Raw genomic sequence first — 72089 nt, forward strand, 5'->3', positions numbered from 1 at the left:
TTTGAGGCCAGGATGAACCTGAAGGGTGTCGGCGATGCAATAAAGTGCTGAGCCTTTCCAGTAACGCTAACGGGACCCGCGATACGGTGGTTCAACGTGCTCCTCTAGGGGTCCATTACGACCTTCTCGGACATAACTTGTGGGTTCCTGGCACAGTTCACCACGTGCATCGCCAAGGCCAAACACCCGACCAACCTTCTGGCATCACCCAGAGAAACAGAAAACCGACTCGAAAATTTCTGGACGGGTTCAATGACAAATGCCTAAAAATCGGCGGCCTGACCGATTTGGTAGCCAGCATGTGCCTAACGAATGGTTTGTTGAACGAAGACTTCGGAAAATACCTTACTACTAAGCCCGTTTAGACCATGCAGGAGATCCAAAACGTGGCAAGAGAGTACAACAATGATGAGGAAGTTAGCCAGGTGGCGGCCACCAATAAGCGGTAACCACCAACCCACCTCCTCGCTAACCTGGGTATGTAGACAAACCAAGAGAGACACTAAAAGAAGGGGCATCAGGGAAACAACACAAGTCGTTTCCTCGGGTGCGGAAGTTCACGAACTACATTCCCCTCACGGCCCCCAAAGCGGAGGTGTATCAGCAGATTACAGATAAGGACATCCTGTCAAAACCCTGACAGCTGAAGGATAGGACTGGCGGGAACAAGAGCTTGTACTGCGACTATCATAAAGGCTTCGGTCACAAGACACAAGATGGTTTTGATTTCAAAGATGTTTTGGAGCAGGCTATCTGCGAAGGCAAGTTGGCCGAGTTCTCCTAGTTCATAAGGGAACTGAGAAGGAGAGAGCACGAGCAATCTGAGGAAGACCGAAGCCGGGCTGTAAAACCAAGACAAACATCCAATGAGAACCCTGACAACGGCCCGACGGTCGTCGTTAACGTCCTGGTGGGACGAGAAGCGCCCCCCAAGTCGAAATCGGCACCAAAGAATGATGCCAAAATCCTAGTTGGGTCAACAGGAAACCCCAAAACCTTGCCAAGGGAACCCCTCGAGATATCCTTCGGCCTGAAAGATCTATGGTTCCATGACCACCCGGAAAATTCTCCCATGGTGATCACGACGATAATTAGAACGGGCCTGGTTAAATGGATTCTCGTTGACACGGGAGCAGATTCCAACATTATGTTCAGAAACGTGTTCAACGCCTTGGGGCTCGGAGAATCCGATCTCAAGACCCACCATCATGGCGTCATCAGCCTGGGCAATAGCTACATAAGGCCCGATGTGGTAATCAGTCTTTTGATCTGCATTGGAATCGAAGAAAGTAAGAGGTCAGTAATAGCAGAGTTCGTCATCCTAAGAGACTCCACAGCCTACAATGTCATTCTCGGAAGGAAAATAATCAATGAACTCTCGGCGGTCATATACACCAAGATTTTAGCAATGAAGTTTGTGGCTGATAACAGAACAATCGGTTCCATCAGGGGAGACCTAGAAATGACTGTCACTTGCGACAATGCTAGTCTCTTCCTGAGAAAGAAGTCGAAAGAGGCATCTGGGGTATTTTTGGCCGATCTGGATGTGAGAGTAGATGATAAACTGAGACCAGAATCGTAAGGGGACTTGGATAAGTTTTGATTCGGGGACATGGAGGAGAAGTTCACCTTCGTGAACAAAAACCTCCCCCACAACCTAAAAAAACCCCTCGTCGAGGCTGTCAGGGCAAATGGCAACCTCTTCACATAGACTTCGGCTGACATGCTACGGGTAGACCTCGAGTTTATGTCTCAACAGTTGGCCGTTAAGCCAGATGTTAGTCCTGTTGCCCAACATCGAAGGAAAATGTTACAGGAAAGGGCCGACGAGGTAGCTAGGCAAACGGCTAGCCTGTTGGAGGCTGGATTCATCAGGGAACTCGACTACTCGACGTGGTTGTTGAACATGGTCCTTGTTAAAAAAGCCAACAAAAAATGGAGAATGTGAATTGACTACTCGGACATCAACAAAGCGTGCCCAAAAGAATCTTTTCCCCTCCCAAACATTGATGCCCTGGTAGATGCAGCAGCAAGATATCGTTTCCTAAGCTTCATGGACGCATACTCTGGCTATAACCAAATACAAATGCACCAACTTGATGAGGAGAAAATGGCGTTTATAACACCAGCAGGTACTAACTGCTATAGAGTGATGCCGTTCAGACTGAAGAATGCCGAAGCTACCTACCAGAAGCTGATGAACAAGGTTTTAGTGATCTTATCGGTAGATCGGTTGAGGTTTATGTTGATGATATTTTGGTAAAGACAAGTGAGCCAAGCAACCTAGTCGGCGACTTAGAGGCCATTTTCAGGTCTCTCTGTAAGCACAATATGAGGCTCAACCCCCTCAAATGCGCTTTTACCATGGAAGCCGGAAAGTTCGTCGGTTTTATGATAACGCAAAGGGGGGTGGAGGCCAACCCGGATAAGTGCGAGGCCGTCCTTTGAATCTCAAGCCCAGGTTGCGTCAAGGACATGCAGATGCTGGCGGGAAGACTTACGGCCTTGTCTTACTTCCTCGAAGCCTCAACAGCAAAGGCCCTCCATTTCTTCAATTTGATGAGAAAGGGAATAGCCTTCGAATGGACCCCAGCCTGTAAACAAGCATTCGACCACTTCAAAAGGATACTCTCGGCACCGCCAATCCTCGGCAAGCCAAAAGAAGGCGAAGATCTATTTCTGTATTTAGCGGTAACAGACTAAGCCATGGCATCCGACCTCATCCGAGAAGAAGACAAGAGCCAGCAGCCGGTCTACTTCATCAGCAAGGTCCTTCAAGGTGCAGGTCTAAGATACACAAAGCTAGAAAAGTTGTCCTACGCTGCTGTATAAATCTCATCCCAAAGACTGAGGCAATACTTCTAGGGCGCCCCATCACCGTGAGAACTGACCAAGCCATTCGCCATGTCCTATAGAAGCCTGACCTAGCTGGTCGCATGATGACATGGGAGATTGGGCTATCTCAATACGACTTGAAGTACAAACCTAGGCACACGATCAAGGCCCATGCAATGGTAGATTTTTTGGTTGAAGTAACTGGTGACTCTTCCGAGAACCCGATCACATGGTGGATGCTCCACATTGATGGAGCCTCCAACCAAGCATTCGGAAGGGTTGGAATAATCCTCGAAAGCTCATCTGGGATGATTTATGAACAGTCAATCAAGTTTGATTTCCCAGTTTCCAACAACCAGGCGATGTACGAAGCCCTGGTAGGAGGCCTACTTTTAGCCAAGGAGGTCGGAGCCTCGCGAGTCGAAGTCAACATTGATTCTCAAATCATAACTTCTCAGATCAACGAGTCCTACCAAGCTAGAGATTCCCTACTTCAAAAGTACGTGGAAAGGGTGAAAAAGTTGTGCAGCGATTTTAAAAAGATCACGGTTCAGCATGTGCCCAGGGAAAGGAACGCCAGGGCCCACCTCTTGTCAAAGCTGGCAAGCACAAAGCCAGGCGCGGGGAACCGATCTTTGATTCAGGGATCGATAAAGGAGCTATCCGTGACCTTGTGTGTGACACATGCGATAAACCCCCCATCGTGGATAGACCCATTTCTCTTATTCTTTGAAGGTGGAGAACTCCCCAAAGACGAGAAAGAAGCAAAAACGATAAGAAGGGAGACGGCCAAGTATGTAGTAATACAAGGCCAACTGTACAAACAAGGGTTCAACCAGCCTTTGCTGAAGTGCTTGCGCCCCGACCAAGCGGACTACGTCTTGAGCGAAGTTCATGACGGGTGCTGCGGCCACCACATCGGGGGAAAAGCACTGTTCAGGAAGCTCGTCAAAGCTGGATATTATTGGCCTTCAATGTTGTCGGATTCACAGGAGGTCGTGAGGAATTGCAGAAAGTTCCAGGAGAACGCCAACTTCCACAAGTCCCCAGCAGTAGAGCTAGGCTCAATGTTAGCCTCCCGACCATTCACAAAGTGGGAAATCGACCTTTTAGGCCCGTTCCCAGTGGGTCACGAGAAAGTTAAGTATTTAATCGTAGCAATTGATTACTACACCAAATGGGTTGAGGTAGAACCATTAGCCAGTATATCGTAGCAATTGATTACTAAAGTTCATGTGGAGGTAGGTGGTTTCCAGGTTCAGAATCCCGGAATTCGTGATCTCAGACAATGAAATGCAGTTCGCGGACAAGAAGTTTGGCGAGTTCCTTTCAGGGCTAGGAATTAAACAAAGGTTCACCTCGGTCGAGCACCCGCAGAGCAACAGTCAGGTAGAAGCCACAAACAAAATCATCCCCAAAGGCTTGAAAAAGCAACTAGATCAGAAAAAGGGCTCATGGGCTTACGGGCTCACGTCGGTCTTACGGATCTACAGGACGACATCACAGTCCTCCATCGGAAAAACGCCCTTCCTACTCACCTACGGAGTCGATGCGGTGATTCTTGTAGAGATAGGAGAACCGAGTCCAAGACTACTCCTCGGTGGAGTTGAAAAAGCAGTAGAGAAGGATCTAATTGACAAAACCAAGGAGATGGCCCATTTATCAGAAACTGCGTTGATGCAAAGGGTAGCTTTGAGGTATAACACCAGAGTTCTAAAAAGAAGTTTTAGGGAAGATGATCTGGTTCTGCGACGCAACGATATTGGGCTGCCGCCCCCTGGAGAAGGAAAGCTAGCAGCTAACTGGGAAGGCCCATACAGAATAAAAGAAGTAATCGGCAAATGGGCTCAGAAGTTAGAGCGTCTGGACGGAAGAGAGGTGCCGAGAACATGGAACGCAACAAACCTAAAAGGTTCTACTCGTAAGATGCAACATGCGAACTGACGACCTAGCGGTTCTCTATTCTAGTACTTTGTTTCATTCCCTGTTTTTTTTTAATGTCTTGCTTTATGGTTTGTCACCTCCATCACATATTTAATTCAGCTATTTTACTTTGTTATTTTTATTTTTCGCTCTCTATCATCATTTATGTAATTAATCATTAACACCATGACACCTCAGGACTGATCACCTCGGGAGCCAGTGAAATGATGAGCACCCGACATATGACGGTTGGCACCCTTAAAGCCAAACGGGGACTCCATCAACGAAAACCAAGTGTTCAAACAAATGAAAATAGTTAAAAAAGTAAAGGCACGATGTCGGCCTAACAATAGCCATTCATGACAAAACGGTAAAAATTTTGAGCTTCTAAATTACCAAGTATGAAAGGATCATTTACAAAACAAGGCGCCACACCGGCCTAGTCAAAAGGTACAAAATACAAAAATTACAAGTCATTTTCACGGGATATTAACAATTTTTCCGCCAACAATGGTCTTGAAAGCCCCAACGACTGAGGTGTCAAAGTCGGGAGACAGCAGCTTGACTAGTGCCTTATTCGCCTCCTCGGTGCTCGCAATCACCTCGCGGGCATTCTTAAAGGTCTCTTTGTTCTTCTTCTTCAGGCCGACAACCTCCCCTTTCAAGCCTACGGCCTTAGCCTTGGCAGTATTTGCCAACGCGATGGCCTCGGCTAGTTTTTTTTCTCAAAGTTGGCAACTTTGGCCTCCGTGGCAGATGCTCAACCCAGTGTGGCGCCGAGCTAGCTCTATAGGGTCATCTCCCAATTGGCAAGGTGGACCATTGAGGCATCAGAAACCTTTAGCTTCTCTTCTGTGTCAGCCAACTTAACCTTGGTAGTCTCCATTTTAGCTTTCAGTCCGCCGATCTCCCGAAGAGAAGAGCAGTACCTGCCATCTAGCAATCCAACCTGGGCTAGAACAGGTTCCGCCTTCCTCGTGATGGTCGCAGCACGAAGCATGCAGCTGTAAACCCATCTAGCCTGAGAAGCCAAGTCCCCGCCATGAAAGAAGTCGTCGGTGCCCGGAAGGAGCTGGGAGTCAATAAACCCCCCAGCATCGAAATTTTTCTCCATTACAGTTAGCGCTCCCTCTAGGCTAGACGTCATTTTTGTCTTCTTAGGGTTACTCAACGATGGTCAAGTCAGGACTCGCTTCATCATCGGGTATCTCCTCAGAAGGGGGGATCACACCAGTGCTAGGAATCGCACCGGCGCTGGTACTGGCAGTCTCCAAAGGACGGGGACCTGACTAAACCTCAGGGGTGTGGGAGGGCGGAGCCTTGGCAGAAGGAGTTACGGAGTTGTCGTCGCTGTTCCTTGGAAGGAATTGGGCCATCAAGTTGCTAAGTCCAACTTTCTCGGCAACCATGGACACTGAAACATGAAAGCAAAGCTCAAATGTTAAAACCTTAATAGGCAGACATACAAGTGAAAGCGAATAATACCAAAAAGGGAGGGCAACCCAACGACTCACCCACATAACTTCTACCCATTTCACGGTCACCCATCAGTAGATGGGGGTTGAGGTTATTCTTGTCGAAAATAATCAGCAAGACATCGGCGATATCCCAGTTTTGCTGGCTCAAATCCTAATAAGTACTCTTTATTAACTAATTTGACCTGGCGCCAAAGCTCCAGTAGGTCAGAAGACGCTGTTCCCCCTCCAGGGTTAACCAGAAGGGATGACAACCCTCAGCGGTCGTACCTTGAAGTACTTTTCTTTGAAGCCAAGAAAGAAATCTTCGAATAACCCAAAGATCCGATGACCTTGCATGGCTCGAAATGATATGTACCCTTTTTTATGTTTTTCTTCTTTAGAAGGGTTGGTCAAGAGGAAGAAGTAGAGGAAGATCTCCACTGAGATCGGCAGCTCCAAATACTCGCATACCATCTTGAAGCATCGAATGGAGGCCCAACTGTTTGGATGTAACTGGGACGACGCCACATCATATCGGTTTAAGAGGGAAATGAAAAAAGGGGAGAAGGGAAGCCGAACCCCCAAGTTAGTGAACATGGATTTATATGCCCACATCCAGTTGAAAACTGATGAGCTGATATTTTATATGCTTTTTGGCATCATTTTCATATAGTTTTATTATGTTTTGTTTAAGTTTTATTATATTTTCATAGTTTTTAGTGCAAAATTCACATTTTTGGATTTTACTTTGAGTTTGTGTGTTTTATGATGATTTCAGGTATTTTCGGGCTGAAATTGAAGAGTTTTGGCAAAGTCTAATTCAGAGGCAAGGAAAGTGTAGCAGATGTTGTCAGATTCTGACCTCCGTGCACTTAAACGAGCATTTCTGGAGTTACAGAGTTCCAAATAATGCGTTTTTAATGGCATTTGAAAGCTTACTTCTAGAGCTTTCCAGAAATATATAATAAAGTATACTTTTATACGAAGGAGCCTGCCCATTCTGGACATTAAACGCCAAGGAGCTACCCTCTAACTGGCGTTCAATGCCCCAAAGGAGCCCTAAAGCTGGCGTTCAACACCAACCACCCCCTAGTGGGCGTTTGATAAACCACTATTTTATGGTTTATCTTGTGCTCAATTGAATAGTTTTTATCAAGCCTTTGCCCACTTATTCATATGATTTGCATGGTTTTACATTCTCCTTCCTGATTTTGTGCTATGATTAAAAACATGATTCTTTGGCTTTTATTTTCTTTTATTTAAATCCTCTCTTATTATCATTCGATACCTTGATATGTGTGTTAAGTCATTTCAGGGATTACAGGGCAAGAATGGCTTAGAGAATGGAAAGGAAGAATGCAAAAGTGGAAGGAATACAAGAAGTTGAAGAAATCGCTAAGCTGTCCAGCCTGACCTCTTTGCATTCAAACGGTCATAACTTGAGCTACAGAGATCCAAATGACGCGGTTCCAGTTGTGTTGGAAAGATAACATCCGGGGTTTCGATTTGATATATAATTCGCTATAGTGACCATACAGTTAGGTGACGCGAACATGTGCTCCACACGGACGCATCGTATCTGCGAAAATCAGCGTGGCATAATTCGTTTCCAGCGAATCCTGGGCTGTTTCCGGCCCAGTTTCATGCTCAGAAAACACAGATTAAAGGCTACAAAATAGAAGAATAAAAAAAACAATTCAGATCAAACTCATAATTCACCTTTCATAATTTAGATGTAGTTTTTAGAGAGAGAGGGGCTCTCTCCTCTCTCTTAGGATTTAGGATTAGGATTTTTAGAAATTAGGATTTATTTCTTCTTCATCACAGGTTCAATATTCCTTTTTACTTTATATTTCTCTTCTACTTCTAGATACTCTAATGCTTTTATTTGTATTTGATTTATGTTGCCCAATTGGCTTATGAACTTTTCCATGTTAGATTTGACTGCTTTTATTAATGTAATTGAGGTATTTCAGATTTATGCTTGCTTTATTCTATTTATGATGTATTCAATTTAATTTAGAATTTTCCGTTTTGGCTCTGGTTAAGTAATTGGTGACGCTTGAGTTATCAAATAAAGCAGTGGTTGAAATTGGCAGATCGCTCTAAAGCTAGTCTTCCCACAGGGATTGACTAGGACTTGAGGATCAAACTAATTATTCCACTTGACTTTCCTTTGCTTTAGTAAAGGTTAACTAAGTGGGATTAAAATCCAATTCTCATCACAATTGATAAGGATAGGACTTCCAATTATAATACCTTGCCAAGAGTTTATTTTATTATTACTATTTTATTTTTCTTATCATTTAACATACTTGTTTCTCACTTTCAAAACCCTCAATTTACAAAACTCATAACCAATAATAAGAACACCTCCCTGCAATTCCTTGAGAAGACGACCCGAGGTTTAAATACTCGGTTATCAATTTTAAAAGGGTTTGTTACTTGTGACAACCAAACGTTTGTAAGAAAGGACTTTTGTTGGTTTGGAAGCTATACTTGCAACGGGAATTTATTCTGAATTCTAGACCACGCAAAAATTCTCTCTTCAAAATGGCGTCGTTGCTGGGGAATTGCAAACGTGTGCCTTATTATTAGTTATTGTAAATATTTTTTCAAAAAAAAATTTCAGATTTTTATTTTAAAATTTTTTTTTATCTTATCTTATCTTATTTTTCAAAGTTCAAATTTTTTTTTTCAAAAATTATATCTTTTTTTCAAAATATTTTTTTTGTTAGTTTTTATTTTCTTCTACTACTATGAACTCTCACCCCTTTGGCTATGAGTCTGGTTACAACTATGTTGCAGGAAGAGGAAGTTATAACAGGAATATGCATCAAGATCAAAGCAATCAAAGATGGACGGAGCCAAGAGGATCTGATCAACCCTTTAGGCAACAACACCTTTCAAGATATCATAGACAAAGACCATTCTACAATGCATACCAAGATGATAGATATAGTGGACCCCTTGTAGTTACCAACAAGACCCACCATATGCCCATGAACCCCCTCCTCCTCAATATAATTTTGAACCACCAGACTCACAAGCCCCTTACCACCAAACACCCCCATATGACCCTAACCCTTATCCACCACACCAACCACCATATGAACCATATATAGAACCACCTAATTCCAACCTAGTTACTCCCAAGGACCACCACCTCCATATGCACCATGTCCATATCCATCAAGCCAAGAATCACAGGTTTGCTTCGAAAAATCAATAGACCAATTTAATGCAACCCTTCATCAACTAGAGCAAGCAATAAATCGATTATCTTCCAGACGTTCAGACACTCAACAGACTCCCATGGCTTCATGTGGAGAATCTAATGAAGAACGCAGCACGAAGAAGATAGTAAAAACTCCAGTGGACAGCATAGAGCATAACTTCATACTGGAACAAGTAGAGAATGGTGTCATTGTAGAAGAAGAAGAGTTGGTTGAAGACTTAGGAGATGTTGAACCTCCATTGGAAAGTCCGTTCATAAAGCCTCCTTCCAAGATGTTTGAAATTGATGTTGAAGAGGGTGTACAACCTCCAAGGCATGTTATGGTTGAAGACTTGGAAGAGGTTGATCAAGAGATGGAGTTTAAAGAAGAAGAAGCACAACCTCCCATGCCCGATTGGAAGAAAGCCACCAAGAGGAAGAGGTTGAAATTGAAGAAGCTTACAAAGAGGTGGAAGTTGTCAGAGAAGAGCACAAGGGAGTGGAGCTTGCAAATTCATTAGAAATATCTCTCCCAATACCATTACCGTCCAACACAACATTCAAGTGGGTAAACTTCCTATCCTTATCCTTTACTTTCTCACTTGAATATGGGCTAGTGGAGACAGATGGTCAACTTAGAGTTCTTTGTAGCATTAAGAATAAGAGGAAGATGGTCAGTGGTAAGAATTGTCCTGCAAGGTTCATTATGGTTGGAAGCTTTAAGTTTAAACGCAAAGGTTGGTGTAGAGCTCAACTGAATGGGTCTAGGAAGTTGTTTGGCCACTTTAGTGAGAATTCAGATTGCCTGCCACTGATGAGCGGATAATTTATACGCTTTTTGGCATTGTTTTTAGGTAGTTTTTAGTAAGTTCAAGCTACTTTTAGGGATGTTTTCATTAGTTTTTATGTTAAATTCACATTTCTGGACTTTACTATGAGTTTGTGTATTTTTCTATAATTTCAGGTAATTTCTGGCTGAAATTGAGGGATTTGAGCAAAACTCTGAAAAAGGCTGACAAAAGGACTGCTGATGCTGTTGGAATCTGACCTCCCTGCACTCAAAATGGATTTTCTGGAGCTACAGAACTCCAAATGGCGCGCTCTCAACGGCGTTAGAAAGTAGACATCCAGAGCTTTCTAGCAATATATAATAGTCCATACTTTATCCGGAATTTGATGACGTAACTTGGCATTGAACGCCAAGTACATGCTGCTGTCTGGAGTTAAACGCCAGAAAAACGTCATGATCCGGAGTTGAACGCCCAAAACTCATTATAACTTGGAGTTCAACTCCAAGAGAAGCCTTAGCTCGTGGATAGATCAAGCTCAGCCCAAACATACACCAAGTGGGCCCCGGAAGTGGATTTATGCATCAATTACTTACTCATGTAAACCCTAGTAGCTAGTCTAGTATAAATAGGATAAGTTACTATTGTATTAGACATCTTTTGACAGTTTAATCTTTTGACTGTTTAGCCTTTGATTATTCGGTCTCTTGATCACTCAGGGGGCTGGCCATTCGGCCATGCCTGAACCTTTTACTTATGTATTTTCAACAGTGGAGTTTCTGCACACCATAGATTAAGAGTGTGGAGCTCTGCTGTACCTCAAGTTTCAATACAATCACTATTACTTTCTATTCAATTCTCTTTCATTCTTATTCCAAGATATACGTTGCACAACACTTTGATGAATGTGATGATCCGTGACACTCATCATCATTCTCACCTATGAACGCGCGTGACTGACAACCACTTCCGTTCTACCTTAGGCCGGGCGCATATCTCTTAGATTCCCCAACAGAATCTTCGTGGTATAAGCTAGATAGATGGCGGCATTCATGAGGATCCGGAAAGTCTAAACCTTGTCTGTGGTAATCCGAGTAGGATTCTGGGATTGAATGACTGTGACGAGCTTCAAACTCGCGATTGCTGGGCGTGATGACAAACGCAAAAGGATCAATGGATCCTATTCCAACATGATCGAGAACCAACAGCTGATTAGCCGTGCTGTGACAGAGCATAGGAACGTTTTCACTGAGAGGATGGGATGTAGCCACTGACAACGGTGATGCCCTACATACAGCTTGCCATGGAAAGGAGTAAGAAGGATTGGATGAATGTAATAGGAAAGTAGAGATTCAAGAGGAGCACAACATCTCCATACACTTATCTGAAATTCCCACTATTAATTTACATAAGTATTTCTATCCCTTTTATTTTCTTTTTATTATTAATTTTGAAACCCATAAACATTTAATCTGCCTAACTGAGATTTACAAGGTGACCATAGCTTGCTTCATACCAACAATCTCTGTGGGATCGACCCTTACTCACGTAAGGTATTACTTGGATGACCCAGTACACTTGCTGGTTAAGTTGAACGGAGTTGTGAACCATGGTATTGGCATCATGTTTTTGGCGCCATTGCCAGGGAATGAAAAGCAATGAATTTTGCAAAATGGAATAACACATGAATAACAATTTCGTCCACCAAGTTTTTGGCGCCGTTGCCGGGGATTGTTCGAGTATGGACAACTGACGGTTCATCTTGTCGCTCAGATTAGGTAATTTTCTTTTCAAACATCTTTTTCAAAATTTTTCTTTTATTTTTTGTTTTTCTAACTTTATTTTCGAAAAAAAATTAATAAAAATACAAAAAAATTAGAAAATCATAAAAATAAAAATCAAAAATATTTTGTGTTTCTTGTTTGAGTCTTGAGTCAATTTTTAAGTTTGGTGTCAATTGCATACTTTAAAAATTTTCTTGCATTTTTCGAAAATCCCATGCATTCATAGTGTTCTTCATGATCTTCAAGTTGTTCTTGATAAGTCCTCTTGTTTGATCTTGATGTTTTCTTGTTTTGTGTTGTTTGTTGTTTTTCATATGCATTAAAGATTTCTAAGTTTGGTGTCTTGCATGTCTTCTTTGCATAAAAAATTTTTCAAAATTATGTTCTTGATGTTCATCTTGATCTTCAAAGTGTTCTTGGTGTTCATCTTGACATTCATAGCATTCTTGCATGCATTCATTGTTTTGATCTAAAAATTTTATGCATTGAGTATTTTTGTTGTTTTTCTCTCTTATAATTAAAAATTCAAAAATAAAAAAAATATATCTTTTCCTTATTTCCCTCCAAATTTTCGAAATTTTGGGTTGACTTGGTCAAAATTTTTTAAAAATTAGTTGTTTCTTACAAGTCAAGTCAAAATTTCAATTTTAAAAATCTTATCTTTTTAAAATCTTTTTCAAAAATCATATCTTTTTCATTTTTTTTATCATTTTCGAAAATTTCAAAAATATTTTTCAAATTATTTTCAAAATCTTTTTCTTATCTTTATATCAAATTTTCGAAAATTAGCTAACAATTAATGTGATTGGTTCAAAAATTTGAAGTTTGTTACTTTCTTGTTAAGAAAGGTTCAATCTTTAAGTTCTAGAATCTTATCTTGTAGTTTCTTGTTAGTCAAGTCATTTTAAAAATTAGATCTTTTTATCTTTTATCTTATCCTTTTCAAAAAATTTTATCTTTTTCAAAATTTGATTTCAAAATATCTTATCTAACTTCTTATCTTCTTATCTTTTTCAAATTTGATTTCAAATCTTTTTCAATCAATTAACTAACTTTTTGTTTGTTTCTTATCTTTTTCAAAACCACCTAACTACTTTTCCCTCTTCAATTTTCGAAAATATCTCTCTCTTTTTCAAAAATTCTTTTTAATTAACTAAATGTTTAATGTTTTAATTTTAATTACATTTATCTCTAATTTTCGAAAATCACTAACCCCTTTTTTAAAAAAAAATTATTTTCGAAATTTCCCTTCTCTTTTCTTATTCTATTTAATTATTTATTTACTAACACTTCTCTTCACCTCTCTTCATCTAAAAATCCGAACCATTCTTCTACATTCTTCTACCCCCTTCTTTTTCTACTAACATAAAGGAATCTCTATACTGTGACATAGAGGATTCCTCTTTCTTTTCTTGTTTCTTCTCTTTCACATGAGCAGGAACAGGGAAAAAGGAACTCTTGTTGAAATTGATCCTGAACCTGAAAGGACTCTGAAAAGGAAACTAAGAGAAACTAAATTACAAACAATCCAGAAACAACCTTTCAGAAATTTTTGAACAAGAGAAGGAGATGGCAGCCGAAAATAATAATAATGCAAGGAGAATGCTTGGTGACTTCACAAAGCCAACGTCCAAATTTGATGGAAGAAGCATCTCCATTCCTGCCATTAGAGCCAACAACTTTGAGCTGAAACCTCAGCTAGTTGCCTTAATGCAACAAAACTGCAAGTTTTATGGACTTCCATCTGAAGATCCTTATCAGTTTTTAACTGAGTTCTTGCAGATCTGTGAGACTGTAAAGACGAATGGAGTTGATCCTGAAGTCTACAGACTCATGCTTTTCCCTTTTGCTGTAAGAGACAAAGCTAGAATATGGTTGGATTCACAACCTAAGGATAGCCTGGACTCCTGGGATAAGCTGGTCACAGCCTTCTTGGATAAATTCTTCCTCCTCAAAAGCTGAGCAAGCTGAGAGTGGATGTTCAAACCTTCAAACAAAAAGATGGTGAATCCCTCTATGAAGCTTGGGAAAGATACAAGCAGCTGACCAAAAGATGTCCATCTGACATGTTTTCAGAATGGACCATTAGATATATTCTATTATGGTCTATCTGAATTTTCGAAAATGTCATTGGACCATTCTGCAGGTGGATCTATTCACCTAAAGAAAAAGCCTGAAGAGGCTCAAGAACTCATTGACATGGTTGCAAATAACCAGTTCATGTACACTTCTGAGAGGAATTCCGTGAATAATGGGACACCTCAGAGGAAAGGAGTTCTTGAAATTGATGCTCTGAATGCCATATTGGCTCAGAACAAAGTGTTGACTCAACAGGTCAACATGATCTCTCAAAATCTGAATGGATGGCAACATGCATCCAACAGTACTAAAGAGGCAGCTTCTGAAAAAGCTTATGATCCTGAGAACCCTGCCATGGCAGAGGTTAATTACATAGGTGAACCTTATGGAAACACCTATAACTCATCATGGAGAAATCATCCAAATTTCTCATGGAAGGATCAACAAAAGCCTCAACAAGGCTTTAACAATGGTGGACGCAATAGGCTGAGCAATAGCAAGCCTTCCCCATCATCTTCTTAGCAACAGACAGAGAATTCTGAACAAAACACTTCTAATTTAGCCAATATAGTCTCTGATCTGTCAAAGGCCACTTTCAGTTTCATGAGTGAAACAAGATCCTCCATCAGAAATCTGGAGGCACAAGTGGGCCAGCTGAGTAAGAAAGTCATCGAAACTCCTCCCAGTATTCTCCCTAGCAATACAGAAGAGAATCCAAAAGGAGAGTGCAAGGCCATTGATATAATCAATGTGGCCGAATGCACAAGGGAGGAGGAGGACGAAAATCCTAGTGAGGAAGACCTCCTGGGATGTCCCTCAAGCAAGAAGGAGTTTCCTATTAAGGATCCAAAGGAATCTGAGGCTCATACAGAGACCATAGAGATTCCATTAAATCTCCTTCTGCCATTCATGAGCTCTGAAGACTATTCTTCCTCTGAAGAGGATGAAGATGTGACTGGAGAGCAAGTTGCTCAATATTTAGGAGCTATCATGAAGCTGAATGCCAAGTTGTTTGGTAATGAGACTTGGGAAAGTGAACCTCCCTTGCTCATTAATGAACTAGATACCTGGATTCAGCAAACTCTACCTCAAAAGAAACAAGATCCTGGCAAGTTCTTAATACCTTGTACCATAGGCACCATGACCTTTGAAAAAGCTCTATGTGATCTGGGGTCAGGGATAAATCTTATGCCACTCTCTGTAATGGAGAAGCTGGGGATCATTGAGGTACAACCTGCCTTGTTCTCATTACAATTGGCAGACAAATCATTGAGACAAGCTTATGGAATAGTGGAGGACGTGTTAGTAAAGGTTGAAGGCCTTTACATCCCTGCTGATTTCATAATCTTAGACACTAGGAAGGAAGAGGATGAATGCATCATCCTTGGAAGACCTTTCCTAGCCACAGCAGGAGCTGTGATAGATGTCAACAGAGGTGAATTAGTCCTTCAATTGAATGGGGACTACCTTGTGTTTAAGGCACATGGCCATTCCTCTGTGACAAAAGAGAGTAAGCATGAAGAGCTTCTCTCAGTTCAGAGTCAAGAAGAGCCCCCACAGTCAAACTCTAAGTTTGATGTTGGGAGGCCACAACCAAACTCTAAGTTTGGTGTTAAGACCCCATATCCAAACTCTAAGTTTGGTGTTGGGACTATACAACATTGACCTGATCACCTTGTGGCTCCATGAGAGCCATTGTCAAGCTATTGACATTAAAGAAGCGCTTGTTGGGAGGCAACCCAATTTTATTTATCTAATTTTTATTTTATTCTATTTTATTGCTATTTTGTGTTTTATTAGGTACATGATCATGTGGAGTCACGAAAAAAATCATAAAAATTAAAAACAGAATCAAAAACAACAGAAGAAAAAAATTACACCCTGGAGGAAGTACAGGCTGGCGTTCAACGCTAGTAAGATGCATCTGGCCGGCGTTCAACGCCAGAAACAAGCAACATTCTGGTGCTGAACGCCAGGAATGTGCCTAGAGAAGAAAAGCTGGCGCTGAACGCCATTAACAAGCATGAAACTGGCGTTCAACGCCAGAAACATGCTTTACATGGGCGTTGAACGCCCAGAATGTGCACCACACGGCGTTTAAACGCCAGAATGGTGTGCAAAGGCAATTTTACATGCCTATTTGGTGCAGGGATGGAATTCCTTGACACCTCAAGATCTGTGGACCCCACAGGATCACCTCAGGATCTGTGGAACCCACAGGATCCCCACCTAACATATTCCTACCTTACCTCCTAATCCTATTTTTGTGATTTGTGTTCCCCATATCACACTTCCCAACATTCTTCACCAATCACCTCAATTCCTCTTCCCAATCACCCCCTTAACCACTCACATCCATCCACTCTTCCCCATAAACCCCACCTACCTTCAAAATTCAAAAACATTTTCCCACCCATTCCCACCCTAAATGGCCGAACATTCACTCCTCTCTCTCCCTATATATACCCTTCCATTCTACTTCATTTTCCCACAACACAACCTCCTCTTCTCCCACTTGGCCGAACCTACATCTCTCCCTCTCTACCATATTCTCTTCTTCTTCTTCTTCTCTTCTTTCTTCTATTGCTCGAGGGCGAGCAATATTTTAAGTTTGGTGTGATAAAAGCATAAGCTTTTTGTTTTTTCATTACCATCAATGGCACCTAAGGCCGGAGAATCCTCTAGAAAAGGAAAAGGGAAGACAAAAGCTTCCACCTCCGAGTCATGGGAGATGGAAAGATTCATCTCCAAGAGCCATCAAGACCACTTTTATGATGTTGTGGCAAAGAAAAAGGTGATCCCTGAGGTCCCTTTCAATCTCAAGAAAAATGAGTATCCGGAGATTCGACATGAAATCCAAAGAAGAGGTTGGGAAGTCTTAACCAACCCCATGCAACAAGTCGGAATCTTAATGGTTCAAGAGTTCTATGCCAATGCATGAATCACTAGGAACCATGATCAAAGTATGAATCCGAGTCCAAAGAATTACCTCACAATGGTTCAGGGGAAATACTTAGATTTTAGTCCGGAAAATGTGAGGTTGGCATTCCACTTGCCCATGATGCAAGGAGATGAACGCCCCTACACTAGAAGGGTCAACTTTAATCAAAGGTTGGACCAAGTCCTTATGGACATATGTGTGGAAGGAGCTCAATGGAAAGAGAGACTCCGAAGGCAAGCCAGTCCAACTAACTAAGAAGACTGGACCTCAAGCCTGTGGCTAGAGGATGGTTGGAGTTCATTCAACGCTCCATCATTCCTACTAGCAACCGATCTGAAGTTACTGTGGATCGGGCCATCATGATTCATAGCATCATGATTGGAGAGGACGTAGAAGTTCATAAGGTCATTTCCAATGAAATCTACAAAATAGCTGACAAGCCCTCACCCATGGCAAGGCTAGCTTTTCCTCACCTTATTTGCCATCTATGTTACTCAGTTGGAGTTATCATAGAAGGAGACATCCTCATTGAAGAGGATAAGCCCATCACCAAGAAGAGGATGGAGCAAGCAAGAGAGACCCTTCACGGTTCTCAAGAGATGCATGAGGAAGCTCATCATCAAGAAATCCCTGAGATGCCTCAAGGGATGCACTTTCCTCCCAACAACTATTGGGAACAACTCAACACTTCCTTAGAAGATTTAAGCCACAATGTTGAACAATTAAGGGTGGAACATCATGAGCACTCCATCATTCTCCAAGAAATAAGAGAAGATCAAAGAGCAATGAGGGAGGAGCACAAAAAGGAAGGGACATAGAAGAGCTTAAGAACATCATTGGTCCTTCAAGAGGAAGACGCCACTAAAGGTGGATTCATTCCTTGTTTTTTATTTCTTTCTGTTTTCGGATTTATTCCTTGTGTTTATCTATGTTAAGCTATAAATAAAATCCATTAATCCTTCACCTCTCTTAAAAGAATATGTTTTAATTCAAAGAACAAGAAGTACATGAATTTCGAATTTATCCTTGAATTTAATTTAATTATATTGATGTGGTGACAATACTTTTTATTTTCTGAATGAATGCTTGAACAGTGCATGTCTTTGATCTTGTTGTTTATGAATGTTAAAATTGTTGGCTCTTGAAAGAATGATGAACAAAGAGAAATGTTATTGAGGATCTGAAAAAATCATGAAATTGATTCTTGAAGCAAGAAAAAGTAGTGAACAAGAGAAGCTTGCAAAAAAAATGGCGAAAAAAATATAGAAAGAAAAAGAAAAGCAAGTAGAAAAGCCATAGCCCTTAAAACCAAAAGGCAAGGGTAAAAAGGATCCAAGGCTTTGAGCATCAATGGATAGGAGGGCCCAAGGAATAAAATCCAAGCCTAAGCGGCTAAACCAAGCTGTCCCTAACCATGTGCTTGTGTCATGAAGGTTCAAGTGAAAAGCTTGAGACTAAGTGGTTAAAGTCGTGATCCAAAGCAAAAGAGTGTGCTTAAGAGCTCTGGACACCACTAACTGGGGACTCTAGCAAAGCTGAGTCACAATCTGAAAAGCTTCACCCAGTTATGTGTCTGTGGCATTATGTATCCGGTGGTAATACTGGAAAACAAAGTGCTTAGGGCCACGGCCAAGACTCATAAGTAGCTGTGTTCAAGAATCAACATGCTTAACTAGGAAAGTCAATAACACTATCCGAAATTCTAAGTTCCTAGAAGCCAATCATTCTAAACTTCAAAGGAAAAAGTGAGATGCCAAAACTATTCAGAAGCAAAAAGCTACAAGTCCCGCTCATCTAATTATAATTAATATTCATTGATATTCTGGAATTTATAGTATATTCTCTTCTTTTTATCCTAATTGATTTTCAGTTGCTTGGGGACAAGCAACAATTTAAGTTTGGTGTTGTGATGAGCGGATAATTTATACGCTTTTTGGCATTATTTTTAGGTAGTTTTTAGTAAGTTCAAGCTACTTTTAGGGATGTTTTCATTAGTTTTTATGTTAAATTTACATTTCTGGACTTTACTATGAGTTTGTGTGTTTTTCTGTAATTTCAGGTAATTTCTGGCTGAAATTGAGGGATTTGAGCAAAACTCTGAAAAAGGCTGACAAAAGGACTGCTGATGCTGTTGGAATCTGACCTCCCTGCACTCAAAATGAATTTTATGGAGCTACAGAACTCCAAATGGCGCGCTCTCAACGGCGTTGGAAAGTAGACATCCAGAGCTTTCCATCACTATATAATAGTCCATACTTTATTCGGAAATTGATGACGTAACTTGGCATTGAACACCAAGTACATGCTGCTGTCTGGAGTTAAACGCCAGAAAAACGTCATGATCCGGAGTTGAACGCCCAAAACACGTTATAACTTGGAGTTCAATTCCAAGAGAAGCCTCAGCTCGTGGATAGATCAAGCTCAGCCCAAACATACACCAAGTGGGCCCCGTAAGTGGATTTATGCATCAATTACTTACTCATGTAAACCCTAGTAGCTAGTCTAGTATAAATAGGATAAGTTACTATTGTATTAGACATCTTTTGACAGTTTAATCTTTTGACTGTTTAGCCTTTGATTATTCGGTCTCTTGATCACTCAGGGGGCTGGCCATTCGGCCATGCCTGAACCTTTTACTTATGTATTTTCAACAGTGGAGTTTCTGCACACCATAGATTAAGGGTGTGGAGCTCTGCTGTACCTCAAGTTTCAATACAATCACTTTCTATTCAATTCTCTTTTATTCTTATTCCAAGATATACGTTGCACAACACTTTGATGAATGTGATGATCCGTGACACTCATCATCATTCTCACCTATGAACGCGCGTGACTGACAACCACTTTCGTTCTACCTTAGGCCGGGCGCATATCTCTTAGATTCCCCAACAGAATCTTCGTGGTATAAGCTAGATAGATGGCGGCATTCATGAGGATCCAGAAAGTCTAAACCTTGTCTGTGGTATTCCGAGTAGGATTCTGGGATTGAATGACTGTGACGAGCTTCAAACTCGCGATTGCTGGGCGTGATGACAAACGCAAAAGGATCAATGGATCCTATTCCAACATGATCGAGAACCAACAGCTGATTAGCCGTGCTGTGACAGAGCATAGGAACGTTTTCACTGAGAGGATGGGATGTAGCCACTGACAACGGTGATGCCCTACATACAGCTTGCCATGGAAAGGAGTAAGAAGGATTGGATGAATGTAATAGGAAAGTAGAGATTCAAGAGGAGCACAACATCTCCATACACTTATCTGAAATTCCCACTATTAATTTACATAAGTATTTCTATCCCTTTTATTTTTTTTTATTATTAATTTTGAAACCCATAAACATTTAATCTACCTAACTGAGATTTACAAGGTAACCATAGCTTGCTTCATACCAACAATCTCTGTGGGATCGACCCTTACTCACGTAAGGTATTACTTGGATGACCCAGTACACTTGCTGGTTAAGTTGAACGGAGTTGTGAACCATGGTATTGGCATCATGTTTTTGGCGCCATTGCCAGGGAATGAAAAGCAATAAATTTTGCAAAATGGAATAACACATGAATAACAATTTCGTCCACCAACCACCCGGTTGGAACACTAATGATCAACAAGAAGACGGGTGCAAAAGCAAGGTTTGGGACCCCAGAATTCAATCTAGAAATCAATACTCTTGGGGCTTTGTCAGTTGCTTTAGCTTGCTTGAAGGCTTTCTGTGCCTAGTTTGGGATCCTGGAGGCTATTGGAAGTACAAACATTGGTGGGGATTCCTGAATCAGTACAAGCATAAGCCACCATGACAGGGAGCTCACCAAATGTCCAACTTAAGGACTTTAACTAAAAGTGCTAGGTGGGAGACAACTCACCATGGTATGATTGTTCCTTTTTTAGTTTTCATTTTAGTCTATTTTGTTTGTTTTTGAGTTTTGATTGAGCCTGGAATCATGCATATCATTCATATTAGCACTGCATTCAGCATTTTGCATTTTAAAAAAATCACGCACCTGACGCGTAAGCGTCGCCGACGCGTCCGCGTCGTATGTGCATTGGGAAGAAAAGAAATTGAACAGAGAGTCACGCGAGAGTGTGGCTGGAGGTGTGCCTTTGGCACAAATAGATCCACACGACTGTGTCACTGACGCGTCCGCGTCATGTACGTAATCACCTCCCCATGCGTTTGCGTCACCCACGCGAATGCATGGCCCTGCAATTCGATGTAAAAAGGGTGTATGGCAGTGAGTTGCGCTGGCGTTAGGCTGAACTCGTGCTAGACGCACAGGCCCTACCATGCGCACGCGTGCTTCACGCGTCCGCACCATTTTCAAAGTTGGTCATCCACGCGATCGCGTCAACCACGCGAACGCGTCACCCCATATTTTTGGCAAAAATGCATTTAAACAGAGAGTTGTGTGCACGCAAGGCTGCTCTCGCGCCACTAGCACAAATCGAGTCACGCGTCCGCGTGCCCCACGCGTCCGCATCACTTGAATTTATCACACCCCACGCGATCGCGTGCACCACGCGTCCGCGTCATATGCGACGTACAGCTTATCCAGACCAGCGCCAATTATCTTATCTTTTCTTTTCTAATCCTAATTTCTTCTATCTTTTCTTCTTTCTTCCTCATTTCTTACTTTCTTTTTCTTTTTCCATTGGTGTAAAATTTTCTTTTTCAACTATTGCATCTTTTCTTGAATTATTCTGGTGCTTCATGACTTGTTTTATTCTGATTGGGTAATATTATTTAAATCAATGCCAATCTTTTATGATACTTGTACCCCTCTTGCATTGATATGCACTTACACTATCTTGCATTACCCACACTCTCTCCCCCATTGTTGCAACTTTTACACTATTGATATGCCATCTGCTTCCACTATTTTCTCACTTGCATGTTGTAGCTACCATGTAATTGAGACCTTTATTATTTGACATTAACACCCATATTTTATTTATGTTCTTATCTTTATTTCTGGGTTACTTTCCTTCTTTTTCTCTTCTTTCAGGATGGCCACAGAGGAAGGGATAGTGTAAGCTTCTAAATAGGGAGACAAACAAGTCAATCTGCACAATCTATAGAGAAAGGCATCAGTTGGAGCAGCCCGTCCACTTGTACCTCTTAGCATGCACCGAGGATGGTGCAATCTTTAAGTGTGGAGAGGTTGATATCGATCTCCACGGGTTAGTATTCTCTTCTCAACACCAATAGTCTATCTTCTTTGCATGTTCATTGTTGCATTGCATAATAGATTGCATGTGTAGTTGATTGTTTGCATTTAAGTACTACTTGGTTGAAAAATAATAAATTTCTTTTTAAGACCCTATTTTTGAAAAATTTCACTAATTTAAATTAAAAAAAATTAAAATTAAAATTTTCTATGTGTTAAATTTGTTTGAAGTTGTATTTGGAATATGGTTTTTGAGTCAAAGAACACACAACCTATGACATTTGAGCTTAATTGCATGGTTATATTATTTAACCATAATATTTTATTCTTGTGTGTTTTCTTCTCTATGATTGTAATCTTTGCTTTGTTCCAGTCTATATGTCCATTATTTAGTGTATTTACATGCTTGCATATGATTGAGGCCATCACTTGTTTTTGCTCACTTATCCCAAATAAGCCTACCCTTTTATGTCAACCTTGTTAGCCACTTTGAGCTTTTTAATCCCCTTCTGCTCTATAACCACATCACTAGCCTTAAGCAGAAAAACAAATTAAATATCACAATTGAATCTTTGGTTAGTTTAAGATAGAGGTTGTGCATCAACTAAGTGTGGGGAAACTGTGGGAACATGGGTTAATAAGGGAATGTATCATGTTTCTAATTTTGAATATTGAAAAATTTGGGTACCTACTCATGTAAAACAGAAAATTAAAAATTCCATATGCATTGATATGTTATTTTAGTTTTTATGTCTCTATAAAAAAAAAAGAGAAAAAAAAGTGAAAAAGAAAAAAAAATATATAATATAAATAAATAAATAAGGGGACAAAATTACTCTAATGTTAAGTCAATAAAAGATCAATGCATATGTGACACAAATTAAAAGAAAAGTTGATACATGAGTATGTGATATAAAAGTGGGAATTATGGGTAGCTAGGCATGATTTTAGAAGTTATATAGAATGTATGTATGTTAGGTGATAGCTCAGGTTACTTAAAGATTCAATTTATAGCTCACTTAGCCATACATATATCCTCACCCTTGCCTTAGCCCTATTACAACCTTGAAAAGACCTCATGATGTGTGCATGGGTATACTAAATATTTGTTGATTGGTTAGATGAAGAACAAAGTTTAGAAAGCATGATTAGGAAAGAGTAGAGTAATTGACCCTAGATACTTGAGAGATTAGAGTGTATATACACTACTAGTGAGGTTTCAATGCTTGATTCTATGTTCCCTACTTTCATTAGCTATCTTCTTACAAGTTTACTTGTCTTTTATTGTGTGATTTGAATTAGTGGAATTTGAATTATTTTTGTCTTGGAGAACTTATTTGCTTTTAACCAAGTAGGTAGAAACATTTTGCATGTAGTTGCATCTACATAGATAGGTTGCATTGCATACTCTCTATCATTCCTCTTCACTCCTTTATAGCTTCTCTTAGGCTTAGCATGAGGACATGCTAATGTTTAAGTGTGGGGAGGTTGATAAACCACTATTTTATGGTTTATCTTGTGCTCAATTGAATGATTTTTATCAAGCCTTTGTCCATTTATTCATATGATTTGCATGGTTTTACATTCTCCTTCCTGATTTTGTGCTATGATTGAAAACATGCTTCTTTGGCTTTTATTTTCTTTTATTTAAATCCTCTCTTATTATAATTTGATGCCTTGATATGTGTGTTAAGTGATTTCAGGGATTACAAGGCAAGAATGGCTTAGAGGATGGAAAGGAAGCATGAAAAAGTGGAAGGAATACAAGAAGTTGAAGAAATTGCTAAGCTGTCCAGCCTGACCTCTTTGCATTCAAATGGTCATAACTTGAGCTACAGAGGTCTAAATGACGCGGTTCCAGTTGCGTTGGAAAGCTAATGTCCGAGGCTTTGATTTGATATATAATTTTCTATAGTGGCCATACAGTTAAGTGACGCCAACACGTGCTCCACGCGGAGGCGTTGCATCTGCGAAAATCAGCGTGGCAGAATTCATTTCCAGCGAATCCTGGGCTGTTTTCGGCCCAGTTTCAAGCCCAGAAAACACAGATTAAAGACTGCAAAGTAGAGGAATGAAAAAAAACAATTCAGATCAGACTCATAATTCACCTTTCATAATTTAGATGTAGTTTTTAGAGAGAGGCTCTCTCCTCTCTCTTAGGATTTAGGATTAGGATTTTTAGAAATTAGGATTTATTTCTTCTTCATCACAGGTTCAATATTCCTTTTTACTTTATATTTCTCTTCTACTTCTAGATACTCTAATGCTTTTATTTGTATTTGATTTATGTTGCCCAATTGGCTTATGAATTTTTCCATGTTAGATTTGACTGCTTTTATTAATGCAATTAAGGTATTTCAGATTTATGCTTGCTTTATTCTATTTATGATTTCTTCAATTTAATTTAGAATTTTCCCTTTTGGCTCTGGTTAAGTAATTGGTGATGCTTGAGTTATCAAATAAAGCAATGGTTGAAATTGGCAGATCGCTCTAAAGCTAGTCTTCCCAGAGGGATTGACTAGGACTTGAGGATCAAACTAATTATTCTACTTGACTTTTCTTTGCTTTAGTAAAGGTTAACTAAGTGGGATTAAAATCCAATTCTCATCACAATTGATAAGGATAGGACTTCCAATTCTAATACCTTGCCAAGAGTTTATTTTATTATTACTATTTTATTTTTCTTATCATTTAACATACTTGTTCCTCACTTTCAAAACCCCCAATTTACAAAACTCATAACCAATAATAAGAACACCTTCCTGCAATTTCTTGAGAAGACGACCCGAGGTTTAAATACTCGGTTATCAATTTTAAAGGGGTTTGTTACTTGTGACAACCAAACGTTTGAAAGAAAGGACTTTTGTTGGTTTGGAAGCTATACTTGCAACGGAAATTTATTTTGAATTCTAAACCACGCAAAAATTCTCTCTTCAGCGTTCAATGCCCAGCAAGAGTACAAGGCAGCGCCAATCACTCCCTAATGGGCATTCAATGCCCATTCATCCAAGTGGATGCCAAGCTCAGCCCAATAACTCAACTCAAGTGGGCCCACTAGTGAATTTTTGCACCTCTAGTCTATTCTATCATATTTTTGTACTTCTTAGTTACTAGGTTATTATATATAGGAGAAGATCACCCTTGTTTAGGATCTTCTTCCCCCACTTTTACTTTCGGGCATTATTGTACAATATGAGCCACTAACCTCCTAGGTTAAGGTTAGGAGCTCTGCTGATACTTATGGGTTAATAATATCAGTATTCTATTTCAATCTATGCTTGATTTCATTCTAATATGTATCTTCACTCTTCATCCTAATGAATTGGGAGTGTAACTTGACCGTCATTCCTATTCTACATTGGTTCTTGCAAGTCCTTGACGGGATAGTATTGAACCACAAGCTTGAGTATACATCTCTTAGACAGCTAATCCACGACTTCGTTGAGGACTTGGAGACATCAGTTCAGCCGAGGTATGGGGCGATTAGGGCCTTTGTGGTATAGGCTAGAATCGTGAAGCAGCATTCTCTGATCCGGAAGATCCGACCTTGTCTATGGCACTTTGAGTAGGATCACCAAGGAAATAAACTGTTAAAGCTTCACCCCCGTTCAGATTGGATGACCACTGACCTGGCGTTTGATCTGAAGTAAAGGAGATTAATGACCACTGACCTGGCATTAGTCACTCACAACCTGCTATGGAATAAATCATCAGAAGTTAAAGTAGACAGTGAGAAAAGTAGATCCAGAAGGAAGAAGCATCTCTGAAGCCTCAACCATTCTCATATCACTGATTTCACACCTATCCAGTAACATTTTATTTATTTTATTTTTATGCGTTTTTCACAACAACTATCTTTTCTATCCGCTTGACTAAGATCTACAAGATAGTCATTGCTTTCTCAATCCGATAATTTCCTTGACATCGACCCTCACTCACCTGAGGTATTACTTGGACGACCCGATGCACTTGTCGATCTATCTGTGCAAATATTGTGGAGTCAAATTTGAGCACCAGCAACCCGGGGAGTGTTCATGTTAATGTGACAGATGCGTTCTTGATCCCCGGGAACAAACATATCATAATGCTCCTCTTCGGGGCAACCCCTGCAGTGTAGATCAGAGTTTCGGAGCTCGTGCAGCTCCGCAATAGTCATCTTAGAAGCGGTATCCTTAACATTGGAGGTAACCTAGATATAACGGTCCACGGGAACCCTTGGGAAGGGACTCTATAGTGGGGGCATCACTTAAAGTCAGACCTGGGTGGTCGGGAACTCAGGAGATACGGAACTAGTGCTACGTTCTACCATATACTAATCTATGGCCAATTAGAAGCAAAAATAGTGCAGTCAATGGTAACCCCCCTGGAACCTGTCTAGCAGCAGCGTAACACAAATGGAAGCAATCATAAATAATTTAGGCAATAAAAGAAGAAAAAACAGCAATGGCAAAAATTAGAATTGATCCGTTAAAGATAAACGTAGTCAATGCTTACCAGGAAATGGAAAATAAAGAATGGTGAATTCCAAGGAAATGTAGCGAAGCAGGAAAGAACTAAACCGCCTGAATTAGAGTGAATTAGGAAAGAAAGAAGGAAGCAGCAATGAATGCAGAAGCAATTAGGAGCAGCATAAAGGAATAGGGAGTGAGAGGTAAGAAGGGAGAATGGTAACTGACACTGAGAAGTGCAAAAGTCAGGGACAAAATGGGCTTTTCACCCAAGGATTCAAATCAGCCATAATGGGCATTAAATGCTCGACACAAGAATTGAGGTGACATTTTGGATAACGAGCTAGAGACATGCGCCTTGGGGGCACGAATCCCACCATAAAGTCTCGCGATTGTGAGAACTAGACCAAAGGATGCGAGTAGTTTGAACGTGCCAACTATGAGCTACACCACACCTGGCGCGTTGGGGGCACTATTCCGGCCCGACCCGACGGTCACATTACCCAAACCAGGAAGGAACACGCCTTTCTCTCCTCATCACGTGGAGCTTAGACAGCTAGCAGAAGCTTCCAGGAAGGTGGACCTGATAGTAGAAGAGGGGAGGGACCTACCCCTCCCCAGAGGTACATCACCTAACCTAACCCTAATAGCCGCCTTTTTTATGAATATTGACTTGAGCGTCGGAGTCCTTGCAGGTGGCCCCATCGCCTCGTAACCCAGCGAGTCTCAACGGCCGACCTTCCTCAGCTCGTATCCAAGTCCTAACCCCTCCAAACCTCTGCTCCATCAAGCGTATCAACCCAGACAGTTGGACCCCCGAGAACCCGAGCAGACGAATAATTAGTTTTATTATTTTGTTTCAAAAAATTTAGTTTATGATTATGTTTATTACATATTTATAATTTTAAAGACTTTAATGTTTGTGAATTTAGAAATTATAAATTTATTAAAATAGTTATAAAATTATATATATGGTTTAATATTTAATAGTAAAAAAATGAGATTTGACAGGTTTGGCCTGCCAGCCCGTTGTTAGGCTGGGCGGGGTGAGGTTTTAGGACCGCTTCATTAAGCGGGGTGGGCCAGCTCGCCAGAGGGAAGACTTTTGGTGGGGTGGACTTTTCCGTTTGCCACCCCTAGCTAGGAATTGCCGAGTTGAGCATTTGCCTATAAATAGCCCACTTTTGATATTCCTTAAATAACATAATCATTATTAAAGTAATATATTATTCTCAAGGTTACAAGAACCAGACCAGTCAATGAACCGGTGAGAAAACTGGTTCAATGGTTCGACTGGAGTTCAACTAGAAATTCGACCGGTTTAATTAAATATTAAATAAAATTATTAAAAATTCAATATATAATTTTAAATATTTAAATTCAATAATTTCTAACCTAATACAATTCAAAATTTCACATAATAAATTGCCAAATTTATCGATAAAAATTCATAAACAATTTCAAATATCAAAATTTATAACTAAAGTAGATCAAAACACATGTAAATAACAAACACATAATGTTCTACCACTAAAAGAAATAACATTAACAAACAAGTTTTTAACTAAACAAAGACACTAATCATAAAATTTCATAATCATCATTAATTGTTCCATCAATAAAATTAACTCACAATCAGAAAATCAGAAAACCAGCAACAATATGAATAGCAACAATCACTATACTTTGAAAACAGTTCTATTTTACATATCTTGTTATAGCAATTCTTTAACTCTTTAGTGAGAACCAGCGAGGATGATGTTCTCACTCCCCTACATATTTTTTCTTTTCAGGATATGGATGAAGAAGTCATAAAGAGTTTATTTTATCCTCTATTTACCCGACATATTGTATTGTTTTAAATATTATTTTATCCTCGCCTCTATTCTTGTAATTTTGTAAGAGAGATAGAAATTATGATATGCTAGGCTTTTGTAAGTTAATACTATGTATATATATGATTTGTAAGTATTATATCTGGGTTGTATGTATGTATCTATGTTTTCAACTAAAAAGTCTTTCTTTGCGGGTTATATGGTTTTAAGTTTTAAACATGCTTATATCTTAGTATTAAATATATTATAGTTTTCGTAATATCCAAGCTATCAGAGTGGCGCAGCCGGAAGCGTGACATTCTGATAGCAACGGTGTTACAAAACATATTAATATTAATTTGGGATAGAATTAAACTCTAAAGTAGTCCTTGAGATTTACGAAATGTACTGATTTAGTTTCTGACTTTTTAATTGCACTATTTATGTTTTCGAGATTGAATAAAATGCATCTAGGTGGTCACTTGTCTATTTTCCGATCAAATTGCTTGCCGCCGAGAATGACCTATCACTGACTTGGCACCCTGGAGTGTCTAACGATTATATGAGGTGGCAATTAAAAATTGTGCAACCCAATTTGGTCACTAATCCCTTTTTAACCCTAATTGTAGTAGTAGCCCCTAATGAAGGTGACAGAAGTTCTGACGTAGGGAAATCGTCGGTTTATAATTTTCACAAAATGATTCTGTTGAAGTATAAATCCAAACCAACAATCGACCCTTAATCAAAGTTTAATTTGTTTGTCACAATGTAAACTAATAATAACCGAGAGTATTTAAACGTCAGGTCGTCTCTCAAATGAATTACAGTGAGGTATGTGTATTATCGGTTATGAGATTCACGGGGGTGGTTTGCGGATAAGAAGACAATAATCTAAATGATAATAAAATAAAGAAAACAACTAAGGATAACAATTACTAAAGAGGAATTCATGGCAAGGATTGAGAATCAAGGTCTTCTATCCTAGTCATTAATTATAACACAATAATTACCAAGAGCTAAGCCTATTACATTTTTTCCATATTCAGAGAATGTCAAATAGGCCTAGTTAATCCCAATCCATAAGTAGCATCAATGGAAACAAGATTAACTAACAACTCTAGATCACTAAGATAAAGTGGATATTAATAACTCAAGAGTACCTAACTTCTCTTTCCAAGCGAAGAATGCTAAAAAATCTACTCTAAAATTAAGCCAAGTATTTTATCAAACACTTGGTGTACATAAAAAGAAAAGCATATTAAATTGCAATAATAATGAAATCTACTACTACTAAATACAAGAAAATAACAACAATAACCCAAACAAGCATTAAGAGACATGAAACATCAAATTGCATTAAAGGAAATTGAAATTAATAATAGTGTTCATAAACTAAAAAGTGGTACAAATGAAGAATTAACAAGATAAACTAAGAAAATTAAGGCAATAGAACAAGGAAAAGTAAAAGAAACTATATCAAAACAAGAATTAAAACCTAAATCTAAGAAGAAATTAAGCTAAAAACCCAAAATTCTAGAGAAAAGAGGGAACCTCTCTCTCTATAAAATGCCTAAAATATGGTTCCTAAGCTACACTAATTGCTCCTCCCTTGTTCCTTTTTGAATTTGACCTCAAATACTTCAGAAATGAGTTGTATTTGGGCTTGAAGGAGTCCAGAAATCTCCAGCCACATTTTCTTTAAGTGAATCATGTGCTTTGTGTCATGTGTATGCACAAGGTCACACGTACGCGCCACATGGCGAAATTTCATGTCACGCATATGCGGAATGTCACATGTACGCGCAATCAGTAGATTTCCAAAACTTCATTTCTTCATGAATTCTCCACTTTTACATGCTTTTTCTTCATTTCTTCAATCCAATCTTTGCCCTCTAAGCCTAAAATCACTTAACAAACACATCAAAGCATCGAATGGAATTAAAGTGAATTAAATTTAGCAAATTAAGAGTCTAAAAAGCATGGTTTGAATCTTAAGTGCAATTTAGGAGAAATTCACAAAACGATGCTATTTCATTGAATAAATGTGAGATAAGTTGATAAAATTCACCAAATACAACACAAGATAAACTCTAAAATTGGGGTTCATCAAGTTCTATTCGATCAACGACAGGGACGCCAAGTCAGAGTAAACACAAAAATTCTAGCTAATAATCTAGTTTCAATGATTTTTCATCAACCTACACAAAATTCAGAAGTAGAATTCACAATGATGTATACCTCAACACTGTAAAAAATGGAAAAAAATTGTTTTATCTACTGCACATCTACCTCTGTGTCAGGGGGTTTCGCGAAGAAGCCTTACTCCTTTCTTCAATGATTTCGAGCCAATGATGATCAGGGTTTTGACGAACTCTAAATCGCTTCACCACAACAACCCTCACGATGATTCGCAGATGTCAGGATTTTGAACAACGTGGTTTATGTTCAAAGAAGATGAAGAAGACGAAGTGACCTCTTTGCTATGGGGTTTGAACGTTTTATCTCCCTCATAGTTGAAACGACGTCGTTTCATTATGGATTTAGCACTAAAATTAATACGACAACATTTCAGGTTGTCCAATGTGGTAATCATTTGCCAGGTCACTCCTTAGAACAAGTAATTTAACGAAGCAAGGAATCATCTAAATGCATTTTATTCAAATTCAAAGATATAAATAGTGTAATTAAAAAGCCAGGGATCAAATAAATACATTTTGTGAACACAACTAGAAAATAGATTAATACAGACAGATTTAGTCTTAAGTACAGACGAATTTTCGGTTACCGACAAAATTACCGACGGATTTTGTCCCTCTGTAAAAGCCTCGTCGGAAATTATTTACTGACGGATTTTTTTCGTTGAAAATTTACCGACGGATTTTTACCAGTTTCCGACAGATTTTTTCTCTATAAATTCTCCATCCATTTCCTTGAAACGGTGAACTTTCCGACGGATTTTTCGTCGGTAATTGGAACCTTAGAAACTCATCCTAAACTCTGAATATAGACAGAAAATCCATCTGTAAATCCGTCAAGAAAGTAAAATAGATTTTTTTTAGATTTTTCCATTGCAAAATAAACTTGTTTTCATACAAAATAAATATAAATTTAATACAAATTTTTATCTAATTTGTATTCGAATATTTATAATATTTCAAAAAATAAATAAATTCATCGTATTATCAAACTAAAAGAAAAGTACTATAAACAAGCAAGTCAATATAATTCAAAACATAAACAAAGTGTATTGATCATCAACTATAATTCCCAGTATATTGTTCACCATACTAAAACTATCGGCTATAACTCTGGTGTGTCATCCTTTTCAGCTTTTACATCTTTGTGATCCACTTTCATTTCTCTATCTGGTCCCTCATTAATCTTCTTGTTTTGAGTTGCCTTGTGGGGGTGGTAACATATGGAAAGACAAATTCTTCAAATCACTTGGATTCAGCTTTCCCAAAAGACTGAATTCTGAAAGTCCTAAGCGGTGAGGTACCAGAAGATCTTAGACTGTTCTCTCTGGTTCTGGCAGTGTATTTCATGGGTTTTGGAAGAACACCTCTAGACGTGTCCAGAGAAGGGCTGCCCAAGAAATTGCTACCATGAAAGGAAGGGGAGCCATATGTAGGTGTAGATTTTCTGAATGTCATGATATCAAACTTGTCATTTGCAATCTTAATCATGCAATCAAGTGTGGCCAAAGGACTCAATATTCAGTTACAGCCTCTTGGCGCGGTTCCATACTTGAATGGTGAGCTAATACGACCCTCTCTGTCTTCCCATCATCCAAGAGCACCTGAAACAAGAAGACAATGGAACAAAATCAATTTCAAAGTTGGAAGATAGCACTGACATAAAACATGACATTGTTGGATTAACACATATATAAAGAAGAAATTAAGAAAGAAAGGACATGTACCTTTCTAAGGGGAGCACAAATTACACCTTCCTTCTCCTTGGGAGTCCCTATGACTAGTGCCCAATACCTCTGATATGTAGATTCACATGCATCATTCCAAACCTATTTCAATTTTCAAATGAAAATTAAATGTAAATGATAGGAGGTTGTTGATGGTGGGTATAAAAAGACAATATATACATTCGCTAATAGAACACGAGGATTGAAAACATCAGTTCATCACTTCATGTAAATAAGGTACCTTACTAGAAGATTTTGCATTATTTATGTTACTGAATAGCCACCGCAGGTGAGACACCCTTTCTTTTTTTCTGCCAAATAAAATGATGCCACTGGTCTCCCTGTTAAGACGGTGGACCTGAATTTCAACCATCAAAACTATTATGTTGAACAATACTTTCAATAACTATTAATAAGTTCTAAATTAGGATAGACCAGAGATGAACAATACTCAAGAATACCATTTGTCTTTTGGCATATTATCGAGAGAAAAATTTCAGGTGATGAAAGAAACCCTTAGCAGGGCAAGCTTCAAATTTGAAAAGCCTTTACATTAGTGCAAATGTCAAAGTAGTGATCCTTAAATTTGAACGACAACCGGGTATTTTCAGTAACATGCTAAAGGCAAAACATACGAGGACAACCTAAAATCCTATTAACTTCTGTCTTATGTCAAATTAGACAGGAGAAAGATAGCACTGGGGTTTGAAAGAAAAACATAAATCTTAATTTTCTAAAGGTTTCAAATAGTAAGAAAGCATAAGATGTTGCCCTAAGGAAACTAGTTATACTTTTTCACATAAGACTTACATATGGACATGTCATTTGACAATGGGTGAAAGAAGCAGTGCGTCTGTGTCTTGAATCCTTGATCCAATAAAAGTGAAACATCTCTTCAGAAAGGGCGAAAATGAATACAAATTAGTTCCTTGGAGATAAGTTTGCTAAACAACTTAGCAAAATGTAAAAATTGAAGGAAGTTTAAAAGAAAACTAAAAGTGGATAGTAGGTAAGATGTCTAAAACAGAAAAACTGCAGGAAATACAGAAATCAATAGATTTTCAAGCAAATTATCTTCTTTCTAAAAATGGGGAAAATTTTACAAAAAAATAATAAAGCCCTCCGAAGAAAGGTATAGCAATTAAATTAATGTATGTTTGCAAGAAATTCTAAGAGAAAATACAGATAACCTAAAGTAAGCAAACAGAATAAAACAAAAACATACCGTGCTGATTCATTCACTAATTGCAGTATATGTAATGGACATCTATATATTAATCTGCATTTAAAATAAATGAACATAATATAAAGCACAAAAATCTTCACCAACTCAAGCATTCTTTCTCCAGCAATAAATAATTATCCATCTGGAACATCAATTGTAGAAAAATACACAGGTTATTTAACTCTTGAACACTACAATAATTAAGCAGCACAATAAATTATATGAAATTCACCTCTTTTACACCTTCTCCATTATTCATAGAGAACAGTAACAAGAAAGTCGGACCAAATACCTCTAGCCTCCTCCATAAGAGCAGAAGCACAACTATTAGGAACCTCTCCATAAGATCCATACTCCTTGAATAGTCACCACTTCAATTTTGACCTAAACATTAAGACTGAAATCACAACCAATAGATAACAAGAAATCACAAGTTGATATCAATTCTGAAGGAAGAAAATGGAATTGATAAAAGGAAAAGGCTTACAGCGACGATATCAGGGTCACACTAGGGAAGCTGGTCTTCACCAGAGAAGAAGTTACTAGCAGAGTCAACTATCATTTCGAGCTTCACTTCAAGCTTCGCCATTCAACAACAACCACTGAATTTCCACCGAGTTGGGCTGAATTTTTCACGAATCGCTACAGACATGACCGACAAAAAAATCTCTTTCTTCGCTGATAGTAAAATAATTGATAAACCTACAACAAGCTCAATCAGCATCAACAGCAACAAGAAGATAGAAACTGCGAAGAAAAATTGTTTAGAACCAATTGTTTTTCAGGAAGATGTTTAGTGTATAATGGTGTGTTTTAAGTTTTAACATCACAAGACTCAATATATAGAACCTGGAATGTTTGAGACAAAGCCACCTCTGTTTTCAATGCTGTCCCGCTCAGTATTAGGTTCAAGGTCAGTAGTCATCTGTACAACCTCCCCTACCCTTGACAGAACTTGCAACATAAAAATAATTAATTAACAATGAAATAGCAAGAATAAAGATACATATTACTACTTATGTACACATAAAAGAAAAGTACAGTAGTGAAGAAAACAGAGACTGAATCTGAATTCAAAAATAGAGGCTCAATTGAAGATACTAGTATAATTACTATGAGCAGAAGCTAGTCACTAATGCCTAAACACCACAAAAGAAGCAAAATCAAAGCCGAATTGAGGCCTAGTCAATTTTCAAAAAAAGAAAACAATAATCCATTATAGCTCCAAAGAAAGAAAACAACACCTATTTCAAAAGCAGTTCAGTCATTAGATCAAACAACTCCTCTGCACAAACACAACATTGAGCACATATATCTATCTAATTATCCACTGAGACTAATTAACAAACATTTGATGTGCATGTTATCTCAAATCAACAAATAAGCAAACCATCGAATACTTGGTGTGCACAGCGAAATTCATAGAAGGAAGGGAAGAAGAAAAAGAAAAATGCACGAGTGTTTCTCTGAATTCTTGTTGTGCGATCTTGTGCTCCTGAGCCCTGATCTGTGCAGCTTCGGCCTTGAGCTTCTTGCGCTCCTCATTGGCAACTCTAAAGGCTTCTCTGCAAGCTTCGTCCTTGTGCTGCTTCTCGATCTGAAGTAGCTCCATTTCGTGGATGTACAGATTGCGAACCTCCTTCACCTGCTTTACGTAGCCCCTTCGGAGCATCGCCAGCTTCGCCTCAACCTCCTTCGGGTCCTACAGAGGCTGCCAACTTTCGAAGAAGGTATTGGAATCCAGAAACTTGTGGTTCTAGCGGTGGTTGTTGTGGTGCAAGGTAGTGGCGAACGACCGAACAATGGCAGTAGAGGCAGCGGCGGAGGAGGAGAAGGAACGAAGAGAGCGTGGCGGAGAAGATCTATTGGAAAAAGAGGAATTAATTGCATGAAATTGAAAATCTAACCTCCAAACTTTGGCTAAATTAGTGGATTGCAGGTTATGGTTTGAAAGGAGAGACACGAGCAACACAGGGAGAAGATCTGGGAAGGGGTGTGATGCGTGAGCATCTTTCCTATCTTTTCCTAGTGAATTTGCATCTAATTTGTTGAGTTTAATAAAGAATTAATTATCTTTTAGCCAATATGGATGCTACTTTGAGTCTTTTGTAATTTTATTTATTTTAGATAGCATTCAGCTGGATATGGTGGAGTTTCTGCAGCACAAGAACAAAAGGAGATGGCAGCGAGGAGCGACGCGTACGCGTGCCTGACGCGTGCGCGTAATTTAGAGATATCCATGGCGGTGCGTGCGCGTGACTGACGCGTATGCATGATTTGAAGATTTGCTCAGCGACGCGTGTGCATGACCGACGCGTCCGCGTGACTCGCAGAAAAGACCATCGATGCGTACGCGTGACTGACGCGTACGCGTGACTGACGCGTACGCGTGACATGCGCCACGTGCAGAAAACGCAGAAAACGCTGGGGGTGATTTCTGGGCCCCATTTTAGCACCCAAGTTAGGCGCGGATCTAGGGAAGCCAAGTGGTCCCCACGTTACAAGACGCGGAGTAGTTAGTTAATTCTGATTTAAATTCAAATTTGATTTTAAAATAGGAAAAGATATTATTTTAATTTTAAAAATTAGATTTTAAATTAATTAGGATTAGTTATAAAAAGGAGATACCTCTCTTCTATAGAGGAGGTTCCATTAGGGGGATTCCATTAGGAAATTCTATACAAATTTACATTCCACATTTCATGAGCAACTAATACTCCATTGTTAAGGTTAGGAGCTCTGTCTATTTGTATGGATTGATTTTATTGCTTTTTCTATTTTAATTTATGCATGGATTCATAATTTAATAATTGTTTTCACTCTTTATTTTATGAATTTGGGTGGAACGGAAGTATGACCTTCTTTCTATTTGAGTTCTTGTAAAATTTGAAAAAGCTCTTTACTTGAACAACAGCTTGAAAACAATTTCTCCTAAATTTTAATTATTTGTAGGGGATACGTGAAATATAATCCCCTTATTTTTGGGTAATTAGAATTTTTGTGGCATATAAACTGGAATTTGATCATCACCCTCTAATTGGAATTAATTGACCAAGGAATTTGCAGTTAATGAATTTTAGAGGAGACTAGGAAGGTCTAAGGAATTAGGGTCTAGTCACATATAGTTTGCTATGAATTAAATCTTGCATGATTAAAATAGTTAGTAAGAAAAATTAATCCGGAAAAATAGATAACTCTGAAACCTTGACTGTTTTCTCAATATTTTATTCCCATCTTATTTATCTGCCTGTCTTTAATATTCCAAATTTGCTGTTTAATGCTCTTTGAACTTCCAACACTATTTTCTGTTTGTCTAACTAATCCTATCAAACACTATTATTGCTTAATCAATCAATCCTCATGGGATCGACCCTTACTCACGTAAGGTATTACTTGGTACGACCCGGTGCACTTGCCGGTTAGTTTGTGGTTGTAAAACACCGCACCAGGGTGTGACGGAGCTTCGGTGCGACAGAAGTTCAGTACAATGGAGGTTCGATGCGACGGCGGTGCAAGGCTGAGAGGCGCCACTAGCGGAGCATTTGGAGGAGATGAGTATAGAGAAGTAGAAGGATCGTGATTGAATGGAGGAGCTATCGGGAAAAACCTTAATTTCAATATATTTTCTGACGGAAAATTTTAAATTACAGACGGATTTTTCGTCTGTAATAATTGAATAAAACGCATCGTTTTTGTCCATTTAATTATAGACAGATTTTCCATCTGTAACCATTTCCTACGAAAAAAATTAATTTTTTCGATAGAATTATCGACGGATTCTCTTTTCCGTCTGTAATTTATGCTGATTCATTTTTTTATTTTCTGAAAAAAAATTCCTCTTAAATTTCATCTATATTTCTATGGGATAAAATTCGTCGAAAATATCCATTTATAATAATAAATAACTAATTTTCTAGTAGTGAAATCTCAAAAATTATTTAACATTTAACTCATTTAGAATAAAGTTGTGAAAGTAATGACTCCGTACAAATGCATTACAAATCCCATAATGTCCCACTTTCCTCCACCGATATTCTAATTCATTCAATCACTCCATGCACGCCATGGCTATGCCCATTAGAGCTTTTATTTAAGTATTAGGAGGATAAATTAGAACTTCTAATCATCACTTTTTATTTATATATCTCCCTTTGTTTTTTTTTTCCTTTTTCTTCTCTCCATAGACAACTTTATTGACATCTCCACTTTCAAATAGTAGGTTGCTCCAATTATGAGACTACAGCTATACCAAAAAAATAAATAAATAAATAAATAAATAATAACATAAGAAATTATTACTCATTCATATATTTATTTACTTATTATTATAGATAAAAGGTGACATTTTTTATCGCAATAATTATATATGTAATAACAAATTTTAATTAATAGGTAAAATAAGTTATGTTATTGTATAAAATATAAATATTTCTCTTCTAACACTTTCTAATCATTACTTTACTATATTTTAAATCTATCTAACATCAACGGTGAATATGCAAATAATTTGATAAGAAAAAAGAAACATGAATATGTTCCTAAACTATTGATTTCATTATAAATAATTTGTGTGCTATGTAGCAAATCATTATTTAAATAAAGTAAATGTATTAAATAAATTTATGTTTTTATTATTTTTTTAATATCCGCATAGAAATCTTACCTTATACCTTTTAGGAGGATTAGTTACATACTTGCTTTCTTAAATGTTCTTTTATCTTTGCAGGCTTTCGCCATGTTATGTAGCTTAAATATTTTATTTTTGACAATTTTTCAATTTCTACTCTTGTCGAGAGATACAGGTCGAAAATTTATACATTTCACTTATTATGGGTTGGATGCATGATGGACAAAAATTTTTGCATGACAATCGAACATCATTCAAAAATGCTCGTCGATTTCAAGTTTAAAAACATATCAGACGCATTGATTTCCAACAATTATTAGAAACCTGTATCCAATATTTGCTATCTCTTTCAAACAAAGTTAATAAGAAAACAAGAACGAAGAATAAAAGACCGAAAAAAGATACCAAAAAATACAAAATAACCCTAAAACAGAAACAAAAATAGAAACGAAAATACAAATGAAAAATAGATAAGAATTTTTCTCCTGGACTTCTAAAAACTTGTTCTTAGCAATTTAGGTTACCAAAAGGCCTCTTCCTACTAAATTTTTAAGGAACCTGTCCTTGACAACCTAAATCAAAGAACTGAAATTAAAAAAATTAATACTAAGAATTACCTTGGGTTGGATCCTTTAAATTTGTTCATACAACAAACAAAGTAAATCACTCACCTCGCTCGATCACACAAGGTAAAATATACATAAAGCAACTCAAAATTTTTATTCATCAAAAGTGTTCAAACTGTCTTACAAAAAGTATTTAAATAGTTTCCTTAACACATTAGCCTAAAAGTGGACCAAATCTTCTTAAATATGACTCTAAAATTAGCCCTATTAATTTAAATCAGATTTGATTTAAATTAAAGCTCCTAAAAGATATAATAACTAATTTAAACCAGATTTAATCTAATCGAATTAGATCAGATTTGATTTAAATTTAAAACTCCTAAAATTACTATTAAGCAAATCAAAATCAAATCAAATCTTTTGACAATTTTTAACAACAAAACAAACTGAAATAAAAAACAAATTAATTTCAAAATTAATGCTAGATTTATGCCTTTTACTAAACTTGAAAAATACTATTAGACTTCTTACTGTCTTGACTTAGTCCAATGGGTCTTGTGAGTCATGCTACCATTTTAGCACCTCTGTTTTGAGACGAACAAATGGTCTCCTTGATGTCCAAGACCGGCATAGTATAATTCTTCTAGTATTCAAATTCTTGAATATGACAAAGATTACTATTCTGTCCCTTAACTCTAGAATGCCAAAAATATTTTCTTGAGCACGTGTTATTCTTTCCTTGTTCAAAAAGATTTGTTCTCGAATCTTGAATATATATCAAAAGGAGAAAAATTAGACACACTAAATACAACTGGACCACAATACTTGCTCAAGAAGGCATCTATCAATTCGCTCCCTTATTAGGTTGTCATCTAGTCATCTAGTTATTAGATGCCAAAATCTACCAATTTGCTCTCTTATTAGGTTGTTATCGAACTGTTGATTATACCATGTAAACTTTAGACCTTCAAACTGTAAATCAATTAACATTCATGCATCAACAAACTCTTGAAAGAAATGCATAGAGCTTATTGATTTGGGACATCCATTTTCTTTTACATGATAAGTAAGAATTGCATTGAAATCTCTTATGATAAGATACATAGAATTAATTGAATTTAATATGTGTAGTACCTTATCAAATTGAGAATTTCTTAAATTGTTCTCGTTGTTAAAATGCACCCCAAAAATACTCTAGCTCCTCTAACTATTTGGCTCTACCCAATTAAAAAGAATAAAGAATCAATCTATCACTACAGTGTTAATCTACACTACCTCTTCCTATGCCAATACTAAACCACTCGCGGTACCTGGAGGATCAACACAAAAAGAATTACCAAAATTTAATTTTTCGCACTATCCTTTGACAAATGATGCATTGTTCTTAGTTTAACAAAGAAGCAATACATTAGAAAAATGGGATCTATTGAATGTTGTAAACTACTAGCTAGCGTCTTCTCTAAACCCGAGCAGTTTCACATTAGCAGGTTCATTGAGTAAGGGGTGCCATATAATGGTTGGCACCATTCCCATTTTAATAAACTCCATTATCTCATTATTCCTCTGCTGTCTCTATATTTCATCCCCCAATTCACTGCACCTTCTCTTCACTCCCACCACTAAATTCTCTCTCAAATTTCTTTGCCATGCTAAATGTTTCAATTTAAGTTTTTTATTGCTTATATTTTTTATTAAGTCCTTCCAATCTCCTTATTAGTATTCTGAATTTCTTCCAACATTCTTTTATTCTAGTCTGACTTTGACTTAGGTCCTGCATCAAGAAGGCATCTATCAATCCGCTTCCTTATTAGGTTGTCATCTAGTCATCTAGTCATCTAGTTATTAGATGCCAAAATCTATCAATTTACTCCCTTATTAGGTTGTTATCGAACTGTTGATTACACCATGTAAACTTTGGACCTTCAAACTGTAAATTAATTAACATTCCCGCATCAACAAACTCTTGAAAGAAATGCATAGAGCTTGTTGATTTGGAACATCCATCTTCTTTTACATGATGAATAAGAATTGCATTGAAATCTCCTATGGTAAGTGTTGAGTTAAGAAATTAACTAAATTAATTAGTGATAACAAACATTATTTTTGGGCAAAATAAATAATTAAGTGTTGATTATTTATATCTATATATTAACTAATTATTTATTGTTGTAGGCCAAATGTTAATAGCCCAAATGGAATAAAAAACAATCAGCAAGAATATTGGGCTGAAAGCAAAATAAAGAGCCCAAGCAAAAGCAAAGAAAGAAGCCTAAGAAATTAAATCAGGCCAAGCATACCAATACCCGATCCAAGCCCGATCTGGTTTCAGAAATGCAAATCCCTCTCTTTTGCTTAACCAAAAGCAACGTTCATCTCTCTCTGACCAAGTCAAATCAGTTTCAGAAAAGTAAGAAAGAGAAAGAGAGAAAGAGCTTCTTCACCAAGATAGTCACCAAAGAAGCAAGAAAGAGAAACTAAGCTTGAAAGGCAGAAGTCATCTCAACAAATCCAAACCAAATCAAGCTTAGGTTATAGGTAAATCTTTTCCTCATACTTGCAACTCGGTTACATCTCTTCTTCCCAACTCTCTGCTCTATCCGAAATGGGATACATGGGAAAGAGGATTTCTGTTCTTCCCTGGTGTGTATCTACGGTCTTAAACAAGACTTGGGGACCAAGTTGGTTTTCAAAGGTTCAGATCAAGTTGACCATTGGAAGATTTCTATGGTTGCTGTTTTATGACTTTCGGCCAAGATGAAGAAGTCAGAAGGAGAGTTTCTATTCTGAGGATTATTGATAAAAAGTAAATCTATGATTGGTGAAACTCAAGGCTCAAGGTGTTGACTTTGAGAGAAGGTCCCAGCAACATGCAAGGAGAATAAAAGAAGACTTCTTGCTCATTCAGAACCAAGGAGAGAAAACCAGAGAGTGAGAACAGTGTTCTATTAAGAAGTTCATCTACTTGGATAATGCTTTCTTATAAAGAAGCATTCAGCCAATACTGAAGAACTGCATCTGAGGTTTGCGAATCTGGTTTTGCACATAGCTAAGAGGCTGCTGATAAAGTCAATCTCCTTCATGTTTTACTGATTGTAATGTACTTTTCTAAGTTTATCTTTCTGTAATTTCTTGTGAGAAAAGGCATTGTGAGAAAGCTCAAGTAAAAGCCATGAGTGGAAAAAGGTTGAGTGATAAACTTGAGAGAAAAGCCTAGAGTTATTTTTTTGATTTCTTTAGGTTGGTTAAGTGTCTTGTATCTTGTACCTGTTTGGTATCTCTTTCTTAGTTGGGTTAGCACTAAGAGTGAATAGTTAGGAGTTAGCATAGCCAATGTCAAGTTAGGTTAGAACTTGAGTGTGAAATTGGTGTATGTAATACTGTTAACTATAGTGAAATTCTTCCATAATTGTGGAGGAGACTGGATGTAAGTTGCATAACACAAGGCAACCGAACCAAGATACATGCTGGTGTTCGCTTTTCTCTTCTCTGCTGAGTTTTGTTTTCTGATATTCATGAGACAAAAATAAATTGTCTCATAAATTTTCGCTGCTGAGTTCAAACAGAATCAGAATTGTAATTTTGTTTAAAAGGGTCATAACAGCAACTTAATAAAGAAGGCATAGATTCAACCCCCCTTCTCTAAGCCTACCACAACCTTCAATTGGTATCAAGTGCTAAGGTCTCAAGAATCAAGCTTAACCGCTTGGAGCAAAGATCCAATGGCGAACAACTTGGGCACAACCATAGTTGCTTACACCCTTACTGAAGGCCAGTCAAACAACCGGCCACCTTTCTTCAACGGAAAGAACTATTCCTATTGGAAAGAAAGGATAAGGATCTTCATCCAATCCATTGACTATAACATATGAAAGATCGTTGTAAGTGGTCCCAAGATCCCAACAAAAACAAGTGCTAATGAAGTGGTGACTCTAAAAGAAGAAGCTGAATGGAATGAAGATGACAAGAAGAAGATAGAACTGAACGCTAAAGCAATCAACCTTCTTCACTGTGCTATCAGCTTTGAAGAGTACCGGAAGGTGTCTAGATGCAAGCAGCCAAAGAAATCTGGGAAAAACTCCAGGTTACACACGAAGGCACTAAACAAGTCAAAGAAACGAGGATTGATATGCTGCAAAAAGAGTATGAGATGTTTAGCATGAAGGATGGAGAAAGCATTGATGAAGCGTTTGAGAGATTCTCAATCATAATCAACAACCTTGATGCTATGGGTACAAACTATGCAAAACAAACCTTGGTGAGAAAACTCCTTAGCTCACAAAAGAGTGGGAAAACACTGCCACTATCCTAACCGAGAGTAACAACATAAGTCCCATAACCTATGATGAGCTGAGAGGAAAACTCCTTGCCTATGAAGCCACACACACAAACACAGACTCAAAGAAAAAGGGAATAACCCTCAAGTCACAAATAGAATCAAAAGAGAGTGAGTCTAGTGATGGTATTTCAGATGACGAGCTTTTGTTTTTTGCTAGGAGATTTAGAAGGATGATGAAGAGCAAGGGCAAATACAAGGGTTCAAGTTCAAAGGAGTACTAGATAGACTTTAGCAAGGTGACGTGTCATCATTGCAAGGAGGCTGGACACTTCAAGTCAAACTGTCCAAAGCTCAAAAAGGAGGACAAAGGAAAGAAGGAAAGGAAGAGAGTACTCATGGCAGCTTGGGAGGATCTCGAGAATGACTCAAATGAAGAAGAAGAATCTGAAGGAGATAACAAAGACTGCTTCATGGCTGGAAACAACAATCTTGATGAGGTAAATTATTATGATTTGACCATTGAGGACTTGCATGCTATTATTGATGATCTTACCTTAAACACCTCAAAACTGCTTGACAAATACAATGAATGCAGATCTGAAAGAGATGTGTTAAGAGCTGAAAATGAATTTTTAAAAGAAAAAGTGAAAGAAACTGAATGTGCTTTGGACATCATTGAAGAAAACAGATTTCTAAAATCTGAACTTGAAAAATTAAAAGGAAAGCACATTGTAGATCCTTCACATGAGTTAATTGCTGAAAATAAAAGATTAAATGATATGATTAAAAGGTTGAATGGTGACTTAGCAAAATTTTCTCAAGGATCTAGTAACTTGGACAAATTACTTGCAAGTCAAAGACCATTGTTTGAAAAATCTGGTTTAGGCTACATAGCCAAGGAAGATGCAGTTTCTAATATTTCCTCTATAAAATTTGTGGCTTCTTCATCAAATACCAAAACTATACCAAACAAATATGGTATTGAAAATACTCCAACACTTGAAGAAAAATTTGATGAAGTATACACAAGTGAAACTGAGCCTTCACCAAAAACTGAACCGAGTTCAAACCGGCCAGGTTTGGGTTACATTTCGAAAAATGAGGCTGTTTTCAAGAAACCACCATTTTACAACAAAACCTCATATTCGAAAGATAAAAATGTTCAAAGAAATTCTGGTGAAAATGCTTTTGTAAAGAGGAATAACTTTAATAAAAATCAGTTTGTCAAAAGAAATGCATTTCCTCCTAAAACCAGAAAATTTCAACACTTTAATCATTTCAAGCAATATAACTCACCTCAAGTTTAGCGACACACGTCAGAAAGTCATTATGTCAATTGCAAGAAATTTGGTCACTCATATGTGCAATGTTTCATTGAAAAAAGAGTTGTTGGAAACAAAGTTTACAATATTGTTTGTGATTTCAATGCACTTGGACAACCAAGATGGATTAACTTCAAAGGATCCAAATTAATTTGGATACCTAAGGCTACTTGAAACTCATCATGCGGATTTGCCTAGCATCCAAGAACAAAAAGGACATGTGGTACATGGATAGTGGATGTTCAAGGCACATGACTGGAAGGTCAACCTACTTCATCAAACTAAATAAGTATGATGGAGGTTTTGTGACCTTTGGAGATGATGGTAAAGGTAAAATCATTGCTGTTGGAAAAGTAGGTAATGAGTAATATACTTTTATTGATGATGTACTTTTGGTATGTGGTTTAAAGCACAATCTTTTAAGTATAAGTCAGCTGTGTAATTTAGGATATTTAGTTGTTTTTAAAAGGCTTGAATGTTGTGTTGTTAATGAAAAGACAAATGAAGTGATGTTTGTTGCCAAGCGTTTCAATAATATGTATGGACTTACTCTTGATGAACTAAAGGACCAAAATGTAGCTTGTCTTCACTCTAAAGAATCTGAAAAGTGGTTATGGCACAAGAGATTGGGCCATGCAAGTATATTTCAAATAAACAAACTTGTAAAGAAAGAATTAGTAAGAGGTCTCCCTTTGATAAAGTTTGACAAAGACATCACTTGTGATGCTTGCCAAATGGGAAAACAAACAAAAAGTTCTTTTAAACCAAAGGAAGACATCTCTACTAAAAGACCACTTGAGTTGCTACACATTGATTTATTTGGTCCAACAAGAACTCAAAGCCTAGGTGGTAAACATTATGGTTTAGTAATTGTGGATGACTATACCAGGTTTAGTTGGGTTTTATTTCTTGCACACAAAAATGAAGCTTTTTCAGCCTTTGAACCTTTTTGCAAGAAACTTCAAAATGAAAAGGATTTAAAAATTTCTTCTATAAGAAGTGATCATGGAACTGAATTTGAAAATAATTTGTTTGAATCCTTTTGTGAGGAATTTAGAATATCTCACAACTTCTCTTGTCCAAGAACACCACAACAAAATGGTGTTGTGGAAAGAAGAAATAGAAGCATACAAGAGATGACAAAAGCTATGCTTTGTGAGAGTAATGTTCCAAAATTCCTTTGGGCTGAAGCGGTTAACACAGCTTGCCACATTTTAAATAGAACAATCATAAGGAAATTTTTGAAGAAAACCCCTTATGAACTTTGGAAAGGCTACCCACCAAACTTAGATTACTTGCATATCTTTGGATGTAAATATTTTGTTTTATATAACAAAGAAAATTTGGGAAAATTTGATCCAAAGGCCTATGAGTGTTTGTTTGTAGGATATTCCATAACTAGTAAAGCATATAGGGTTTATCATCAAGATGTTAGAATTATTGAAGAGTCCATACATGTTACATTTTGTGATACTAACTTGGTGCAAAGCATTTTGGAAGATTGTGATGCAGGAAATCAAGCTCAAAAGGAATATGAATCTGCTCAAAATCATGAAAAAGAAAATTTTGAACAAGCTGAACCAGAAACTACAAATGCTGAAAATTCAAGAGATAATTCCATTTTGTCTCATGAATCTGAAGGATATCCTGCAGCCAGCAGCGCCTAGAATCCCTTGGTGACTGAATCTGCCTCCAACTCCACCAGACCTCATGAGTGGAGATTCTTGAAGAATTATCCTGAGGAATTTGTCATTGGGGACGTCTCTCATGGAGTGCAAACAAGGTCTTCCACTAGAAAGGCAAATGAAGGATCCAACATTGCCCTTCTATCACAGATAGAGCCTCAAAACGTTAAGGAAGCACTTAGTGACCCATCTTGGGTTAAAGCTATGGAGGATGAGCTTCTTGAGTTTGAAAAGAACCAAGTATGAACTTTGGTTCCAAGGCCAAGTGGAAAGAAAGTGACCGGCACCAAGTGGATATTTCGGAACAAGTTGGGAGAAGATGGTAGCATTGCAAAAAACAAGGTAAAGCTAGTGGCTCAAGGATATGACCAAGAAGAAGGAATAGACTTTGATGAATCCTTCGCCCCTGTTGCCCGAATGGAAGCCATAAGAATTCTCTTAGCTTATGCTGCATTTTGTGGTTTTAAATTATATCAAATGGATGTGAAATGTACATTTTTGAATGGCGTGATAAATAGAGAAGTGTATGTGGAGCAGCCTCCTGGTTTTGAAAATAAAGTACATTCTAATCATGTTTTCAAATTGTCTAAAGCTCTCTATGGTTTAAGACAAGCTCCTAGAGCTTGGTATGAGAGACTTAGCTCTTTTCTTTTGAAAAATGGTTTTCAAAGAGGCACCACTGACACAACTCTATTCATCAAAAACTCTAATGATTCTTTTATTCTAGTCCAAATATATGTTGATGACATTATTTTTGGATCAGCAAATGAATCCCTTTGTTCTGAATTTGGAAAACTCATGACAAGTGAATTTGACATGAGTATGATGGGTGAACTTAATTTCTTCCTTGGGCTGCAAATTAAACAAACTGAAAAAGGTATTTTCATTCATCAAGAAAAATATGCCAAGGAATTAGTTAAGAAATTTGGTATGGAAAATGCCAAACCCATGGGAACACCCATGCATCCTAGTTCTAAGTTAGATAAGGGAGAAACTGAGAAAGATGTTGATGAGACTAGGTATAGAGGAATGATTGGTTCTCTTATGTACTTAACTTCCTCTAGACCCGATATTGTGCAAAGTGTTGGATTGTGTTCTAGGTTCCAATCCAAACCTAAAGAGTCACATCTTTCTGCAGTTAAAAAGATCATTAGATATGTTCATGGCACATCTAATTTTGGTCTTTGGTATCCTAAGATTGATGATTTTTCTGCAATTGGTTATTGTGATGCAGATTTCGCTGGTGATAGAGTTGATAGAAGGAGCACTTCTGGTTTATGTTGTTTCCTTGGAAATTCCTTAAATGTTTGGTCAAGTAAGAAGCAACCAACAGTGGCCTTATCCACTGCAGAGGTTGAGTATATAGCTGCTTCTTCTTGTTGTTCTCAGCTTTTATGGTTAAAAACACAGCTTGCTGATTACAAATTAAAAGCTGAAAATATTCCCTTGATGTGTGATAATATGAGTGCCATTAATATTTCTAAAAATCCAGTTTTGCACTCAAGAACTAAGCATGTTGAAGTGAAATTTCACTCAATAAGAGAACATGTCCAAAAGGGGGATATTAGCATTCAATTTGTTAAATCTGAGGAGCAATTAGCAGATATTTTTATAAAACCATTAGCTGAGGATAGATTCTATATGCTTAGGACTTATCTAGGAATTTTGAGTTATGATTCTTGATGAGCGGATAATTTGTATGCTTTTTGGCATTGTTTTTAGTATGTTTTTAGTATCTTTTAGTTAGTTTTTAGTATATTTTTATTAGTTTTTAATTAAAATTCACTTTTCTGGACTTTACTATGAGTTTGTGTGTTTTTCTGTGATTTCAGGTATTTTCTGACTGAAATTGAGGGTCCTGAGCAAAAATCTGATCCAAAGACTGAAAAGGACTGCAGATGCTGTTGGATTCTGACCTCCCTGCACTCGAAGTGGATTTTCTGGAGCTACAGAAGCCCAATTGGCGCGCTCTCAACGGCATTGGAAAGTAGACATCCTGGGCTTTCCAGAAATATATAATAGTCCATACTTTGCCCAAGATTTGATGGCCCAAACCGGCGCTCAAAGTCACCTACAGAAATTCCAGCGTTAAACGCCGGAACTGGCATAAAATTTGGAGTTAAACGCCCAAACTGGCATGAAAGCTGACGTTTAACTCCAGAAAAGGTCTCTACACGAAATTCCTTCATTGCTCAGCCCAAGCACACACCAAGTGGGCCCGGAAGTGGATTTTTCTGTCATTTACTCAATTCTGTAAACCTTAGGACACTAGTTTACTACTTATAGGATCTTTTGACATTGTATCCGTACCTTATGACCTCATAACATTTTGTACACGTTTACTTCCACAGTATGAGTCTCTAAACCCCATGGTTGGGGGTGAGGAGCTCTGCTGTGTCTTGATGGATTAATGCAATTACTACTGTTTCTTATTCAATCATGCTTGCTTCCATTCTAAGATAACACTTGTTCTTAATCCGGATGAATGTGATGATCCGTGACAATCATCATCATTCTCAACCATGAATATGTGCCTGACAACCACCTCTGTTCTATCTTAGATTGAGTAGTTATCTCTTGGGTTCTTTAATCGAAATCTTCGTGGTATAGGCAGGACCTGATGGCAGCATTCAAGAGAATCCGGAAGGTCTAAACCTTGTCTGTGGTATTCTGAGTAGGATTCAATGATTGAATGACTGTGACGTGCTTCAAACCTGTAACCTACTGGGCGTTAGTGACAGACGCAAAAGAGTGATTCTATTCCGGTAGGGGAGGGAACCAAACCGGTGATTGGCAGCACTGTGACAGAGTGCGTGCATTAGCTTTCACTGCGCGGATGGGAGGTAGCTGCTGACAACAGTGAAACCCTATACGAGCTTGCCATGGAAGGAGACTTGCGTGTTTGATGAAGAAGACAGTAGGAAAGCAGAGATTCAGAAGATGGAGCATCTCCAAACCTCAACCTATTCTCCATTACTGCAAAACAAGTAACCATTTCATGTTCTTTTGCCTTTCACAATCAATCCTGATAATTTCTGATATCCTGACTAAGATTTACAAGATAACCATAGCTTGATTCAAGCCGACAATCTCCGTGGGATCGACCCTTGCTCACGCAAGGTATTACTTGGACGACCCAGTGCACTTGCTGGTTAGTTGTGCGGGATTGCAAAAGTGTTATTGCAATTTCGTGCACCAAGTTTTTGGCGCCGTTGCCGGGGATTGTTCGAGTTTGGACAACTGACGGTTTGTCTTGTTGCTTAGATTAGGACTGTTTTCTTTTTGTTGGTTTAGAGTCTTTTAGTTGAGTCTAGTTTTACATTCTAAGTTTGGTGTCAATTGCACGCTTTTTGTTTTTCTTCTTTTAATTTTCGAATTTTTCTGGTTCTTAGTCCCTTTTTGATTCATAAAAGTTCTAAGTTTGGTGTCCTCTTTGTGTTTTTCTCTTTAAAATTTTCGAAAAAATTAGTGTTTGATTTTCTAAAATTTTAAGTTTGGTGTCTTTTTGTGTTTTTCTCTTTCCTCTTTTTAAGAATCAAATCTCTCTCATAAAAATTTTTTCAATCATATCTTCTTAATTGCTGTTTTCAAAATCTTTTTCTTTACTAATTGATTCAGTTCTCAATTTGCTTTGATCTTATTTTATTTTTAATTTTCGAATTTTATTTTATTTTTCTTTTATTTTATTTTAAATTTCTTTTTTTCGGTTACTTAAAAAAATATAAACAAAATTTATCTCTTTGCAATTATTCTCATTTCCCTTTTGTCCATTATGGACTTAAGTGGAATTAATCAGTCCAAGAGGACTCTGGGGTCCTATGCCAACCCCAGTACAGCTGCATATGGGAGTAGCATCTGTGTACCTCCCATCAAAGCAAGCAGCTTTGAGCTAAATCCTCAACTCATTATCATAGTGCAGCAAAATTGCCAGTATTCCGGTCTTCCAGAGGAAGAACCTACTGAGTTTCTGGCACAGTTCTTACAAATTGCTGACACAATACATGATAAAGAGGTAGATCAGGATGTCTACAGACTGTTACTGTTTCCATTTGCTGTAAAAGATCAAGCAAAAAGGTGGTTGAATAACCAACCTACAGCAAGCATAAAGACATGGAAACAGTTATCAGAAAAATTCCTGAATCATTTTTACCCTCCAAAAAGGATGACACAGCTAAGGCTGGACATCCAAGGCTTTAAACAAGAGGATAATGAATCCCTTTATGATGCCTGGGAGAGGTATAGAGGTATGCTCAGAAAATGTCCCTCTGAAATGTTTTCAGAGTGGGTACAGTTAGACATTTTCTACTATGGGCTTACAGAAAAAGCTCAGATGTCTTTAGACCACTCGGCTGGTGGATCTATACACATGAGGAAGACAATTGAAGAAGCTCAAGAGCTTATAGACATTGTTGCTAGAAACCAATACTTATATTCTAGCAAGGAATTCGTTCCACAAGAAGAGGTCATGGCAGTAGTCAATGATCCTGATCCTCAAGAACAGATGAATGAGCTTAATCAACAATTGCTCCTGATGACAGAACAGTTAGCAGAATTTAAAGAAATGCTCCATGATACTAAGGTTGCTAACAAGAGCATAGAACTGCAGTTGAATCAAGCAAAACAGCAAATATCTAAACAAATAACAGAAGAATGTCAAGCAGTTCAACTGAGGAGTGGGAAAACACTGAATGCCATGCTCAAAAGAGCAAGAAGTCAATTAAGGAACAGTTGACAGTGGATGACCAAGCCACTGTTCAAAATCCCTCTGAGGACAGTAAGAGCCCAGAGAGGAATATTATTGGCGTTCAAACGCCAGAAAGGGAAGGAAAGTTGGCGTTAAACGCCCATTCCTTGCCCAGTTCTGGCGTTCAAACGCCAGAAAAGGGGGAGAAGTTGGCGTTTAACGCCCAAACTTCATCCACTCCTGGCGTTCAAACGCCCAAGGAGAATCAGGCACCTGAGAGTTCTGATGATTATCCCCCTAACAAGGCCTCTTCAACCATTTCTGTAAGGAATAAACCTGCAGCATCTAAGGTTGAAGAATATCAAGCCAAGATGCCTTATCCTCAGAAACTCCGCAAAGCGGAACAGGATAAGTAATTTGCCCGCTTTGCAGACTATTTAAGGACTCTTGAAATAAAGATTCCGTTTGCAGAGGCAATTGAGCAAATACCTTCTTATGCTAAATTCATGAAAGAAATTTTAAGCCATAAGAAGGATTGGAGAGAAACTGAAAAAGTGTTTCTCACTGAAGAATGCAGTGCAGTCATTCTAAAAAGCTTACCAGAAAAGCTTCACGATCATGGAAGCTTTCTGATACCATGCACATTGGAAGGCACTTGCACCAAGATAACTTTATGTGATCTTGGAGCAAGCATCAATCTAATACCTGCATCCACTATCAGAAAGCTTGGGTTGATTGGAGAAGTCAAACCAACCAGGATATGCCTCCAACTTGCTGATGGCTCCATTAAACACCCATCAAGCATAATAGAGGACATGATTGTCAAGGTTGGGCCATTTGCCTTTCCAACTGACTTTGTGGTGCTGGAAATGGAGGAGCATAAAAGTGCAACTCTCATTCTAGGAAGACCTTTCCTAGCCACTGGACGAACTCTCATTGATGTACAAAAGGGGGAAGTAACCTTGAGAGTCAATGAGGAGGAGTTCAAGTTGAATGCTGTAAAAGCTATGCAGCATCCAGACACACAAGAGGACTGCATGGACGTTGACATTATTGATTCTCTGGTAGAAGAGATCAATATGGCTGAAAGCCTAGAGTCAGAGCTTGAGGACATCTTCAAAGATGCTCAAACTGATCAGGAAGAGCCAGAGGAGGCAAAGGAATTTTCGAAAATTCCTCAGGAGGAGGATAAGCCTCCCAAGCCTGAACTCAAACCATTACCATCATCCTTGAAATATGCATTTCTGGGAGAGGGTGACACTTTTCCAGTGATTATAAGCTCTGCTTTAAATTCACAGGAAGAGGAAGCACTGATTCAAGTGCTAAGGACACACAAGACAGCTCTTGGGTGGTCCATAAGTGATCTTAAGGGCATTAGCCCAGCTAGATGCATGCACAAGATCCTATTGGAGGATAATGCCAAACCAGTGGTTCAACCACAGAGGAGGCTAAATCCTGCCATGAAGGAGGTGGTGCAGAAAGAGGTCACTAAATTACTAGAGGCTGGGATTATTTATCCTATTTCTGATAGCCCCTGGGTGAGCCCTGTCCAAGTTGTTCCCAAAAAGGGAGGCATGACAGTGGTTCATAATGAAAAAAATGAACTGGTTCCCACAAGGACAGTCACAGGGTGGCGCATGTGTATTGACTACAGAAGGCTCAATACAGCCACCAGAAAGGATCATTTTCCTTTACCATTCATAGACCAAATGCTAGAAAGACTAGCTGGCCATGATTATTACTGCTTTTGGGATGGCTATTCAAGCTACAACCAAATTGCAGTAGATCCTCAGGACCAAGAGAAGACAGCATTCACATGCCCTTCTGGCGTGTTTGCCTATAGAAGGATGCCTTTTGGTCTGTGCAATGCACCTGCAACCTTTCAGAGGTGCATGCTCTCTATCTTCTCAGATATGGTAGAGAAATTTCTGGAAGTCTTCATGGATGACTTTTCAGTATATGGAGACTCATTTAGCTCCTGTCTTAACCACTTATCACTTGTCCTGAAAAGATGCCAAGAGACTAACCTGGTTTTAAACTGGGAGAAATGTCACTTTATGGTGACTGAAGGAATTGTCCTTGGGCACAAAATTTCAAGCAGGGGAATAGAGGTGGATAAGGCAAAGGTAGAGGTAATTGAAAAATTACCACCACCTGCCAATGTTAAGGCAATCAGAAGCTTTCTGGGCATGCAGGATTCTACAGAAGGTTTATTAAGGATTTTTCGAAAATTGCTAAACCTCTGAGTAACCTGTTAGCTGCTGACACACCATTTGTGTTTGATACACAGTGTCTGCAGGCATTTGAGACCCTGAAAGCTAAGCTGGTCACAGCACCAGTTATCTCTGCACCAGATTGGGCATTACCATTTGAATTAATGTGTGATGCCAGTGATCATGCCATTGGTGCAGTGTTGGGACAGAGGCATAATAAACTTCTGCATGTCATTTATTATGCCAGCCGTGTTCTAAATGATGCACAGAAGAATTACACAACCACAGAAAAAGAATTACTTGCAGTGGTTTATGCCATTGACAAGTTTAGATCCTACCTAGTAGGATCCAAAGTGATTGTGTACACTGACCATGCTGCTCTTAAATACTTACTCACAAAGCAGGATTCAAAACCCAGGCTTATCAGATGGGTGCTGCTTCTGCAAGAGTTTGATATAGAAATAAGAGACAGAAAAGGGACAGAGAATCAGGTAGCTGATCATCTGTCCAGAATAGAGCCAGTAGTTGGGGCGTCCCTCCCTTCTACTGAGATCTCTGAGACTTTCCCAGATGAGCAACTCTTTGCCATCCAGGAAGCTCCATGGTTTGCAGATATTGCAAATTATAAAGCTGTAAGGTTCATACCCAGGGAGTACAGCAGTGTGCAAAGAAAGAAATTAATTTCAGATGCCAAGTATTACCTTTGGGATGAACCATATCTCTTTAAGAGATGTGCTGACGGAGTGATCCGCAGATGTGTACCCAGAGAAGAAGCACGAAGGATCCTATGGCACTGCCATGGATCACATTATGGAGGACATTTTGGAAGTGAGCGAACAGCCACTAAAGTTCTCCAGTGCGGCTTCTACTGGCCTACTCTCTATAAAGATTCCCGAGAGTTTGTGCGTAACTGTGACAGTTGCCAAAGAGCTGGTAATCTGCCTCACGGATATGCCATGCCTCAACAAGAGATATTAGAGATAGAATTGTTTGATGTATGGGGAATTGACTTCATGGGGCCATTCCCACCATCATACTCAAACACTTACATTCTGGTGGCAGTGGACTATGTATCTAAGTGGGTAGAAGCAATTGCTACACCCACTAATGATACCAAGACCGTGCTGAAATTCCTCCAGAAAAACATTTTCAGCAGGTTTGGCGTCCCCAGAGTGCTAATCAGTGATGGGGGCACTCATTTCTGCAATAAACAGCTATACTCTGCTATGGTTAGATATGGAATCAGCCATAAAGTGGCAACTCCGTATCATCCACAGACAAATGGGCAAGCTGAAGTCTCTAACAGAGAGCTAAAAAGAATCCTAGAACGGACTGTGATGGCCCGAAGAAAGGATTGGGCAAAGAGCTTGGATGATGCTCTGTGGGCATACAGAACAGCATTCAAGACTCCTATAGGCACTTCTCCATACCAACTGGTGTATGGGAAGGCCTGTCATTTGCCTGTGGAACTGGAACATAAAGCCTACTGGGCAACCAGATTCCTAAACATGGATGCACAGTTAGCTGGTGAGAAAAGACTGCTCCAGCTAAATGAGCTAGAGGAGTTCAGACTCAATGCCTTTGAAAATGCAAAAATTTATAAGGAAAAGGCAAAGAAGTGGCATGACAAGAGATTGTCAACCAGAGTCTTTGAGCCAGGACAAAAAGTTCTGCTCTTCAACTCCAGGCTCAAATTGTTTCCAGGAAAACTCAAGTCCCGGTGGAGGGGTCCGTATGTGATTACAGGAGTATCACCATATGGATATGTTGAGCTTCAGGATACTGATTCTGACAAGAAGTTCATTGTTAATGGACAGAGGATCAAGCACTATCTTGAAGGAAATTTTGAGCAGGAATGCTCAAAACTGAGACTTGAGTGATTCTCAGTGAAAGTCCAGCTAAAGACAGTAAAGAAGCGCTTGCTGGGAGGCAACCCAGTCATTAGGAAGGTGTATGATTAGTTCTTACAGAGGCAAGTATCAAAAATGAAGGAATTCACAGAGTTACAGAAGGATTCAGCTCAAAAAGCAGAGAAAATGAGCTTACTGGCGAAAAAACGCCAGTAAGGGGCATTTTGGGCGTTAAACGCCAGAATGGGCACCATTCTGGGCGTTTAACGCCAGTAATGGTACCATTCTGGGCGTTAAACGCCAGAATGGGTACCATTCTGGGCGTTTAACGCCAGGTGTGCAGCGTCCTGGGCGTTTTGAAAAAACGCCCAGCGACAAAGGTTTTCTGGCGTTTAACGCCAGCCAGGGCACCTGGCTGGGCGTTAAACGCCCAAAAGGGGCAACAAATGGGCGTTAAACGCCAGAATGGGTGCCATTCTGGGCGTTTAACGCCAGCTTGGTGGGGGGACCACAATTTTGTTTTCAACTCAATTTTTTCAAACTTTCCTCTTTTTAACCATACTCTTCTACATAAATGCACTTCAACCTTTCATTATTCACTTTCAAATCTTCACAAATCAAAACCATTCTTCAAATCTATTTCAAATTAATCCCAAATCTTCTTCAAAAACTCACCCTTTTCTCAATTTCTTTTCATATCTTCTCAAATCTCCTTTCAAATTTTTATTTTTTCGAAATCTCTTCTCCCCTCCCTTATAAATTCACGTTTGGAACCCCCTTTTGCCCACACCATTCGAATTTTCTCTTCCTCCCCCTCTCTTCTCTCTTTCCTTTTGCTTGAGGACAAGCAAACCTCTAAGTTTGGTGTGCTTTTCCGTGATCACTAAGCCAAGATTCATCAATATCATGGCTCCTAAGGGAAAACAAACCAATTTAAGAGGCAAGAAAGAGAATAATCCAAAGAATCTTTGGAATGAAGAGAAGTTCTTAACCAAAGAACATGAAGACCATTATCATAAAATAATGGGTCTGAGGTCAGTGATCCCGGAAGTTAAATTTGATCTGAAAGAAGATGAATATCCGGGGATCCAAGAGCAAATTCGAAACAGAGGATGGGAAGTTCTAACCAATCCTGAGACAAAGGTTGGAAGGAACATGGTTCAGGAATTCTACTCAAATCTGTGGCTAACAGATAAGCAGAGAATGACTGGAACTGCTTACCATACCCATAGAACCATGGTCAGAGGGAAAGTTATATACTTCCATCTGGACAAAATAAGAGAAATATTCAAGTTGCCTCAACTACAAGATGATCCTGATTCCTTTAATAGGAGGATGGTGAGAGTAGATAAGGGGTTGGATCAAGTTCTAGAGGACATATGCCTCCCTGGAACTAAGTGGATAACCAATTCTAAGGGTGTCCCAAACCAACTCAAGAGGGGAGACCTCAAACCAATTGCAAGAGGTTGGCTAGACTTCATTGGGCGTTCCATATTGCCCACTAGCAACCGTTCTGAGGTCACCATCAAGAGAGCAGTGATGATTCATTGCATTATGCTTGGAAAAGAGGTGGAGGTCCATCATGTGATTGCTTGTGAGATCTACACAATTGCAAATAAGAATTCCACTGAAGCCAAATTGGCTTATCCAAGCTTGATTTCCTTGCTCTGTAAAGAGGCTGGGGTGAAGATGGGAGTAGATGAGTTCATACCCATTGAACACCCAATCACCAAGAAGTCAATGGAAGGACAAGTGCAAGACAACTCCATCAAGAGGAGGGCGCAGGAATTCCTCCCTGAATTCCCTGAAATTGGCTACTGGGCCAACCTAGAAGCATCTATTAACAAGTTGCAAGAGACTATGGAGCAACTGAAGGAAGAACAGCAGAATCAAAACTGCATGCTCTGCAAATTGCTGAAGGAACAAGAGAAGCAGGGGCGTGAAATCCAAGAGATGAAACGCCAGAAGCTCTCCTCTCAAGCTGAGGGAGCATCCACTTCTCAAAATCAAGGTTGTTGAGTCCTAACTCTGTGAAAACCTCTATCATTAGGAGCCTATTTTTTTTTCCGTTTTTCTTGTCTTATTTTATATTTTTAGTTTCATCTTATATCTATATTTGAGTCTTGTTCTTAGTTCATAATTAATAAAATTTAAGTTTATGCCTTGAAGCTATGAATGTCCTATGAATCCATCACCTCTCTTAAAAGAAAAATGCTTTAATCACAAAAGAACAAGAAGTACAGGGTTTCAAAATTTATCTCTGAAACTAGTTGAATTAGTTTGATGTGGTGACAATACTCTTTGTTTTCTGAATGAATGCTTGAACAGTGCATATGTCTCTTGAATTTGTTGTTGTAAGAATGTTAAAATTGTTGGCTCTTGAAAGAATGAGGAGAAAGAGAACTGTTATTGAGGATCTGAAAAATCATCAATTTGATTCTTGAAGCAAGAAAAAGCAGAAAAAAAAAATTTCGAAAAAAAAAAGAGAAAGAAAGAAAAAAGAAAAAAAAAGAAAAAGAAAAGAAAAAAAAAGAGAAGGAAATAAAGTTGTGATCCAAGGCAACAAGAGTGTGCTTAAGAACCCTGGACACCTCTAATTGGGGACTTTAGCAAAGCTGAGTCACAATCTAAAAAGGTTCACCCAATTATGTGTCTGTGGCATGTATGTATCCGGTGGTAATACTGGAAGACAGAGTGCTTTGGGCCACAGCCAAGACTCATACACTAGCTATGTTCAAGAATCAATATACTTAACTAGGAGAATCAATAACACTATCTGAGTTCTGAGTTCTTATAGATGCCAATCATTCTGAACTTCAAAGGATAGAGTGAGATGCCAAAACTGTTCGAAGGCAAAAAGCTACTAGTCCCGCTCATCTAATTGGAGCTGTGTTTCTTTGATATTTTGGAGTCTATAGTATATTCTCTTCTTTTTATCCTATTTTGATTTTCAGTTGCTTGGGGACAAGCAACAATTTAAGTTTGGTGTTGTGATGAGCGGATAATTTGTATGCTTTTTGGCATTGTTTTTAGTATGTTTTTAGTATCTTTTAGTTAGTTTTTAGTATATTTTTATTAGTTTTTAATTAAAATTCACTTTTCTGGACTTTACTATGAGTTTGTGTGTTTTTCTGTGATTTCAGGTATTTTCTGACTGAAATTGAGGGTCCTGAGCAAAAATCTGATCCAGAGACTGAAAAGGACTGCAGATGCTGTTGGATTCTGACCTCCCTGCACTCGAAGTGGATTTTCTGGAGCTACAGAAGCCCAATTGGCGCGCTCTCAACGGCATTGGAAAGTAGACATCCTGGGCTTTCCAGCAATATATAATAGTCCATACTTTGCCCAAGATTTGATGGCCCAAACTGGCGCTCAAAGTCACCTACAGAAATTCCAGCGTTAAACGCCGGAACTGGCATAAAATTTGGAGTTAAACGCCCAAACTGGCATGAAAGCTGACGTTTAACTCCAGAAAAGGTCTCTACACGAAATTCCTTCATTGCTCAGCCCAAGCACACACCAAGTGGGCCCGGAAGTGGATTTTTCTGTCATTTACTCAATTCTGTAAACCTTAGGACACTAGTTTACTACTTATAGGATCTTTTGACATTGTATCCGTACCTTATGACCTCATAACATTTTGTACACGTTTACTTCCACAGTATGAGTCTCTAAACCCCATGGTTGGGGGTGAGGAGCTCTGCTGTGTCTTGATGGATAAATGCAATTACTACTGTTTCTTATTCAATCATGCTTGCTTCCATTCTAAGATAACACTTGTTCTTAATCCGGATGAATGTGATGATCCGTGATAATCATCATCATTCTCAACCATGAACATGTGCCTGACAACCACCTCTGTTCTATCTTAGATTGAGTAGTTATCTCTTGGGTTCTTTAATCGGAATCTTCGTGGTATAGGCAGGACCTGATGGCAGCATTCAAGAGAATCCGGAAGGTCTAAACCTTGTCTGTGGTATTCTGAGTAGGATTCAATGATTGAATGACTGTGACGTGCTTCAAACCTGTAACCTACTGGGCGTTAGTGACAGACGCAAAAGAGTGATTCTATTCCGGTAGGGGAGGGAACCAAACCGGTGATTGGCAGCACTGTGACAGAGTGCGTGCATTAGCTTTCACTGCGCGGATGGGAGGTAGCTGCTGACAACAGTGAAACCCTATACGAGCTTGCCATGGAAGGAGACTTGCGTGTTTGATGAAGAAGACAGTAGGAAAGCAGAGATTCAGAAGATGGAGCATCTCCAAACCTCAACCTATTCTCCATTACTGCAAAACAAGTAACCATTTCATGTTCTTTTGCCTTTCACAATCAATCCTGATAATTTCTGATATCCTGACTAAGATTTACAAGATAACCATAGCTTGATTCAAGCCGACAATCTCCGTGGGATCGACCCTTGCTCACGCAAGGTATTACTTGGACGACCCAGTGCACTTGCTGGTTAGTTGTGCGGGATTGCAAAAGTGTTATTGCAATTTCGTGCACCAATTCTTTATTTGAAAATTGCTAATGTATTTGCTGGAGATTTTTGTCTCATAAACAGGTATGAGACAATTCTGGGCAGGTGATGAACGTCTCCATCAAGCTAGCGTGTTATGGGCTTGTTTCAAATGAAAGATAATCTGGGCCAACCTCAAAATCAGATCTAGAGTGATCCAATGTGTTTCCTTAAATCAAACTATCTCTGGGCCCATATATGAATGTTACATTGTTTTGGTTGATGGGCTGTGTATCTTTTAAAATAACTTTTCATTAAATGTTTATAATCCAAAAAGATTTTTCAGTTTATTTTTTGGGTTTTTTTTCAAAATTTAAAATTTATTTCCTGTTTTATTTTCAAATCAAATCAAATATTTATTTTATGAGGTCAGGTCTTTTCATGTCATTTCAAAAGGTGATGCAGTTACATAGTTTTGGAAAATCACTTTTGGGTACGGTTACCAACACTCCCTCTCTTTCCTCCATAACTTTTCCTCAAACTCTTCGGTTTCTTCCCTCTCACTCCACTGTCTCTCTTCCATCAAAAGCCTCAATCTAACCAAAATGGGGAAGAAAGTCATTGCTAAAAGAGCACTGCGTGAGAAAATCCATAAACTTCCAGGATATCCTAGACCATCAACTCGTTCTCAAGACACCACTTTTTCTCCTTCACCCTCTCCTCCTACCTCTCCTCCTTGCACTGTTCCGATGGCGCGAACCAAGACCACTCCAAGGTACCCTGCTCCTGCCAAACCGACGCCACCACCTAAGGCAACGCCATCCAAACCAAGTTCCTCAAAACCTAGTTCATCCAAGGGTAAGCATCCTACTGTTGAAGAACCTGTTCCTGAGACAACAAAACCTAAGTCAAGATCTGTTCCTGTGCATTCACAAAGAGGTAACCCTCATCATCCTCTCAAATCTGTTAGAGAACCAGACATTGATCCTTTTGCTCACAAATCACACTTCATGACATCTCACTCAGATTATAACCCCCATCGTTTCAAATTTGCCATGAACCATGATTTTTATGAGGGAGTTATTCAATATCGTACTCTATGTCCCTCTTTTCTTGCTGATTTACCAGATTTCAAAAAGAAAGGTTTTCCTTTTGTTGAAAATTTGAAATTTTTAGACTGGAATCACCTTTTCAAAATAAAAAAACCTGTATATCCTCAGTTAGTCAAAGAATTTTATGCAAACATGACTTATCATGAAGGAAGTGTGCATTCTTATGTTAAGGGCAGAGACATTATCTTGAATAATGAAACTATTAGTGAATCCTTGAAGTACACTGATGTTGGGCCGTGTGCTTATACATCTGTGAAGTGGGATAAAGGTGTTGGTATCTCTTACCATGATGCTCTGGCTTACATTTGTGAACATGTTTCCTTAATTGATGGCATCACACCCACTCACAAAGCCCTCGGATATGAACGTGCTCAGTTGCACCGTATTGTCAACCACATTTTAATTCCTCAAAGTGGTTCATATCAAAGGGTTTCTTACACGGACACACTTGTTTTGTATGCCCTAATCACTAAAACAGAAATCTCTTTTGCCTATTTGATGGCTAGATACATGTTTGATTCTGTTAGAAGTGTGAAAGATAAAGCACTACCTTATGGCATGTTTTTGACTTGCATATTTGAGACTTTTGGTGTTGACCTGTCAAATGAGGCTTATGAAAATAAACATTCATACCTAAAAGGGGGTGGTTCAGTGAAACAGCAAAAAGGACCAACTCGATCTAAGAGAGTGGTTCTAGATGATGATGATGATGAAGAGTACATCCCAGTGACTCTCCTCCTCCTTCCACTAAGAGTACTTCCATTTCCAATGGGAAGAAATCTGCTCTGCTGAATATGGTCAAGGATGTTGCTCAAGAGTTTGTTTCCCAATCAAATCATTTGATTGCCATGAGCAAGGAACAAAGGAAGCTAGCTAGCAAGCATGAGAACTTCCTGAAGAAATCAAGAGATAGGGTGACTGTGCTCATGACCTTCATTGATAACCTTCATAATGATGAAGACATTGCCACTGATGTTGACGAGGAAGCTACTTCGGAGAGGGATGGTTCTGATGCCTAGAATTTGTCTCATAAAAAGTGCTGCAGCTGCTCTCTTTTTGTCTCATGAACTGTGTTTTATCTTGTTACTGTTTGCTCTACTTTTGATACTTGGATGACTGTAATAACCTAGGATTCTGATGCACTTATGGTAGTTTAGCTAGCTATTTGGACTATGAACTAACCTTTCTTGCAGGACATCTAGTATTGTTTTTGTTGATCCGCCTTTGATGACAAAAGGGGAGTAATAGTTTATGATTTTTCTGATTAGAACTGAACTGAACTTTACTACTTTATTTTGCAAATTGCTTTTGCTGCTGTCATGATAGGAAATACTGGGCTGAATATGTGTTGCTAGTTATATAGAATCCCTTAGTCAAGTTACATCTTGAATAGCTCATTTTTAAGCTTAATGTAAACAGGAACAAAAAGGAAAGACCATAGATTCGGGGGGAGCTACTGTTGAAAAAGAAAGGGGGAGCAACACATTAGCAAGCAACATCATTCAAAGGGAGTTTCTAAACCTTACTCAAACTCAACGTCCTTCGATTATTGATTAAATCACGTTTGTCATCAAGGGAGAGATTGTTGAGTTGAGAAATTAACTAAATTAATTAGTGATGACAAACATTATTTTTGGGCAAAATAAATAATTAAGTGTTGATTATTTATATCTATATATTAACTAATTGTTTATTGTTGCAGGCCAAATGTTAATAGCCCAAATGGAATAAAAAGTAATCAGCAAGAATATTGGGCTGAAAGCAAAATAAAGAGCCCAAGCAAAAGCAAAGAAAGAAGCCTAAGAAATTAAATCGGGCCAAGCATACCAATACCCGATCCAAGCCCGATCTGGTTTCAGAAATGCAAATCCCTCTCTTTTGCTTAACCAAAAGCAACGTTCATCTCTCTCTGACCAAGTCAAATCAGTTTCAGAAAAGTAAGAAAGAGAAAGAGAGAAAGAGCTTCTTCACCAAAATAGTCACTAAAGAAGGAAGAAAGAGAAACTAAGCTTGAAAGGCAGAAGTCATCTCAACAAATCCAAACCAAATTAAACTTAGGTTATAGGTAAATCTTTTCCTCATACTTGCAACTCAGTTACATCTCTTCTTCCCAACTCTCTGCTCTATCCGAAATGGGATACATGGAAAAGAGGATTTCTGTTCTTCCCTGGTGTGTATCTACAGTCTTAAACAAGACTTGGGAACCAAGTTGGTTTTCAAGGGTTCAGATCAAGTTGACCATTGGAAGATTTCTATGGTTGCTGTTTTATGGCTTTCGGCCAAGATGAGGAAGTCAGAAGGAGAGTTTCTATTCTGAGGATTATTGAGAAAAAGTAAATCTGTGGTTGGTGAAGCTCAAGGCTCAAGGTGTTGACCTTGGGAGAAGGTCCCAGCAACATGCAAGGAGAATAAAAGAAGACTTCTTTCTCATTCAGAACCAAGGAGAGAAAACCAGAGAGTGAGAACAATGTTCTATTAAGAAGTTCATCTACTTGGATAATGCTTTCTTTCAAAAAAGCATTCAGCCAATACTGAAGAACTGCATCTGAGGTTTGCGAATCTGGTTTTGCACATAGCTAAGAGGCTGCTGATAAAGTCAGTCTTCTTCATGTTTTACTGATTGTAATGTACTTTTCTAAGTTTATCTTTCTATAATTTCTTGTGAGAAAAGGCATTGTGAGAAAGCTCAAGTAAAAGCCATGAGTGGAAAAAGGCTGAGTGATACACTTGAGAGAAAAGCCTAGAGTTATTTTTCTGATTTCTTTAGGTTGGTTAAGTGTCTTGTATCTTGTACCTGTTTGGTATCCCTTTCTTAGTTGGGTTAGCACTAAGAGTGAATAGTTAGGAGTTAGCATAGCCAATGTCAAGTTAGGTTAGAACTTGAGTGTGAAATTAGTGTATGTAATACTGTTAACTATAGTGAAATTCTTCCATAATTGTGGAGGAGACTGGATGTAGGTTGCATAGCACAAGGCAACCGAACCAGGATACATGCTGGTGTTCGCTTTTCTCTTCTCTGCTAAGTTCTATTTTCTAATATTCATGAGACAAAAATAAATTGTCTCATAAATTTTCACTGCTGAGTTCAAACAGAATCAAAATTGTAATTTTGTTTAAAAGGGTCATAACAGCAACTTAATAAGGAAGGCATAGATTCAACCCCCCTTCTCTAAGCCTACCACAACCTTCAGTAAGATACATAGAATTAACTGAATTTAATATGTTTAGTACCTTATTAAATTGAGACTTCCTGAAATTGTTTTCGTTGTTGAAATGCACCCCAAAAACACTCCAGCTCCTCTAACTATTTGGCTCTACCCAATTAAAAAGAATAAAGAATCAATATGTCTCTACAGTGTTAATCTACACTACCTCTTCCTATGCCAATACTAAACCACCCGCGGTACCTGGAGGATCAACACCAAAAAAATTACCAAAATTCAATTTTTCGCACTATCCTTTGAAATATGATGCATTGTTCTTAGTTTAACAAAAAAGCAATACATTAGGAAAATGGGATCTATTGAATGTTGTAAACTACTAGTGTCTTCTTTAAACTCTAGCAGTTCTACATTAGCAGGTTCATTGAGTAAGGGGTGCCATATAAGGGTTGGCACCATTCCCATTTCAATAAACTCCATTATCTCAATATTTCCCTGCTGTTTCTATATTTCATCCCCCAATCTACTGCACCTTCTTTTCACTCCCACCACTAAATTCTCTCCCAAACTTCTTTGGCTTGCTAAATGTTTCAATTCAAGTTTTTTATTGCTTATATTTTTTTATTAAGTCCTTCCAATCTTTTTATTAGTATTCTAAATTTCTTCCAACATTCTTCTATTCTAGTCTGACTTTGACTTAGGTCCTGCATTATCAATCTTTTGAAAGTAATCATTGTTCTACTTTTATAACAGCAGCATAATTTCAGTCTCTTCATTGTTATTCTCTACCTCTGAACTCCTTAGAACTTGCTCGTTACTGTATGTTGTGTACCTCTTTTTCTCCCTTCTTGTGCCGCATATTCTGCTCATCTTCCTTCTTATTTTTCATGGACGTTGCATTGAAGCTTCTAAGCAAGCTAACTGGTGTAAGCTTCTTCGTTCTAGCTTATTGATTCCAACTAGAGGTGCTATTTATAAGGATTAGAATTTTCTGCTTTAGTTTTCATCCTTCTCCTTGTTTGATTAGCCTTTAGCCACTCCCCCAAGCCTTCTTCTTTCTTTGTTGATCCTCTTCCCCCTCTTTAGAATTAATGTTGCAATTTTATTAAACTATTCTTCCACCTTATCTCATGACAACAATAAAGAAGTCTCACGGTCCAGGAATTCAACCTAATAGAATACATAAATTCAGTTACAATTTTAGCCTTTATCATCTTATCTTATCTTTATGTTACCTTCTTATCTTATCTTTACTTTTATCTTTCGTAAGCAATGCTCTTTATATATATTTAGTTTTACCTTCATAATTTATAATTCATTCAATCAACAATCAATCAAGAAATACAAAGTACAACATTTTTCATCTTTTCTTTTCTTATTCTTTCATAGTTTTATTATGGTATCAGAGCTCCTCTTGAGCTCTGCTGACATCCATGGATAAACCAACCAATTCAGATCCTAAAACTCCTTCAACCTCCCTTCCCACTATAAATAATCAACCTTCCAATTTAGCTCAAAGCTATCTTTTTCGAATTGCTGAGCTGCCTCCCTATTCTGTCCTAGGTCAAGGGAAAATGGCACACCAGCAATTTTACCAGGGGCCTCTTTTAGACCTCTCGTCAGCCCAACACTTTTCTTTCATGGTACTTTTTTCCAATAAAAAAATTCGTCCTTCAAACCAACTTGGGGTTTTGTCAAGTCCAACTACTCATTATCTTTGTTATTTCAGTACTTTTTCTATTGTTAACAATTTTTTAAATCGAGATTCATTCTTGAACACTTGGACAATTGATTCTGGTGCCACAGATTATATTGCATCAAATTTGTCTTTTACAAACAAATTTCTTCTATTATTTTTCATTTACCAAATAGTTCTCAAATTACTGTTTCTTATAAAGGCATTGTTCAATTTTCACCATCCTTAGTTCTTCATGATGTTCTTTCTTTACCTCATTTCAACTTTAATATTATCTCCATCTAGAAAATTACTTCAGTATTCAAATGTGTACTCACTTTTTCATCTTCTTCTTGCACTATACAGAGTAATCATTTGAGGATAATTGATTTGGGTAGAATGAGAGAGGGATTATATGTCCCTTAACCCAATTTCGGTAAAAATTCATCCACTACACATTTCATAAATTCCATTCAATTCTCACCCATTACACCTTCAAATATATGGCATTTTTGTTTAGGACATCTTTTTGGACAAAGACTTAATCATTTACATAAACATTTTTCTTTTATTTCTATGCATCATGATGAGGCTTATGACGTATGTCATCTTTCTAAGCAAAAGAAACTTTCATTTTCTCAAAGTTTTAACAAAGCTAATACAAATTTTGATTTATTACATTTTGATATTTGGGGTCCATTTCGACAAAATTCTATTCATAGTCATAAATATTTTTTTACTATTATTGATGATTTTAGTCGCTTTACATAGGTTATTTTATTAAAATCAAAAGGAGATGATAAGGAATTTAAAAAGAATAGATAAATAGATTTTTCCTACTAGACCTCTAAGATACCTGTTCTTAGCAACTTAGGTCACCGGAAAGAATTTCCTACTAGACCTTCAAAGAACTTTTCCTTGACAACCTAGATCAGAGGGGCGAAAACTAAAAGAAACCATCACGCAGATCACCTTAGTGTTGGATCCTCCAATCTTCCTCATGCAACAAGTGAAGAAAATCACTCACCTCACTTCTCACACAATAAAAAGTGCTTAAAAGCAACTAAAATTTATTCATCAAAGTTATGTAAATTGTCTCACCAAAGGTATTTAAATAGGCACCTAACAATTAACTAAAATATAAGATAACTAATTTAAATCAGATTTGATCTTATTGGATTAGATCAGATTTGATTTAAATTTAAAATCCCTAAAAATACTACTAAGCATAGTAGATTTAAAATAAGTCTTCTAACAAACTTTTGACCACATAACAAACTAAAACAAAAGTCTAGAATTTCGAAATTTAAAAATAAATTATGCTTCCCACTGAATTCGGAAAGCATTATTGGGCTTCTTGCCGTCCTGACTTAGCCCAATGGGCCTTGCCCATTCTTCCTTGGTTAGAACTTGATGTAACTCCATATGCACAAGCGCTGCCAGGTTTCCAAAACTCTCCTTGAGCTTCTTTGCATGTGCTCTAGTGATGGGGGCCCTCTGGAAGTGTGAAATTCCCATTCTTCCCTTTTGTCTTAGAATGCCCCTGTTGTCTTTCCGAGCATGTATCAGGAGAAGTGCAAAATCATGTAAAAAATTTTATTACTTTAGTTGAAACACAATTTAATTCTAAAGTCAAAGCTATTCGTTCCGATAATGGACCAGAATTCATTTTAAATGATTTTTATGTTTCAAAAAGTATTATTTATCAACGTAGTTGTGTTGAAACTCCTCAACAAAATGAAAAAATAGAACGCAAGTATCAACATATTTTGAATATAGCTCGTGCTCTTATGTTTCAATCTAATTTACCATCATCTTTTTGGTCTTATGCTGTTAAACATACTGTTTATTTACTTAACAGAATTCCATCATCCGCGTTTAATTTTAAAACACCATTTGAGATTTTATTTAATCATCCACCAAATTATCATGACCTTAAAGTTTTTGGATGTTTATGTTTTGTTTCTACCCTAATGGCAAACATCTCAAAATTTGATTCGAGAGCTAAAAAGGCTGTGTTTATTGGTTTTTAACAAGGTTTTAAAGGATATATTGTTTATGTTTTAGAAGATAAAAGAATTGAGATTTTAGAAATATAATTATTTATGAAATGATATTGTCCTTCGTCACCAAAAATGTCCAATTCCATACACTCATCCCAACATTGCCAAACACGCATTCTCAAAAACAAGATTCAATTAGTTTTTCAGTTGGACCCTCACCCATACCCATTGACCCACTTCCATCCAATTTTTTTTTCTCCAACAATCTCTCTTTCTTCCTCATTGCCGTGTCCTAACCAACTTAAACCCATGACCCCCGAATCTATTTCAAGCCGTACAACCTCCCCTCTTTTTGCAATAGACACTAGCCAACCATCACCTCTTCATTTCACGTCACCTTCCTAGTCACCTGAGCAACCATGTCCTCGTCATTCCGATCGACCTCACCGACCTCCAGGATATCTCTTTGATTACTTGTGTAATTCCTCTCTCACCTACACAAATCTCTCTCCCTCAAAATGTCATTATCCTCTATTTTCAGTTATGTCTTTTTCTTCTCTCTCATCTTCTCATCATAAGTTTCTTTTATCTCTACATTCTGATATTGAGTCAAAGTCTTTTAAGGACGCCAATCAGCACTCTAATTGGCGTAGTGCTATGAAAGATGAGCTGGATGCTCTTGAGTTGAACAAAACTTGGCGTCTTGTTGATTGCCCTGCAGGCGTTAAGCCGGTTGGTGTAAATGGGTCTATCGCATCAAACGCAAGCCTAATGGTTCACTTGATCGATATAAAGCACGCCTTATGGCTAAAAGGTTCACTCAGGTTGAAGGTGTTGATTTTTTGGAAACCTTCTATTGTTGTCAAGCCTGCCACCATCATATTAATTTTGGCATTGGCCTCTATGAAGTATTGGCCCATACATCAATTGGATGTCAATAATGCTTTCTTACATGGGGATCTTTCTGAGGATGTTTATATGACTCTGCCACCCGGGTTTACATCTCCCCGACCGATTCAATGCTGCAAAATGCTCAAGTTACTATATGGTTTGCATCTTTTGCTTTCTCACGACCCACAAATTCAGCCAAACAGAATACATAAATTCAGTTATAATTTTAGCATTTATCATCTTATCTTATCTTTATGTTACCTTTTTTTCTTATCTTTACTTTTATCTTTTGTAGACAATGCTCTCTATATATTTAATTTTACCTTCATAATTTACAATTTAATCAATCAAAACATATAAAGTACAATATTTTTCATTTTTTTCTTATTCTTTCATAGTTTTATTAAGTTTCTCCTCTCATGACCTAGATGATCACACTTTGTATAAAAATAGCCAATGCGCTCTTATTTTAGTCTTACCTCTAGAATTCTCCTATCAAAACCTGCTATATTGATCAACTGTTTCAGTAATTTGGTGACATCTAAGTTAATTATGACTTTAATAATCTGACCCTCTTGGCCTTTCATCATAAATAAATCAACCTTCATTACCTGTCCCAAGGATTCACCAATTTTCCTCCCCAATTTCTTGGTTTTACAATACTCTGGCATACTTCATAATTGTATCCAAATTGAACATTAGAGAAGTCTTCCCTCTCAATCTCCATCTCCTTATTCCATCTCCTAATGTTTAAAATAAAATTTTTGATTAATCAAAGCACTTTGTTTTCGATCTGGACCATATCCTATTCCTTTTCGAAAAAGAATTGGAAGATATTGTCATCATGTTCTATAATTCTCGGGCCATCAGGTTGTCTTCAAATAGTAGTCATCACAGGTTCAATTATTTCAATACTGAAATTTTTGTCAGCTAATAAATTTTCCGACTAGACTTCTTCCACATTCTTCCAGTCCTCCCCTTACATTTGAATTATCAAAGAAAACCACTCCTTCCTTTGGCAGTCTCTCCCTTTTCTCCTCACTCATGACTTTTGCCCCTATCTCCCATTATGGTTGTTGCAGACGGTGGATATTAGGTCTCTAAATTAATCGTAAAATCAGGATTCAACTTGACACTCACACCTCAACTCAAATGCTAGCAAAGCACTCAAAATCCTATTGAACCACTCCACTGTAGACTAAATACAATCCTAATAAATTATTTATTTCAAAGGTTGAGAAATGAAATTGCCAACGGTAAATAATACAGCAAGATGCTCCTTTGGAGATGGTACCTTCTTTGACCACAATAGTAATATTCAGTAGTTGATTAATTTTTGGACGAAAATTAGTTATGCAACTGTCCATAATTTTAACATGGAATCTATTTTTTTGGTATAAACTTTGTGAAGGTAAAAAAGATTGTAAAAATAATAAGAAAAAGTACAGTGAGATAATAAAAATATTAAACAATGTGAACAATAAATATATCGAATGCTCAATTCACTAAGTGTGCGGATGGTTATTCTAATGTTAATATTTAGGTGAGTAATTTGGAGGTGTATTATGTTTTTACTTTAGTAGGCCAATTTTAGAGTCCATTGTTCACAAAAACTATTATCTATCTAGCAAAGTCTAAATAATAAAAGTTTGTTTTTTTATTTTTTCTGTTTTATTTTTTTATTTATAAAATTTTAAAAACAAAAAAATATTAAAAACAGCAAAATAAAAACAAAAACTATGATATTTAGTACCTCCGTGGGGGCAAGATGGTTATATTGCCTTTCTCCAAACACAGCGAGAGATTTGTTTAATATGACTGCTGTTTTGATTTATCAAAAGGATAAAAGCATTACCTTTTTTTTTGGGTACATATATTATAAAAATATTATTTGGCTTTATCTTTACTTTTAAGATTGCGTTACTTTACAATATATAATATGCAAAATTATACTATTAATTAAATATCGGATCATCCCAAAATAAAGATATTCCAACTAATTTTATAGATAATAATTAATATATTTTATAATATATGTCACTTGAAAATTTAAATACATTTAAAACTGAATGTATTTAGATACAATTTATGCCAATATACATTAAATCATTAATGTATTAAAAAAATTCAAAGTGACATAGAGAGAATTCCTTTAGAACATATTTGAAATAATAAATAATAAAATAACTAGGATTTTGTTAATGAATACCTTTAATGTCATTGAAATGTTAGATTTTAATTTAATGTCATTGAAATTTTAGATTTTAATTTTGTCAATAAATTTCCATTTTCTATATTTTAACAAACATGCTTCTTAAATAAATCTAAATGAAAAATGAATACTAATTATAAATGTTTTTTTAAAATAAACAAAAAGATTTATCCAATATTTTATCATTGTATATTTAAGAAAATCTAATGAACTTAGTATACAGATATATAATACATATCATTTATTGAATTAATCCGCTGAATATTAAAAATTATTAATGAGTTAATACCGAAAATCGTATTATTGCACATCTATCTAATATAATTTTAATTTTGTAAAATACTTATTAATTTGTATTTATTTACTTCGCAACAACGAATTTTATTATAACTAACTAGAAAGATTATTCAAAATTTAAATAAAAAGAATATAATAATAATAATAATAATAATCATTTTAGGTGTGTGAATATTAAGGTTGATAATAAATAGAATAGAATAAGATTTAGATTTTATTTCTTTAAAATTATCCATAAATTTAAAATATTTTAAAATTTAATTTAATTTTTTTGTGGGTTAAAAATCTTTCAACCCTAATATTACTTGTATTTTAAAATTTTCTATTTGATTCTACTTTATTCTATCGGCAACTATTTTTATAACCAAACATAATATTTAATTATTTTATATTTCATAAATATAATAATTAGATAAAAAAATACAAAATTAAATTTAATTTAAAATTAAAAATAATAAATTATAATCAAATTCATGTTAAAATTATAAATAATATAATTATCAATTCATCAATTTCATTATACATATATAAAATTGGACTATAGAAAGAATATAAGTTAAATAAAATTAAATCTAACATTCCAAAGTCAAATAGAATTGTCACAAAAAAAAAAAAAAAATACAAAGTGAAATAGAATTAGCATTAACCGTCTTAGTCTTAGTCATGTCCTCTATCTAGGAACATGGAAGAATCACATAGCCGCCAGGCGCCAGCCGGTGCCTTGATATGGCAGTGCTGGTAATTACAGCAGAAAACAGAGGCGAGAAGTGAGAATAGAGAAGGGTGGTGAAAAATAGCCAGCTGTTGAATTTTGGGGGGCAAAGGCAAATCTCAAACACCCAGGACTCGGGCGGGGTGTGTGTGCGGATTCTTTTTCTTTCGTATTTGGACGTAAGAAAGAGGGAGGACCTCTCAGAAGTCAGAACCTTTGGTTTGGTAAAAGCAAAACAAAACAAGATCGCGCTACTTACTTCCCATTCCATCGCTCCCTATATAAACACACACACGAACAACAATACTTGCATGTAACTAAAAGCTCTCTCTCTCTCTCTCTCTCTCTCTCTCTCTCTCTCTTTTGGAATTCGCAGAGACAGAGATATGGCAAAGAATGTGGGAATCCTCGCCGTTGACATTTACTTTCCTCCCACCTGTGTTCAACAGGTCACACCGCTTCTTCTTCATTTCATCTACTCCCTTTTTGTTTTGTTTTATTTTATTTACTTACAATATTTGTTTTTTTTTTTAATTTGACTTTTTGTTATTTTTCGTGTTTGCAAAACCTGAGGAATCATCCCACACTGCTGCACTAACAAGTCATAATAACCGAGCTCCTTTTTTTTAAATGCTGAATTTTCTGTTATATGTTTCCGTTTTCTTGTTTTGTGTGATTGGTCGTTCGGGAACTAACTACGGTGCTTCAAGATATTTTAGCTCAATACATAAACAAATGAGTC

At 37.7% G+C, this 72089-nt stretch overlaps 2 protein-coding genes across 2 annotated transcripts in view; one reads left to right on the forward strand and one right to left on the reverse strand.

The window, feature by feature from the left end:
* Window positions 1–33650: 33650 nt before the first annotated feature.
* On the reverse strand, window positions 33651–39425 carry LOC130980375 (uncharacterized). Its single transcript, XM_057904068.1, has 5 exons — window positions 39366–39425; window positions 35350–35463; window positions 35058–35303; window positions 33894–33957; window positions 33651–33655 (listed from the first exon to the last, which is right to left on the reverse strand). Exons 1-5 carry the CDS (start codon window positions 39423–39425, stop codon window positions 33651–33653), a joined length of 489 nt encoding a protein of 162 aa, XP_057760051.1.
* A 31912-nt stretch (window positions 39426–71337) lies between these two features.
* Window positions 71338–72089, forward strand: part of LOC130975721 (hydroxymethylglutaryl-CoA synthase-like) — a 5507-nt gene continuing 4755 nt past the window's right edge. The window contains exons 1-2 of the mRNA XM_057900493.1: window positions 71338–71571; window positions 71724–71796. Of these exons, the coding sequence (XP_057756476.1) occupies window positions 71734–71796 (63 nt within the window). The 5' untranslated portion in view covers window positions 71338–71571; window positions 71724–71733. The remainder of the gene's footprint in view (window positions 71572–71723; window positions 71797–72089) is intronic.

Source organism: Arachis stenosperma, chromosome 1 (genome assembly GCF_014773155.1).
Source record: "Arachis stenosperma cultivar V10309 chromosome 1, arast.V10309.gnm1.PFL2, whole genome shotgun sequence".
Classification (NCBI taxonomy): domain Eukaryota; kingdom Viridiplantae; phylum Streptophyta; class Magnoliopsida; order Fabales; family Fabaceae; genus Arachis; species Arachis stenosperma.

What these genes read in the sequence shown, in the direction of transcription:
- LOC130980375 (XM_057904068.1), bottom strand. Translation starts at nt 39,425, where the DNA reads ATGCCGGTCTTGGACATCAAGGAGACCATTTGTTCGTCTCAAAACAGA. An exon ending in AAAACAGAGGTGCTAAAATG is followed by an intron (nt 35,464 to 39,365) that starts GTAGCATGACTC and finishes TTTTTCCAATAG; the next exon opens with ATCTTCTCCGCCACGCTCTC. An exon ending in AACCACCGCTAGAACCACAA is followed by an intron (nt 35,304 to 35,349) that starts GTTTCTGGATTC and finishes CAGCCTCTGTAG; the next exon opens with GACCCGAAGGAGGTTGAGGC.